Source organism: Xiphophorus couchianus, chromosome 9, assembly GCF_001444195.1.
Source record: "Xiphophorus couchianus chromosome 9, X_couchianus-1.0, whole genome shotgun sequence".
Classification (NCBI taxonomy): Eukaryota; Metazoa; Chordata; class Actinopteri; order Cyprinodontiformes; family Poeciliidae; genus Xiphophorus; species Xiphophorus couchianus.
The window spans coordinates 3,400,442-3,461,389 of record NC_040236.1 but is presented as its reverse complement, the minus strand read 5'-3'; the positions used below and the strand labels follow the sequence as shown (position 1 = coordinate 3,461,389).

At 40.7% G+C, this 60,948-nt stretch overlaps 1 protein-coding gene across 1 annotated transcript; it reads left to right on the top strand.

The window, feature by feature from the left end:
• The first annotated feature begins 215 nt into the window (after positions 1-215).
• Positions 216-10,796, top strand: kat7b (K(lysine) acetyltransferase 7b). Its single transcript, XM_028028443.1, has 14 exons — positions 216-411; positions 1,955-2,105; positions 2,192-2,440; positions 3,205-3,287; positions 3,406-3,489; positions 3,585-3,683; positions 3,785-3,895; positions 4,633-4,824; positions 4,979-5,068; positions 7,422-7,562; positions 7,665-7,758; positions 7,902-8,048; positions 9,605-9,711; positions 9,825-10,796. Exons 1-14 carry the CDS (start codon positions 394-396, stop codon positions 9,924-9,926), a joined length of 1,668 nt encoding a protein of 555 aa, XP_027884244.1. The 5' UTR covers positions 216-393; the 3' UTR covers positions 9,927-10,796.
• The last annotated feature ends 50,152 nt before the right edge of the window (positions 10,797-60,948 follow it).

Genomic DNA, 60,948 nt, shown 5'->3' with positions numbered 1-60,948 from the left:
AGCATGTGAACACTCTGTTGTTTTTTTGTACAAGTGTGGAGATGATAAAACTATATGTGTGACTTTTTGTATGTCTCATAACCATAAACAAAACATATCTATGGTCATAACTATGTGCAGTTTGTGTATTCCATAAGAAAAATGTATATTATGAGAGAGCAACTTGACAGACCCTGGCTGCTGGTGTGGAGGCCTGTTGCTGTCGTCACCGGAAATGTAATTCCCTGCTCAGTCTGGGTAGGGATGTGGCGTCAGACTGCCCGGGCGAACACAAACAAATTCATGACAATAATCATTAAATAGCGTCTCTCGTCCTTTGTTTTATCGTGAATCAATAGGGAATTTCTGTTTGTTGCTCCAATCTGAGTTGAAAAAGCGTCAATCAAAGGAGACATGCCGCGCACACGACAGGTAAGAAAACAGATACAGCGGGTTGCTAAACACGGTTAGCATTAGCAGAGTTAGCATCAGAGTGCTCCATTCTCCAAGCGGAGAGCTAGAAGGTTCCACGGTGTTTCGTGTAGTAAGTCGGTAATTTGCCAGCCTGAAACAAACTTTAGCTACTCATTCAACCAGACAACGTCAAAACAACAATTTTATTCGCTTTCACGTAGTTATGTTTAGCTTTTGTCAACGTTTTCAACCAATAGTGCTATGGTGTAGCCTCTGTGGGCGGTATAAACAGAAAAGCCATATGTAACATTTGGGGTTTGGTACTACCAAAATATAGACAAGCATCTAGATTAGATTAATGCCGATTTTATCTTTGGACTACATACGAAGTGAACTTGTACAGTCCTACTAACTGTAAGGCGTTAATATTGTGTTTTTGAAGAGTAAAACTTAAAATACAGTATTAGTGAGAGCAGTCCGTCACAGTAGGGCTAACTGCTAACTACCATAATAATGGGGACCCGCTGGGTCTGGTAAATCACTGAGACGCATTTCAGGGAAATTTGAATTAATGAAACAACTGTTTAGTTTTATGGAAATCGCCAATTAGCTGCAGCTTGAATCCCTAAACAAACAAACAAGCAGCTGATGGTTCCTGATCAGCTCCATGGCAACACAATGCGTGACAAATATCAAGTTTGTATGAGTGTGATGAAAGGATCTCAGCAGTTGGCTAACCAAATGAGAACATAAAGGTTTTCTATGTTGGTGTCATAAACCAAGCTCTTTAAATGCTTATTCTGATCGGTCTGAACTGTATTGTAGGTATGGGTTGTATTTCTTCAGTCCTGTCCCATCTGACATTGTTTAGATTAGAATACTACATGATAAACTATAATGCGGAAACAGTTATGATGTCATTGTGGTCACTTTTTTCCTTCCTCCCTCATGTGGACTTAATAATTTCCCTCTTTCTTTCTGTCCTACCTACATGTGTCCTACCTCCCTAGTGTACTTCCTTTTTTTGTTTTTGTGTCCTTTCTCCCTTCTGCCCTTCATCCCTTTCTTGTGTTTTTCTCTCCTCCATCCTTCCTGTTTTTGCAGCCTCTCTATCGTTGTAATGTCTGTCCTTATTTCTTTGTGAATTTGTTGTGTCTTTTAAAATGCATGTAAAGAATGGCCAGTCTGGAAAGTTTGGAACCCTGGCTTTCAAATGAATGAGGAGCTCCGTCATCAAACGGGAAAACGTTCATATTGATGACTCCTGCTGTTCAGATCATACAATATTTCATTCACAGTGTGGGTTTTTATGCTGTTAAGCTTAAGGCACTTCATTCTATAATCTGTCGTATCCCTCATATGTAGGTAAACCAAGCCAGTAGCATAAACACCAATCAAGCATTCAGAGCACAAATAGCAGTAGCATTAACAAATGTAGGAATAGAGCAGGAAATAAAGTACGCAACAGGGTTTCTTTGGAGGTTAATTTTCTCTATAATTGATATAAAAATAGTTTGCGTCATCTCGTTTTAGCCTCATTTGAGCTGCTTTCTCTTGGCAGAGGCCGTTGACTGGGAGTGTGTCTGATGGAACGGAAGACTCCGACTCCTCTGCTGAACGGGAGCAGACCAACAGCTCAGAGAGTGATGGAAACATGCCCAAGAGACAGCGCCTCACCAGAGCTTCTACCCGCCTCAGCCAGAGCTCTCAGGGTGGGCTATTATCTCTAGAAGACAGAAGTCTTAAACTGGACCATTATAACTGATGCTTGACTTAGTTTCCATCCCTCTCTCATCAGACACTCCGGATCTGAAGCGTGCTGCAGACCATGATGAATCGCCACCGCTCACACCCACAGGAAATGCCCCGTCCTCTGAGTCCGAGCTGGACATTTCCAGCCCCAACGCGTCTCATGACGAGAGCCAGTCCAAAGATCAGGCCAACAGGGACTCGGATAAGGACCTGTCCCATCGACCCAAGCGCCGGCGCTGCCATGAGACATACAACTTCAACATGAAGTGTCCGACGCCCGGCTGTAATTCCCTTGGTATGAGTTCAGCCTTGATGCACATTTTTCTACTTAGGGATCTTTTACAGCGCTCTGCTGTAAGGCAAAACCTTAAAATAACTAAATCTTTTCTAGCGGTTGCATAATCTCAGACTGGAATAAAGCCTTTTAATATTTGTGGCCAAAAAAAACAAAACAATTTCTATGCACAAACCTATTTTGCTTATAGGACAACACAGAGTTTTCTCTTACATTTTACCAGTTTGGAGCATTCAGAGACAGATCCATGACCGGTCTGGTTTGGATCATTTCCAGACCAGGAAGAATCCTGGACCCTCTGCTGTGCTGTTTTATTTTTAGCTACAACTAAAGAGAAGTGAACAAATAGTGTAATAATTGCAGTAGTTACAGTTACATCCATCACTAAAACTATTTATAGAAATTAAATAAAACAACAAAATCAACCTGGCAGAATCCATGTCATCTTAGGTTAAACACATAATTAACTATAGTGTAATATATTCCGTTCACATCCAGGAACTTACATTGCTTGCAGTTCACAAATACAGGTTTAATCTGTCCTTTAAAATTTAACAAATGCATTAAATTTTTCTTCTGTTTCTCAACATGTTATTATTCTCTTAAGATTCTGATGATCGACTTATTTCTCATATTAGACAGAAACCGTAGAACCGTTTGGTGTGTGTACTCTGCTGCTGATTCAGATGTTTTGTGTTCCGTTCGTTTCTGTACCATCACATCCTGGTGTGATTCTAATCATCGGCCTCTGTTTCTTTGAATAGGCCACCTCACCGGGAAACACGAGCGCCATTTTGCAATATCAGGGTGTCCTCTCTACCACAACCTCTCTGCTGACGAGTGCAAGGTGAGGTTAATGACCAACACGGTGTCTTGCGTGCAGCTTGATTAGAATTGATAGTTTAAATGAGTAAAGCAGCACATGGGATCCCAGTGAGCTTTAAATCTTCATCTTCTCTTGCCAGGTGAAAGCCGTCAGCCGTGAAAAACAGGAAGAGGAGATGAAGACGCAGGACGAAGGCAATTCACGGCACGCAACTCGCCACCAGGTAGTCTGGATTATTCAGCATCGCTTAGTGTTTGTCACAAGGCGGTTGCCATGCATGCAGAAAAAGGGATGTTTGTATTTGTTTCTGGTTTCTAGACGCCAACGCCCAAACAGAGCAGATACAAGGAGCAGGTCGCTGAGATGAGGAAGGGTAGAAACTCTGGGCTGCAGAAGGAACAGAAGGAGAAACACATGGTATGTTGGTCCGACCTCCTGTGTGTCTAAAGCTGGGATCACTGCTTTGTTATAAAGCGTTGTTGTGGAACCGCCGCCTCACTTTCCTGTTCCGTCGTCAGGAACATCGGCAGACGTACGGCAACACCAGAGAACCTCTGCTGGAGAACATCACCAGCGACTACGACCTGGAGCTGTTCAGGAAAGCTCAGGCCCGCGCATCTGAAGACCTGGTAATGCTGTCTGCTTAAAGGGCCGGTATCATGTCAAATCCACATTTTTCAGCTTTATATCATTTATAATGTTATTCCTTTATAAAAACATACCTGGAGTGTTGCTTTGATGCTTTCATGCATGTTTGAGAAAACCTTTAATCTTCCATGGCAACCATTCAGCTGTGTAAAACCCAGGCGTTTTATTTAGCCCCGCATTAACTCTGCCTTCCAGACGCAGCTCCTCCTCAGAGCTGCAGTTTCCAAGCTTCTGAGCTTTCGCTTCACAGATCAGCCCTTCCCCACTCAGTTCCTTCAGACTAACCAGCAGCAATTAGCAAACATCTGGTATAACTGTTTGTTTGCTGAGCTCTTTATAAGAGCTACTTCTCAGAGCAACGCTGCTAAAAACATTGTTAAAGGTTCAATAGAGGAGCCATGTTGTGATGACGTCCTGAAGGTGGTGTTTTTAGAACGAGCACAAACTTCTTAAAGAGACAGAGGTTCAATTTTAAGTCGTTAAATTATGAAGTCAAATTTGTCTTAAGTCATATTTGATATATTCAGCATTTTTATAATAAAGGTAACATAGTTAAAAGATTGTGGTATAAAATAATACTATGTGGTGAAAAATACACCACATACTTTAACTCACCACTACATTCAACCCCCAGCATTCACAGTACAGCCCCAGATTATCTAACACACACACACGGCCTTTAACAGATGTGTTTGTTCTGTTGTTTTTCATTCTGCAGGAGAAGCTGCGTATCCAGGGTCAGATCACCGAGGGCAGCAACATGATCAAAACCATCGTGTTTGGCCGCTACGAGTTAGACACCTGGTACCACTCGCCCTACCCTGAGGAGTACGCGCGCCTGGGCCGCCTCTACGTCTGCGAGTTCTGCCTGAAGTACATGAAGAGCCAGACCATTCTCAGGCGACACATGGTGAGATTTCCACCAACACAGAACAGAGCGTTTCTCACACAGGACGCCATAATATTCTTGAGTTTGCCTCTAAAGCTTAGCTGAATATGCTGAAGACTTTCTGTAGAGCTTTTTGTAATAATGCTCTGACTTCCTCTATCTTCTGTGTTATCAGGCCAAATGTGTGTGGAAGCATCCTCCAGGAGACGAGGTCTACAGAAAGGGCTCTATATCTGTGTTTGAAGTGGATGGCAAAAAAAACAAGGTGAATAACGTCAAATTTTAATTTAACATCTTTCTGTCTATCCTGCTGTCATCCATCCATTTGTCTGTCTATTTATTCATTCACTATAGCGTGTTTTTATAGAGACAGAGGTCCAATTTCAAAGTGTTAAATTACAAAGCCAAATTTATTTTACGTTATGTTATATATGCCTTTGAAAAGATGCTGAATAAGGTAATTCTAGTCAGGTCTGACTGAGAGGAGAGCCTCCCTGCTCTCACCGTTCTACACATGGCTGTTGTTTACATAGTGAGGAAACTTAGAGTGACTAAACCTTAAATAAACACTGCCATTGTTGTTATTTTAAAGTACAAAGACTAAGATGCTAAAGTATCAGCTTAGAGGAAGCAGGTTTTCCTCTAATCCTCTTCCGTCCTGCAACACACTAACAGCAGATTTGAAAAGTGTCTGTGGCGTCCATCATGTCTGCTGTGACAGCTGACCGAACACACAGCCTGTTAATGAAGCTCTGTTAGTTTGCTAGACTCCTGGTGTTCTCTATGAACGTCAGACTGGAAAAACAAGAGCTAATAATCTCCATAGAAAACAGGCTTACTTACAAAGTTTCACTAAAATCAGCTGGTGTTTGTTCTGTATATTGCTTTAGTCTTCCATCACTGCTCACAACTGTAAAAAGAATAAAATGAAAACATTCATCTGCCCCTGTCTTCCTGCCTCCCACCATTCCATTCTGGTAAAATTCAGCGTATGACATGAGGACTGTACAGTCATGGCCAAAAGTATTGAGAATGACACAAATATTATATTTTCACATGATCTGCTGCCCTCTGGTTTTTATGTGTGTATGTCAGATGTTGTCATCACATACAGAAATACAATTGCAATCATATTATGAGTAACAAAAGCTTTTAATGACAGTTAGAATGAGTTAATGCAGCAAGTCAATATTTGCAGTGTTGACCCCTCTTCTTCAGGACCTCTGCAATTCTCCCAGGCATGCTCTCAATCAATTTCTGGACCAAATCCTGACTGATAGCAGTCCATTCTTGCACAATCAATGCTTACATTTTGTCAGAATTCCTAGGTTTGTCCACCCGTCTCTTGATGATTGACCACAAGTTTTCAATGGGATTAAGATCAGGGGAGTTTCCAGGCCATGGACCCAAAATCTCTATGTTTTGTTCCCTGAGCCAGTTAGATATCACCTTTGCTTTGTGGCAAGGTGCTCCATCATGCTGGAAAAGCCATTGTTCATCACCAAACTGCTCTTGGACGGTTGGGAGAAGTTGCTCTCGGAGGACATTCTGGTACCATTCTTTATTCATGGCTGTGTTTTTAGGTAAGACTGTGAGAGAGCCGACTCCCTTGGCTGAGAAGCAACCCCACACATGAATGGTTTCAGGATGCTTTACAGTTGGCATGAGACAAGACTGGTGGTAGCGCTCACCTCGTCTTCTCCGAACAAGCTGTTTTCCAGATGTCCCAAACAATCGGAAAGGGGATTCATCAGAGAAAATGACTTTACCCCAGTCCTCAGCAGTCCACTCCCTGTACCTTTTGCAGAATATCAGTCTGTCCCTGATGTTTTTCCTGGAGAGAAGTGGCTTCTTTGCTGCCCTCCTTGAGACCAGGCCTTGCTCCAAGAGTCTCCGCCTCACAGTGTGTGCAGATGCACTCACACCTGCCTGCTGCCATTCCTGAGCAAGCTCTGCACTGCTGGTAGCCCGATCCCACAGCTGAAACACTTTTAAGAGACGGTCCTGGCGCTTGCTGGTCTTTCTTGGGCGCCCTGGAGCCTTTTTGGCAACAATGGAACCTCTCTCCTTGAAGTTCTTGATGATGCGATAGATTGTTGACTGAGGTGCAATCTTTCTAGCTGTGATTCTCTTTCCTGTTAGGCCATTTTTGTGCAGTGCAATGATGACTGCACGTGTTTCTTTCGAGGTAACCATGGTTCACAGAAGAGAAACAATGATGCCAAGCACCAGCCTCTTTTTAAAGTGTCCAGTGGTGTCATTCTTACTTAATCATGACAGATTGATCTCCAGCCCTGTCCTCATCACCACCCACACCTGTGTTAATGGAGCAATCACTGAAACGATGTTAGCTGGTCCTTTTAAGGCAGGGCTGCAATGAAGTTGAAATGTGTTTTGGGGGATAAAGTTCATTTTCTAGGCAAATATTGACTTTGCAATTAATTGCTGTTACGCTGATCACTCTTTATAACATTCTGGAGTATATGCAAATTGCTGTTATAAAAACTGAAGCCGTAGACTTTGTAAATATTAACATTTGAATCATTCTCAAAACATTTGGCCATGACTGTATAGGAACCCTGAGGGAATTAACAGTCAGTTGGTTCTGTTTTGCCCAGATTTACTGCCAGAACCTGTGTTTACTGGCCAAGCTCTTCTTGGACCACAAAACTCTTTACTACGACGTGGAACCTTTCCTCTTCTACGTGATGACAGAGGCCGACAACACGGGCTGCCACCTCGTGGGCTACTTCTCTAAGGTAAAACAAAACCACTTCCTGTAGTATTCTTTAAATATAAGATGTATGGTCACATAAACTGAATGCTGGGCTGTGGCTTTGATGACTTTTTTTAATTCCCAGGAGAAGAATTCCTTCCTGAACTACAACGTTTCCTGTATCCTCACCATGCCGCAGTACATGAGGCAGGGATTTGGCAAGATGCTCATCGATTTCAGTACGTAGACGCACCTGAGCTTTTCTTTTAGGTCTTTATTATTCATGAACCAATTGCTCCAATAGGAGACAGTCGGAATAACCTGTGAAGCGGTTTTGTTTTGCTTGTTGCTGTGTCGCTGACTGGTCCTCTGTGGTGTCCAGGTTACCTGCTGTCCAAAGTGGAGGAGAAGGTGGGCTCACCGGAGAGGCCTCTGTCCGACCTGGGCCTCATCAGCTACCGTAGCTACTGGAAGGAAGTGCTACTCAGATACATGCACAACTTTCAGGGCAAGGAGATCTCCATCAAAGGTGACGTGTTGGGCAGTTTTGGATTCTTTCTCCATAAAGTCCTAACAGTTTATACAGGCACATCTGAATGAATTAGAATAGCATTAAAAACTGAGTTCATTCCAGTCATTCAGGTCCAGACATGAAATGCAGATTGATTCCACACAGAGATCTTATACCAAAAAACGATTCTTAACTCAGAACTGTTACAGCATGCTGAGACGTATATGACGTAATGTATTCTAATTTGCAACTATTAATGCAAATTCTCTCATTGTTCACACGTTGTGCGTAGACTTTCAGTTTTCAGCAGTAATTACTGGGATAAACGATAATATTGTTGCTTTGAGACCATTTTCAACTAATATGGTGATAATAATGCAAGTTCGCTCTCTCAAAGATCAATGATCTTTCATTTCTAACAAACATTTAACAGTGGAACTGGAAGACATTTTAAATAACCAAAATATGACCCAACAACCAAAAAGGATAAATAAAGCTGAGATGAATGCCACACACAACTGAAACCATAAATAAAATAGATGATGTAAACAAAATTGCCCTTGTGTTATTAATATTAATCATCAGAATGGGAAATTATTGAGCTCATTTTTCTTTGTCCTGTGATGAATCCATTTATTTATTATTATGACAGGATTTCACAAATCTGCCCAATCACCTTAGCGGTTTCTATATTTCCTTTTTTCCCTGGTTGAATTTTAACCAATCCTCTTAGCCCCCCTTCTAATTTAACTTCCTGTTTCACAGTGTCATTTTAACAACATCATTTTGGGCCTCTGAGCAGGTAAAACACTCTGAGGTTCTGCCATCTTTGGGTCAGGAGTGTGTGAAGTGAAGGAAGTATAGTTTATCACAATAATGTCTGGGATCATTTATTGTAAATAAATTTAACATGACAGGCCTGACCAAGCGAAACTAATTCTTAAGTGCAAAATGTTTCCAGTTTTTGGTCTACTTACTGTTCTGAGTTTGTTGTTCTTTCAGCAGCATTATTTTAAGTCTGTGTACTCCAGTTGGTGATCAATTAATAAATTAGTTGGCAATTATTTAATTAGTATATTATTTTTATCCGATTAATTGGTTCAGCCCTAATCTAATCTTTTTTTTTTTTTCGTAAACAGCTGAGCTTTGGGGGGTTTTTCAGCTGCAAGCCATAATCATCATGATATAGAAATAGAAATAAAAGCTTAAAATGGTATTTGTGTATGAATGGAGGTACAAGGTTTCCCCCAGAAAAGTTGCTAAGCCGGATGGGTGGGGCGCTAGAGCAGACTTTCATCCAGCCCGTCTGGTTTTTGAGTTAGAACATGTTTTAATGTTGAAATTTGAAAATATCACTTGATAATTGTGTTATTAAATGCCTGAACATCAAGTATAAAGTCATAAAAAATCCAAACATTTTAAAAAGACCTAAATAAATAAGCACTGCTTAGCCTGGTGGGGCACAAGTAAAGTCTGGTGGCCCGCCAGGCTTATAATACACTGAGGGAAACCCTGGATGTATACAAGAAGTCTCTAAATTAAATCATTGATGTAAGCTTGTATTGTGTGTTCAGAGATCAGTCAGGAAACGGCAGTGAATCCGGTGGATATTGTGAGCACCCTGCAGTCCCTCCAGATGCTCAAGTATTGGAAGGGGAAGCACTTAGTACTGAAACGACAGGTGAGATCAACTCGTTTCCACCGAGTGACACCAATCTCCCTTTCAGTTACGATCAGATTCTGTTTCATAAATGTGATTCCACCTGTTTGAGCGCCTCCTCCGTTTCCTCCCAGGACCTGATCGACGAGTGGAAAGCGAAGGAGATCAAACGAGGTAACAGCAACAAAACCATCGACCCGAGCTCGCTAAAATGGACGCCTCCCAAAGGGACATAAAGCACAACACCCTCAGGCTACTGAACCTTCACTACCAGCCTCCAAAACCACAAGTAGCCTAAGACCTTTGACTCGTCGGTGAAGATCAGTGTTACTTTTCTTTTACTCGTGTATCCAGATCATTTCTCTGCATCTTTTTATGTCCGTTTCTAGTCACAGAATCATGAGCTGAAGCATTTACAGCTAGAGGAAGACTTTTTGTGTTTTTAAAGGGCCTTCGTCTCACTTTGTTGTGAATGTTAGATGAGTTGACCTGGCCTGGTGGAGAGACATGAATGTTCCACTCTGCTCACAGATGAATTGAATACATAAAGACATTCGGCAGCATTTCCAGATTTTTTTTTTTTTATTATTATTACTATTTCTTTCAAATAATGTGCATCATGAAGATGATAGTTATTCCTGTTTGGCATGATTGGAGAAGCAAAAAAAAAAGCAGGGTGAAATTTTTTTACTAAAAAATATTTTTTATAGTCTTTGGTTGGTGTAAACGTTGTATAGATGTTTTTCTTTTTCCCCCATGCGTCTGATTAGTACAAGAAGTGTATCCATTCCTTTAGGGAACCTGCAAAATAAATGGGGGAAAAAAAAAATCAGATTTTTAATTTGCTTAGAGAGGAAAAAAAAAAGATATTGAAAGTAAGCCAAGCTCAGGTTTTTTGTACTACTCCTGTCATACCCTGCTGGGACGGTTCTTCTGGATGCTGGATCTCTCTGGTTGCTGCAGAAGGACTCACTCCGCTCACAGACTCTGAAACAAACAGAACACAACTGAACGGGACCACATGCGCTTGGTGAGCCGCATCGCTTCTACGTGTTCGTCCGCTTTTTAAAACCGTCTCCACCAATAAAGCTGCCTTGATATTTTCACCTTTCGCTTCACTTGTGTTTTTAACAGTTGCTCACCTTCACTGGAAACACTTCGCCCCATCAGATCCACGAATGCAACCCTCTTGTTTGCTACAAATAGAAAAAGAAAACTATTTTTTTTAAACTATTTTTTTTAAAGAAGTCATTTAAAAATTATTTTGAAAATAATAGTCACTTAACATTACACAACCCCCCCCCAATTTTTTTTTAATTTAAATTGAGGGGAAAAGATCATAAAAAAAAGTCATATAAAAAAGGAGAGCTCAAATTACTCACGCCTCTTCACTTGAAACGGTTTCTTTGTCACTGTGAAGAAATCAAACCAGATCATCTGAATGATGCTGCAGGATGTGATTTGTTGAAGTGTTCAGATGCTACCTGCTCTTTTCCCCATCAGGCCGTAGAAGCGAAGGGCTTTGGATCTTTTCATCAGGCTGTCTACAGGGCTGCTCTCCACAGGCTCATACTGCCAGGAAAATCAGGCATTGGCTTAAACTTAATGACGCAAGAATCTTAAATATAACTGAAATAAACCTGTTGTCCTGACCTGCCAATGTCTGGACAGCCTTCTCTCGTCTTCGGCGCCACTTGTCGATCCTTTGGAAGTTTGCACCAGCACGCAAAAAGTCACGACGACAAGCTGGATCTTCCAGCTCTCCATGTTTTGGTCGGGGAGGAAATGATTCTGCTCAGGTTCTCAGTGATGTTTTAAATAAAACGCAGCGATGTCTGATGAACCAGTCTTCTGCTCCAGGCTGTATTTATGTCCTTAAACGCCCCTCGCTCTGCAACCCCTCCCCTTTAATCATAATTATCCACGCATCACGTTTTAGACGGGTAACGTTTCATAAATGTCACATTGATTCAGTTGTATAAGGTCTGGATTTTCTTCATTCAGTCCTTACAGTTAGTAAAGGTGAAAAACTTTAACATGTTATATTATAGGTTATTTTATTCTGCTTTAGACATTGTCATTTAAAGCTTTATAAACAGCAGGAAAAAAATAATCTCCAAACTCAAATATTTGCGTTTAAAGCTCATTTCCAGTTTTATTAGACATCTGGAACTGCCTGACTTTAAATATCCAGTGGTTCCTTGTGTTCATTGTTCCTTTAATCTCATGGAGACAGGCAGACGCCCGGCTTTGCTGTTTATACAATTTATCTTTACAGATTTTATTGTTCTATCGACTGACATGGTCAACTGATGTCATCTGATCTGAAGTGTTTTTCTGCTGTCGTGATCGAACACAAGTCAGTTTATTTGAATGGCACATTTCAGCAACGAGGCAGCTCAAAGTTTTTTATTACACCATGTGATTTAAATTTTTTTTATCTGACTTTGTTTTACCAGGATCAAAACCCATTAAGGTTAAAGCTTACTTTTTCAAGGTAGTCCTGGTCAAGAGGCAACAACAAATCCAACATAAAAAACATGACAATTAAAGCTGCAGTGTGTAACTTTTAATGAAGAAAATTTCTTGAGACGGATGATCTGAAAAAAAAAATCAAGCTGAAGAAATTTCTGAAGAAATGCACCTCTCCAACAAAAAACAACCAATCAGAGCCAGGGGCAAGGTTTTAGCGCTGTCAATCAACCTTATGCAGACACTGTTAAATGTGCTAATGGTAGAGAAACAACTTATCTTTACAGGAAAACTGTTTATCTGCTGTCATCGGTGGCCATGCTAACTAGCATGGCCTGTTGTGAATTAACATTCACAACAGGCTCTGCTGACAGGGAGAAGCTGTAGCATAACAGAGAGCTAGGGGGTGAGTGAACAGCATGCACACTGGCATGATTGACAGCCCTCTGCAACTTCCCAACTCCCCCAAACTAGCCACTAGAAATTAGCAAACACCTGGTTTAACTGAGCATCAGCCGAGCTCATTATAAGAGCTGCTTCTCAGAGCAACGCTGGTAAAAATGTTGTTAAATGGTTAATAGAGGAACCATGTAGTGATAAACTTCTGAAGGTGGAGTGTCAGAAAGAGCAGGAGTTTTTAAAGTGACGGAGGCCCAATTTCAAGGTGTTGAATTACCAAGTCAAATTCCTTTTAAGTCATATTTGGTATATATAAAATTTTTATAACAACTGAAGGTAACATAGTAACTTGATTATGCTGTAAAATGGCACTATGTGCCTAGAAGATACATAATACTGTTGCTTTAAGGAAGTCTTCTTCTATTACTGCAGCCACAGAAATTTCTAGAGAGGTAATTACGTGACGATGTGTGTGCTGTGAGGACACCCACTTGAAACAAAGCTGACAACAAACATCAAATGCTTTGATCCCCACACAGGTGCTTCCACATACAAGAAAAGCCTGCAGCAATTACGCCTGAAAGGCAATTACACCCGAACAGCCCTTGTGTGTGTGTGTGTGTTGCGTGCATGTGTGTGGTCTTGATGTGGAGAGGTGAATCAATAGAAATCCCATCCGCAGGATCTGCATATGAAATGGCTGAGTCACAAAAGAGGCCCTATAATGGCAGGACGCCGCAATTCAATGTGACGCAGTGAGATGGGGTAGCGGGGGGCCATGTCCCCCGATTCTGATTCTCCTCAGAGAGCTGAGGCTCAAGGTTTCATATCCTTCCAGATCAATTCATGGAGGCAAAGGAAGTAAAGGGAATAGATGTCTGTCCTTCATGTTGGACATTCCTGACAGGCTGAGATTCAGTTTAAACCTGGTTTTTCTATCCTCATGGGGATCTGTCTACATTGTGGAGTTGTGGGGACCACTGCTTTTTGAGGGGACATTTCTTGATCCCCATGAGGGGAACCGCTGTTTAAGGGTTAGGGGTTAGGTATGTGATGGTTAGGGTTAGGTTGTCGAAAATGAATGTAAGTCATGTTCATATCCTTAATGAATTTACGTCAGTCTCTACCGTGACTGCTTGTCCTTTTTGAAATAAATCCCTGTTGATTTAATGGTTAGCTTTGAACCCTGCAGTCATCTGTTTCTCCTTTCAATTACAGAAGAAATGCCGTTCCACTTCTATATATCTCTTCTCTCCTTTTCCTCTGACATGCAGACAGTGAGTCAGCTCTGTAGGCTTTTCTCATATTGCAGCTACAACACAGCCCATAGTCTACTGTGTTTTGCTGATCATCACTAGTAAAGGAAATTGTACATGACAGATGAAAATATGAAACATCTGTGCATGGTTTTTCTCAGGCTGGAACTAATAGGAACCAGTGTCTTTTCTGTCGTTTACAGCTTTACATCAGCGAGTTCGTGTGACATCAAAAGGCCACCAGGTTCTCTGCTTACCAGGGCTTCTCTGAAACCGACCGGCCCGGTTCTCAGACAGTGAAGTTGGACAAAGCCAATGTTGGAGCTAATGCGATATATTCACCTGTTTTGATAAAGTTCAGTCTTCCTGAGTGGCTATAATCTCTGGACAGTTCGGATCCATTTCATTGTTTGAAATCCTTGTGGTTCTAGCCACTCTTCAGTGTCTCTGACTGGATGTTTCTAAACTTGCCCAGATCAATTATATGAATCACATTACAAAAAAATATTCTGTTGGAAGTGTAGTTCCAGCAGAACTACAATTCAGGTGAATTCAAATCAATTTTACTCGGTTCAGTTTATCCCAAAGGAAAATTAAATGTTGTAACTCCTATCATCCAGGAATCTTTAAAGACTAGTAGTAGAAGGTGATGCTGTGGGCAGGAAGAATCTCCAATAGCAGTCAGTCTTGTAACAAATCAGAAAACCCTCTGACTGAAGACTGTTTCTGTATGATAGTCTCATGACTGTGAGGACATCCTAAAAGCTCAAGTGGCAGCAGACACGAGATTCCATAGCAGCCTGTCTTGGATGACACCACCAGCTGTTAGCAAGCTCTGCTAATCTGCCTCATTTGCTTTTTTGCTTCTCTTCTTTAATCCTCTGTCTGGCCATATGGTTAAAAAGCCGAGAATACATTGGAGTTTGGAGCCTCCTTCACTCTCTGCTCTTTGGTTCCTGCTCTGCATCCATGAAGCCTCCTTTTAAATCTCTCTGGGACTTGAGATTGTTGTTCAGGTATAATTTGAGCTTTTCAGATGCTAATCAACTGCTCCCAGTTGTATAAACAATAGCCTGTTGCCATGGTCGGGGCACCATTTAAAGGGGAAAAATTAGGACAATTCCAAGGGCCCCTGACCAACAAGGGGCCCTCCACAATTTTTTTTCATAGAAATTAAATAAAATGGGTCCCTGTCAATAACAAAATTATTCATATTGTGTGTGTGTGTGTGTGTGTGTGTGTGTGTATATATATATATATATATATATATATATATATATATATATATATATATATATATATATATATATATAGGGGCTGCACAGTGGCGCGATGCGTGGGTTCTCTCCGGGTTCTCCGGCTTCCTCCCACAGTCCAAAAACATGACTGTTAGGTTAATTGGTCTATCTAAATTCTCCCTAGGGGTGTATGTGTGTGTGCATGGTTGTTTGTCCTGTATGTCTTTGTGTTGCCCTGCGACAGACTGGCGACCTGTCCAGGGTGTACCCTGCCTCCCGCCCGGAACGTAACTAGAGATAGGCACCAGCAACCCTCCCGACCCCTTTGGGGACAAGGGTGAACAGAAAATGGATGGATGGAGATATATATATATATATATATATATATATATATATATATGTATATACATATATAGATCTATATAGACATACTGTATATGTATACTTATAGAGATATCTGCATCTATCTATCTATCTATTTATCTATCTATGAGATAGATTTCTATAGATAGATATCTATGACATATCTACATCTATATATCAATATCTCTCTTTATATATATACTGCATATATAGATAGATATCGAAATGTAGATATACATATATATATATGAGATTGATAGATATCTGTGTACATGTCTACATCTATATATCAGTATCTCTCTTTATACTGTATATATAGATAGATTGATATCGATATGGAGATATATATGGATATCTATATATAGATTTATATAGATAAATAGATAGATAGATAGATAGATATACATATATACATATATAGATCTATATAGACATATATGTATACTTATAGAGATATCTGCATTTCTATATCTATATATGAGATGGATTTCTATAGATAGATATCTATGACATGTATACATCTATATATCAATATCTCTCTTTTTATATATATATAGATAGATAGATATCGGTATGTAGATATATATAGATATGTATATATAGATTTATATATATATATATATTGATATATTGATATGTAGATATACTGTATATATAGAGATATCTATATGTAGATTTGTGCATATATATAGATATATATACATATCTATATATAGAGATATATATAGATATATTGATATATTGATTTTGATATGTATATATATCTATATATAGATATCTATATATAGATTAGTGTATATATATATATAGATAGATATATATCACAGATATATATATATATAAATATATACAGTATATCTATATATAGATATATATCTATGTATATATCTATATATATATCTATAGATAGATAGATAGATAGATAGATAGATAGATAGATCTAAATGTATCTATCTATCTAGATTCTAGATAGATAGATACATTTAGATATAGATATATCTTTCCCAGAAAGATAAATAGTTTTCTAAATTTTCCCCAATTTGTATAGGTTTAAACTTCTAAAAGTCTCTTTTTGTTCCATGTTGTTTACATTTTCTTTTTCTAAATCTCCCTTTAATTAATAAATGTGGTTGTCTTATTTTCTGTTTACAATTCGAAATAAAAATCTTACAATGGATGAACATGAGTACTGATGTCTTTGCTTTTTAATATTATCTAAAATGTCCAATTAACAACATCAGAAGCTCTTTTTAAATTCCCACCAATCACTCAACCCACACGTGGCCCCACCCCGTTGACTTCCTGTTTTGTCTTTGCTCTGAGAATACTTTCTTCAACAGATCGTTCTGGTATTTGAGTTTAGCACTTAGTTTACGATTTATGTCGAACATCTCATCAAGTTGTCTCATTAAGTATTTCTGTAGTTCGATATTTCCCAATTCAGGTTCCTTCGATTTGGCCTGACACAAACACTTTGCTTGACTTGTTGTGGAAATCACAGTGTCCTTGGAATAACACTGATTTTCCAAGGAAGCTACCTGTTCACCGTGTTTTGCCGGAACTGAAACATCTTGCCCTTTGATATGTTCAGCAAAGAAATTTAGGTCAATGCGAGGTTCTGATTCAGGGAACACTTTCCAAAATGTTTTCTTTCCTCTGCTGGGCAAAGCTGACTGATAACTTGGTTTTTCTGGTAGAGGACCGTTATTGACGTCACTACTTTGTGTCATAAACGTTAGATCTACACAAGCGTCTGACTCGGGGAAAGATTTCCATAATAGTGGCGTCTTCTTGATGCGCTTTGTCTTTGATGTCTGTTTCTCCCCTTTTTGATCCACTTTCATCTGTGATTTCAGGATGGATTTCTTTTTGTTGACCAGCTGTGTTGTAAAAATCACAGGTTCTTCTGTACAAATCTCCTTTTTCAAGGAATCTTCCTGATCACTTTCCTCTTCAGTCAGAGAAGTGTCTTGCTTATTAACATTTTCAGCACAAGACTTAAAGGACTCTTCCTTCTCTGCTACATTGATTGTCTCCTGCAGTACGGAGATCGATGCTTTTTCAGTAACTGGTGAAACATCTTCTGTTCCAGTACTTTCAGATGTAATCCTTAGATCAGTGGGGGCATGTTTCTCCAGCCAGATTTGAAACGGTATCTTTTTCTTTTTGTTGCGCCTGGTGGTTGGTGGCTGTTCCTCCTCTTGCTGATCCAGTGTCTCCTGTGTTTTGGAGATGAAATCTTGTTCAGTGACCAGTGGTGTTTCCTTGGCGCAAATCTCCTTTTTTAAGGAAACAGCCTGATCACTTTCCTCTTCAGTCAGAGAAGTGTCTTGCTTATCAACATTTTCTGGGCAAGACTTAAAGGACTCTTCCTTCTCTGCTACATCGATTGTCTCCTGCAGTACGGAGATCGATGCTTTTTCGGTAACTGGTGAAACGTCTTCCGCTGCAGTACCTTCAGATGAAATCCTTAGATCAGTGGGGGCATGTTTCTCCAGCCAGATATGAAACGGTATCTTTTTCTTCTTGTGGCGCCTGGTGGTTGGTGGCTGTTCCTCCTCTTGCTGATCCAGTGTCTCCTGTGTTTTGGAGATGAAATCTTGTTCAGTGACCAGTGGCGTTTCCTCGGCGCAAATCATTTTTAAGGAAACAGCCTGATCACTTTCCTCTTCAGTCAGAGAAGTGTCTTGCTTATTAACATTTTCTGGGCAAGACTTAAAGGACTCTTCCTTCTCTGCTACATTGATTGTCTCCTGCAGTACGGAGATCGATGTTTTTTCAGTATCTGGTGAAACATCTTCTGTTCCAGCACTTTCAGATGAAATCCTTAGATCAGCAGGGGCATGTTTCTCCAGCCAGATATGAAATGGTATCTTTTTCTTCTTGTGGCGCCTGGTGGTTGGTGGCTGTTCCTCAGACTTAGAGGGCTGTTCCTTCTCTACTACATTGATTGTCTCCTGCACTCTAGTGATGGACTCTTCTTCACTGAACAGTGAATCGTTCTGCTTTTCAATATTTCCTGCAGAAATCTCTTGGTCAATGGGGACATGTTCCTCCGACCAGGTTTTAAATGGTACCTGGTTCTTCTCATTGGTCTCACTCTCAGGTGTCGGTCTGTCCCCTTTGTGATCCACTGTCTCCTTTGCTTTGGCAATCGATCCTTTTTCAACCACCAGTGAAGGGTCCTGCTGTTGGATATTTTCAGCAGAAATCTTTAGCTCCTCAGGTGCGTGCAGCTCCCACCAGACTGCAAATGACACCTTCTTCTTCTTGTGCTTGGGTGGCTTGGGTGGCTGTAATTCGCTTTCGACAATGTTGTCGAATTCAACCTCTTCAACTCTAGGCTGGTTGGACTGCATTGTAACCTTTGCTTGTTTCAGGTTCTAAGATAAATCACTTCTTTAAAAACTCAGTAAAGATTTCAAGTTAAGTTTGATGTCGATCTCCAAAAGAAATGTTCACCAAACAAAGTTGAAGATCTTACTGTGAACTGCTCAATAAACTCTCAAGAGGAACGTATCAACAACGGCTGCTAAAAGGTTGTGATGAAAGTAGATAGATGTGAGGAACTTATATAATCACTGGTGATGTCAGAATTCTGCTTTTGGAGTTTTATTGTCATGTCACATTGTGATGTCACAGTTTCATTTCATATTCAGAGCGGGCTTGTCTGATGGATTTTTTACTATCACAGTGGATACTCACGCAACCTGACTGCAGTAAGGCAAGTGGGCTTTGAAACTGTCACTGGTTGCCATAGTTACCCACCATTAACTTGTTGGTTTGACGTTGGTTTGGGTGATAAAATAATTTATGCTACGTTACCCATCAAAGCAATTGTCCCTAAGTAAAAATAAAAGTAAGAGCAAAAACATTTCTCCAGTTGCTCAGCTTCCAAACCAGAGCCAATAACTGTTCTAACTTGCAACGCCTCCACCAGAAGAGTTATGAACAAAAAGAACAAATCAGAGCTAATGTTGTGTAGCTACTCCAACATGCTGCCACCATGAGAGAGAATGCATTTTAAAGAGCTTTTATGTGATTGAGTAAAAAGGCTAAGTAGCTAATAGTGAAGTGGAAAGAAAAAATCAAGCATTTTCAAATTTGATCACAAAGACAAATCTTTTGGTATCTTTTGCTAGCAACTTTGCACATCAACAGACTGAAATTGTGTTCTGAGATGTTCGATTTCAGAATCATTTGCCACTTTGTATTGGCCCACCTTCTGAAATAACCATGACGTATACTGCAATTTGTGCTTGTAATGTGTCAAGTAGGAGACTTTAAGGGTTAATCATTATTGTATGAAAAAATAAAAACTTAATAAAAGAACGTTTCACAAAAACAGCAACCATGATGTCTAGAGATTGTATTTCAGCAAAGCAAAACAAAAATGTGGATTTATCAGAAATACTTAGAATTACATATGGATGTCAGTGAATAACTGTTATTGAATAATAATACAGTAGATGATGAAATCTTGTATAACTCACTTTATTTTGAGACTATCCCAACAAAACCTGAAAATCCCAAAAACCAGGTCTTCTTTTGACTTTATGTAGTTCCGTATTCTCCACTGCTATTGCTTGTCTCAGTGTGTCCCAGTGTAAAGAGTCTTTCTGAGGCGTTGTGAAAGTATTTTTCCTGAATGAATGAATGAATGAATGAATGAATGAATGAACGAATGAATGAATGAATGAATGAATGAATTAGGCATTGTACGTCACATTTATAAGTTTTAAATGTTTCCCCTTCTGTCCATTTTGAACTGTTTCAGGCTAACATTGTAAGTAATAAATTATTGGGGTTTTTTTGTGAAATAAAAGTTGAACTAAGTAACTAATTTGTTGAATGTTTGTTTAACATTAGAGATGCCGTGTCGACCTAGATGTTCCTGATTGCAGTTAGTATTTGTTTTCAGCAGGTGGCAGTGTTGCCCAACACATATTCAACATCTTCCGTGTTTCTGGTCACACAGCTGAAATCCTGCCACCACCTTACTAGGCTCTATAAGTTTGAAAACTGTTTTGTTTTGTTTTGTTTTGTCTCCATGACTGACATGCAGGAAAATGAAAGAATATGCCTGTTTTGTTTTGATCGATGTCACACATGTTGCAAATTGTGGTTAATCTTTGTGGTCTGCTTTTGTTCATTTTTCTCTCTCTCTCTTTGTGCCAACATGCAATATTTTGCCACCTCAAACAAATGTGTTTATATGTTGTTTGAGTGGCATTAAATAACCCTTATTAAAAGCTGAAAACATGATTGTGGCGAAATGTGAAATTAGCTAAAACCACATGACAGATAAATTCTGAACACATTTTTAGCTCTTTTGGTAATAGTTTAAAATATACGCTGCAGGATTTTCGCTGTTTATTATTTGTCCTTGTTTATAGTTGTAAAAGATGAAACCTTTTATTTTCTAAACAAGATTTGTTCTCTTTTAAGTCAGTTAAGATGACCACAATCATCAGTTTCTGTTAAATGGTAGAAAAAGGAGGCATAACTTTTTAGTGGTTGTTTTTATATACTTGGGAAAAGAAACATAGATTTCTCCCAGTTTGGTAGAGTCGCCTTTAAACTGTTTGACTTGGGTCAAACATTTTGGGTTTCTTTCCACCAGTTTATAGTTTCCTGGAATTTCGACCCATTCCTCCTTAAAGTCCTGCGGTAACTCTGTCAGGTTTGTACGCTGTCTTGCTCTTTAACCTGTTTTTGTTTTAACCACAAAAAACAAAAAAAGGCATAAGGCTTTAAAATGACCAATCTAAAATATTGACTTTGTTGTCCCTAAGCCACTTTTAACCAACTCAGTGGTACGCTGAGGGTCATTGCCCATCTAGAACCATTTGGTCCCAAGCTTTAACTTCCTGGCTGATGCCCTGAGATGCTGCTTTAACATAATGTTCATTTCTCTTGATATCATCTATTTTGTGAAGTGCACCAATCCTTCCAGCAGCAATACAATGTGACAGAATAATGTACTCTGGTTTGCATGTTCTGCCTTTTCTTTTCAGATGTTGGAGTTGTCATTATGGCCAAGCCAAACACAGGATACAGCTCCAGAAGCTAATATCTGTGCTTCTCATTGCATTTGCAAACTGTGTTTTGAATTTGTGCTGTGTTTGTAGTAAAGGCTTCTTCCTTGGTCTTCTTCAGGTCTTTTGCTTTTGTTCTGGGGTTGGTTAACACTTTTTCACAGAGGAAAGGAGCAGTATCTTCATTAGGCTTAATGATCAGACTGAATCATTTAAACTGAATTATTTTGATTTTCCTGCGATGTCACAGAAGAAAACGATGTGTTGGAGGTGTTGTCCTACAATACATTTAACTCAGATGTTGTGAATCGGAAGCGTACAAATCTGTGTTGTGCTTTAAGCTGTACAAGTCTTAGTGTGTGCAAACTTCTGAATTTAAAGAAAGTAATAAATAATCTGGCATTTAGCAATGATACATCATTTTGATAAATGCTACTGACCAAAGACAGTGACGATGTTTAAATGATTCCTGTCTAGGTTCCCTAATATTAATGATCTTAGCATTTACCATGTTTGCAGTTTGAAGACTAACAGACTTCTGCTGCAGGCTGATGTGCTGAAGGACTTCCCAACAGAACAAAGAATGACTTCTTCGTCTTTACAGCTGTGAAAGTCAACCTTGTTTTTTTTTTTGTTTTTTTTTTAAAGCGACCATAAATCAAGTCTGGCATTTTCAGTTTTTCACTTCTTCTGAAATTCTCCTCGCCAGCTCGCTCCTCAAGTTGTTTTTCCCATTTGCTGCCCTGTGGCACTTTAGTGTGGTTTCTGCACAGAGAGGCATAAATTCGGCTCCCCAAGGCTCTCCGAGGATGAAATACCACTGTCTGCTCTTGCATGCTCAGACTGGGGGCTTCGGGCTGGTACTGTGGCCCGCTCTGTCTCCACGGATCCATGAGACTGGCTGGTGTCATGGGATCAGCTAAGCCACAAGGAGCATGGGATGTTTCTCGTTTTGCCAACAAGCGCCGGAGTTCCTCCGTGGAAAGGCTCTCTAGAGGAAACTGCTGCTTCTTAAATATGACAGCTGAATGGTGAGGGGAGATCTGAGAGTCGTTTCACCTCCTCCACACACTTGTTGTCTTTCTTTAAAGAAGTTTGAGATAAAGCTTTATCAAATAGCTACATATACTGTCCTTTTTTTATTCTTGCTAAGTTTATTCTTCCAAAATTAGTTCTGTCACTAAGTTACACCATTGGTTGTCTCAGTTGCAGTTTTCTCGTTTACATCCGCTAATGGGATTTTTCACTGGTAAACTGATTTCCAACAGTGGCATGCTGCCCTTTATACATGTAGAGCATTCATTGAAATAGGGTGACACTTCTTTGAAAACGTTTCCTGTAAAGAAGTAGTTGGTACAATTTCCCTGAACAACATGAACCGAGTAGCTGTCTAGGTTTATGTTGTGCTGTACAGTGGATTATTTAAAAACATGTATGCAACATTAAGAGCACACCATGGATACAGAGGCATTCTTCACTCAGCGGCCACTTCATGGAGAAAGTTGTGGCGAGGTTTAAAGTAGGGTTCAAAGGTTATATCCAAAAACTTTGAACTAATCAATTCAGGTGGGAGAGTATTCACAAAACTGGTCATTAAAGGTGCAACGTAATATGTTATCCAGGCACATAGAGCCATTTTATAGTACAATCAACTATGTTAACTTTAGTTGTTATAAAACATTATGTGTATATAAAATATAACTTAAAAGAAATGTAATTTAATGCCTTGAAATTGAGCTTCTGTCTCTTTAAAAACTCCTGCTCTTTCTGAAACGCCGTCTCCAGGAAGTCATCACAACATGGCTCCTCTATTAAACTTTTAACAACGTTTTTACCAGCGCTGAATTGAGAAGTAGTTTGTATAAAGAGCTAAACAGATACCCAGTTCCACCAGGTGCTTGCTAATTGCTGCTGGCTAGTCTGAAGGAGCTGAGTGGGGGAGCTGAGGGCTGCTCCGTGAAGTGGAAACTTGGAAACCTGGAAATTGCAGCTCCAAGGAGGAGCTTTGTCCTCAAAGGTGGGGCTAGATCCACCCAGGCATTTTGCACAGCTCAATGGTTGCCATGGGAGACTCAAAGATTTCTCAAACATACATGAAATAATCAAAGCTACATTCCAGGTATGTTTTTGATGAGCGAATAAGAATATACTGTGAGATACAGGTCAAAAAAGTTGATTCTACATAATACTGCCCCTTTAAGAAAGAGTGGTAAAAAACAGTCTGAATTCCAGTTTGCCAAAAGTCACATAGAGAACACAACGACGTGTGGAAGAAGGTTCTCTGGTTAGACTAGACCAACATGAAACATTTTGTCCTAAATGCAAAACAGTGGTGTCCAACTCCAGTCCCGTAAGGACGGTGTCCTACATTTTCTAGATGTGGCCCTGGTCCAGCACACCTGTTTCAAATGACTGAATCACCTCATCAGTATGTAGATTTGTAGACAAGTTGTCTGGAATCTTGCTAGTGACCCAGTTATTTGATTCAGGCGTGCTGCATCGGCGTGAGCCGCAGAAAAAACTCTGAACACGCTGTTCCCACGGTGATTTATTATGGTGGAACAATCATGCTGTGGGAATGTGTTTTTGAATCAGCTACAAGGAAGTTACACACTACAAGTTGAACACAAATGTGTGCCGCACTTTTCAGATTTAATAGCAGCGTTGCTGAAAATCAGGCCTCCCAGTTACTGTTTGCACTACTGTGCTTTGGTCTGTCCCATGAAGTCCTAATAAAATTCATTCAAGTTTTTGGTTGGAACACAATGTGGATATTGATATTGTTGTAGGTAAATGTAGCTTTGACATGCACTGTTTACAGTCGGTGACAAGGGGAACAATCTGGACACGGTCACACTTACAGAACACTTCCACGCCTCTACGACCTGAACTCGGGCAGCAGCAGAGCAGCTTGGTCAGACCAGACCGGACAGATGACGTTTGAGTGCTGGACAGTCAGCTGCCACAAACCCGTGTGATTAAGGGATGGCTGGCTGTGTACAAATGATTACGGAGAGAGGATCTAAACAACGACATTCTGCCTGACCGCATCGTTATCCGATCTGGTTTGTGTGCTTTATCAGAAAATATGTGAGAAGATAAAGGAGAAAATCTTCTATTTACACCCTGAGTTACAATAATAAACATGTATCTATTCACGAGACCTGATGGATGGAGACAGTAGATTATGTGTTGGGTAAGAGCTGATTCCTGTTTAGTAACTAATTTCTTCTTTTGTTTAAACAAATGCATAATTTCCATTAGCAGGAAATTAGCCGCAGCTAAGTAAAAGCTAAATGCTCTCACTGATTCTCTAGTTATGCTACAGATCCGGTTCGGTGACGCCCGGAGGACTGGTTGTACCAGAGAGCTGGTTGCCATGCTCTCTGGCATGGCAACCAGAGCCACATGGTAACCTGTGTTACCATGTGTTCATGATAACCTGTTAATGCAAAGCTAACATGATGAATTTAATCAATATTGATTCGTATTATACATCTGTATTTAACTGAAAGTAAAAATCAGTTTTAATCACATAGACTAGCACTGAGTAAAGATCACACATCAAGACTTACACTATTTTTGGTATTTCGTTTTAGTCATTCTGTTGTTAGGCTAAAACTAGAATGATAGAAAGCCTCCGGGCCCTCCTCCTGGGGGTCTAACAAATAACATTACATTACATTTATTTTTTTAGCTGTTGTCTCAAATTCCAATACATTTGTTAACAGTGAGTTTACTGGTTTTATTTATTATTCCTTATTTTTTTAAAGCCACTGAATAAAACTTGAATAAAATTTGAATTTGAACCCTTCCCTAACCCATTATTTGGTGTGCAGTCATGCTTTTCTATTAATCCTAACTAACAAGTTCTGGTTTTGTCTTTTGTATGCTAACATTTATGCTAACTCTAAATTTTAGGCTAGCAATCTCACCTGCCTAAGAGTTAGCATAAAGCACCTCATTAAAATGATTACTGCCTCATGTTGAGGAAGATCTGATGTTTCTCAACTAATGAGAAAAACAATCTGGAATATTCTGACAAGCATGAAATTACAAACAACCTGGTCAATCTGGCTGTTGTTGGATAACTTTGCTGCTTTGGGCTATGAAACTTTAGGGCTACAAAACATAAACTATTTTCTATGATTGCACAGAAGGTCCATTTTAGATGGAAAAGAAGAGGAGTAAATTTCATCCAAAACATTGTGAAATTTTGAGGTATGTACTAAAGACATACTAAAAAAAGCTAGGAAATTTCTGAGTTTGAAAAATTGAACATTTGCTAAGAAAAAACTCAGAAATTTCAAGATTAATATATTTTTGAGAAAAAAATTTCAGTTTCAAAAGTCAAAGAAAATCGCAAGTGTTTTTTTTTATTATAGAAAATTTCTGAGATAAATCTCAAAATTTTTTAAATTTTTTTCTATCAAATTTTTTACTTCAAATTAAAAAATATCCTAGATTTTTTTTGGGGAGAATTTCTCAGATTTTTTGGTGGAAACGTACTCCTTTTTTTTCTCGATCTACAACGGCCCTAATAGGCCATCATACATTTTTGTAATGGTCACATTTTGTAATTTTAATCCACACAATTTGCTGGCTTGTTTTTTACTTGGTTATCAACAATTTTAAGAATTTACTGCATGTATATAACATAATGTGCATGTTCATGTTTAGCATCTGGATAAGTGCGATGTAAACCTGCTTCTAGGTCATGGCAGTAATTCCTAAAGTGTTTAAATTTGGCTCTCTTGCTGGTTCAGCTGTACCTTAGCCGCCGCTGCCTCAGTGTGATCACGCCTGGTGTTTACCAGCCTCTCTGCAGCGCTCATCTGTTTGCTGTGAGGTCATGGGGTCCCAGAGGGCCGTACTTATCCCAGTTACCAACATTCTTGTTTGCTGGGCTCTTGTGGCTTCTCCAGCACTCTCTCCTCATGGCGAGGCCTCCTTCTGGTCAGATATGCTTACTTTGTCTTGGAGCCAATCACCATTTCTTTCCCAAAGCCTCAGAGGTTCAAAAGCCAAGTGCATAATTGCTCTTTAAATCAATCTGCAAATCTCGCGGTATCCAGGCTCGCAAACAGCCTGGCCTGGAAGAGTTTACTCTCACCGTCTGTCCGCAGGCGCGCACTTAGAGGCGCAGAAAATGTGACGGCATTCTGGAGGAAATGATCTACGAATTAGGAAAGATAAATTCAATTACATGCCTGCGGTCTCCATACATTTTCTATTAGCGTTGGTTGAGATTGGGCCTTTCTGGGTATCATTGTGCTCTTGTGGCTGTGATTGTGGCGGCGGGCCACACAGTGAGGGAAACGGCTCAGTTTGTGTGAGAGAGGAGAGACAGAACAGCAGTGTCACCTTAAAAAAAGACTAAACAGACAGGACTCATCTCTGTCTCTCCACCTTAATAACAGCTTCGCTTCACACACACACACACACACACACACACACACACACACACACACACACACACACACACACACACACACACGCTGACGCCCAGGGCTTTATGAGTCTTCTGTAATACATGCTGTCCTGCTTACTACTCCAGTCTCTGTCTCTCTTCCGAGTCTTCTGTCTCCCATCTTCTTCTCCCCCTTCATGTCTTTCTCTCTCTCTTTCTCTCTCTATCTCTTCACTCCTCCCACTCCTCCTCCTCATCCTCCTCTCCCTGCTGTATTTGCAGTCAGCTTTAGTGCCAGACACCCTGAGGCAGCGGTAGCGCCAGCAAGTCTTCCCACCTCTGTTTTTGTGGTGGAAGATGACATGTCGAAGCTTTGAAGGGCTGAGGAAGGGAGGGGAAAGGGGGAGGGAACGAGGAAGGGAAGGAGGGAGGGAAGGAGGGAGGGTGCACATCACTCAGTGCGGAGGGAAAAGCGAGGGACCCGGAGAGGGAATGTCATGTGGCCTGCAGTCCGCCCAGATCCTCTCGCTCTGCCGCTCTTTTCTTTGCCTGTCTATGTGGGCAGGAATGGCGACAGGAAGCAACTCCCCTCCTCTGTCCTTCTTCCATTCATCCTCTCTTCACTCACTTGCCCCTCATGTCATACCCCCTCCTTTTTTCCTCCTCCCCATCCCATGTTCCACTCCTCTTTCTCTCTCTCTCCCCTGTCTGTTCCTAGTTTCTGTCGTGTGAATTTCCCAAACTGCGTTTTCTCTCCATCTCTCCCTCACTGCTCCTCAGTCAGTCAGTCAGTCAGTCAGTCAGTCAGTCAGTCAGTCAGTCAGTCAGTCAGTCTCGGGCGCCCACAGGCGTGCCCCTGCATCATAACTCACTCTGCGTTGAAGTGTGCTGAGGTGTGCTGTGGTGTAAACTATGACTGAGCTGCAGACAAAACATGTTTGATTTCAGATCCTCGGGCATTACTCATCCTGTTCGTGAGAGCAGAGCGCAGCAGCATTTTTTATTTTTTTTCCATAGGTAGAAGCCATATCAGGTCTCACTGGATGCAGAGTATCACTAAAACTAGTTCAGGGTGCAGCTTTCCCTGCAAGACAGCAGTGATTCATGTTCAATAACGTCCAAACAATTCATGTGACTAAAGTGGAAAAAAAAAATTCATTCATTTCACTTCACCCCCCCGGCTACACCACAGCTAACTCCCCACAGTGGAGCCTGCTGTGAATGCTAACGATAGTTAGCGTAGCCACAGATAGCGGTGGGTAAACAGTTTTCCTGTAACAGTGAGTTGCTCCTATTGGCACTTTGAGCAGCAGAGCATGATTGGCAGCACTAAGGCCCTCCTCCTGGCTCTGATTTGTTGTTTTAGTGAATTTCTGTAGATGGCAGTAGAACCACAGGAGAAAGCAGAGGAGCTTGATTTCTCACAGATTATCTGTCTCATGTTATAGTGTAAATAAATGATGAAAGTGTTAGGATATATGCTTAAAACAAACATTTAAACAAGTTATATACTGCTGTTTCCTTCCTTCCTTCCTCCCTCCCTCCCTACCTCCCTCCCTCACAGTTTTACTGTAAGTATGATTTCTTCCTGAAACACTGTGTTAGTTTTTCTTTTATGCTTTTGTCTTTTCAATCTACTAAATATTTTGTCCAAAGTCTTCAGTACCATAGGTTGTTGGTCACATGGTCTTTGTTTGGTCATGTGACAGTGTGATGCAGTGAAGGATTATGGGGGTGGTTAGCCGAAGAGGAAGTGATGTCAGTAATGGGGTCGTTTTTTTTTTCCAAACAGAGAAATATCTGACCTCCTGTAGAACATGTCCTCATACGGACATGATGAGAGCTTCAAGCCTACTTCAAGCTGTCAAACAGGTTCTGTTTAAATGATTTATTAATTCTACTAATTTTATTAATTCTATTCATTCAAGGCAGTAATCAGGTCTGAGTTTGGCTTGTGAAACTGTAAAAAAACAACAAAAAAAAAACAAACAAACAAATAAACTCATTAGAGTTAGTTTGTTAGCTAAGACATCCATGCAGCCTACTCAAACCTGTTCCTTTATGTGTTTTTATTCCCGCTGGAGGAATGCAGAGTTTGTGCTCTCTAATTGAGTATCAAAGCAGTGGGATTAGCAGCGAGGTAGACAGGATGGGGCCACACAGAAACGATCAAACATCCGGCCAGAGATGCTCTGCTGGATGAGTCTCAGGAGTCGGCCTTTCTTGGCTTTATGCCTGAAACCCAAGATACGCACTGCCACGCTAATAAAGCCATGAGAGGACAGCAGAAGCCTTCGCTGTGGTTTTGATCCACATGAATAAGAAATCTCCAGTGAATATGAAATGAGCTCCTGGTGTCACACACCCCGGTTGGTTTCGTGTCGTTATATTTTTCCTCATTCTTTTCCTCACACACTTTTCTGTTTGATGAACTTTAGATATTAGATAATATTTTGAATATTCAATTGCTCATGAATGTCTCACAATCTCTGCAGCTTGTGCAAGTACGTTTGTTTGACTTTGTTTGTTTCCAAATCTTTAGCAAAGAGTTATTAACAAGTAAAATACATTTTTATTGCATAACTTTATAGTGCTTAGTTTTTTCCTAAAGCTTTTTTTCTTTAATTAATTTTGATCAAGGATAAATAAATCTTACTATGAAAAAGAGTAAAACATCTTCGTCCTCCTATAAATGTATGATTAATGTCTCTGAGTGAATGGATTTACATTAAGATTGTTTAAAAAGCTTATTAATACTAATTGATATAATGTGTGACACTGAAATCTCAAATAAAATTAATATACATCTATGTGGCTTTCTTGTCGCATTTCCACGTGCAAAATTGGAAATTCTGTCCTTTGAGCACAAACAGAAAAACAAAAAATTAAAAATTCACAGTTCACCTGACGACACGTCTAACTTGAAGTGACAAGATAATCCCAGAAGTATTTATATCTCTGGCAAGTTTAGCTTTGAAGTTATCTTCTAATTTTGTTTTATAGTAATCCTGGAGAGAGCTGACTAGAATCTGATTGAGAATCTGTGTAAGCGGTTAAAGATTAGGGTGATGGCAATGAGGCCGAAAATGATCAAAATACCAGTGGAAACAAGCAAAGCTTGGCTCCTCTGGTAATAAGTATAAAACAGTTTAATTGAAATTAACACTTTTTCAGCTTTATTGAAGCTGTTTTTCAATAAAATATAAAAACATTTTTTCCAGAGACGATAACCCATTATTCTTTGACAGATTTCCGTCTCATTTCATAATCTCATTTCATTAACAAACTTCTTGGTTCGATTTAAAAAAAGTAATTTTAAATCTAAATCTTTCAGCTGTGTGAATCATTCTGGGCTTAACTGGAGTGTATGTACACACACTGACTGAAAATAACACGATAATACAAGTCAACAACAAAAAATTGGTCACTTGTTGACTGACGAAAGTTCCAGCTGAGCTCATCTGATGCACAATCTGTGTGTGTGTGTGTGTGTGTGTGTGTGTGTGTACCAGGTTTTCATATCTTTATGAGAACCTATTGCTGTTTACAATGTGGGGCTGTGGGGACCACTGCTCCTTGTGGGGACATTGTCTTGGTCCCCATGAGGGAAATTGTTGTTTTGGGGTTAGTGGTTAGGTCTGTGATGGTTAGGTTTAGGGTAAAGGTTAAGGTAAGGGTTAGGTATGTGATGGTTAGGGTTAGGGGTAGGATTATGGCAAGGCTGTAGAAATTAATGGAAGTCAATGTGACGTTCCCACAAGTGATGAAAACACAACGGCGCGTGCTTATGTGTGTGTGTGTGTGCGTGTGTTTCTGTCACTGGACAACACAATATTTGTCCCTGTGTGGATTGTGTCACCATTGGCCAGTTTCATATTTGAAGTCATAGCCAGCAGCGTCAGAGCGGGGAGCGATTACAGGGAGCAACAGCAGCAACACACACTATTAGCCAGACAAGGTGTCATTATGCTACTGGAGTCAGGTGAGATGTCAGAGAAACCAACCTGTCATGCTTCTAATTACTGGATCAGCAGCAACAAGTCATGAGCTCAAATACATTCACAGAGCAGAGCAGGATCAAACCTTTCTGAATGGACAGTTTGGAGGATTTCTTTGTTTATTCTTTGATATTAATTGTCATTTATTAAAAACCATTGTTAGACATCCCAATCTTTTAAAATCGCACAAGGTAACATGTATTTAAAAAAAACAATGTTTTTTACATATTTGTTAAAAATTCCCAGGAAATCAGAGCCAGGAGGACGGTCTTAGTGCTGTCAGTCAAGCTAGGGCAGGGGTCTCAAACTCCAGTCCTCAAGGGCCGCAGTCCTGCAGTTTTTAGATGTGCCACAGGTACAAAACACTGGAATGAAATGGCTTAATTACCTCCTCCTTGTGTAGATCAGTTCTCCAGAGCCTTGCTAATGACCTAATTATTCTATTCAGGTGTGGTGCAGCAGAGGCACATCTAAAAGTTGCAGGACTGCGGCCCTCGAAGACTGGAGTTTGAGACCCCTGTGCTAGGGTATGCGCTGCCCTTTGCTCTCTGCTACACTACAGATCCTTCCTCACAGCAGAGTCTGGAGTGAATGCTAAGGCTAGTTAGCATGGCGACCGATGACGGTGAATAAACAGTAAGATGACTGACATTGATTGACAGTGCTAAGACCCGACTCCTGGCTCCTGATTGGCTGTTTCTGCAGGAACACATAGATGACGCAGAGGAGTTTGGTTTTTCACAGGTTTCACAGTTTGAACAAATATTACAAATGACGTCCTGCAGCTTTAACTTCTGAATTACTCCCATAGTCACAAACTGCAATTACACTGCATTTTCTAAACTCTTTCACTTTCAGATTTGGAAACTGTCTCTGCAAGCCCCAATTTGAACAGAAAGTGTGTTAAAAGCATTAGGAAAATGCTCACCGCCACGAAACTGAATGAGCACATAAATTTTGCCTCCCTCCCCAACCGCCCCCACCCCCATCTTTCCCTTCTTTCTTGTTGTGTTTGAATTTTCCATGCCTGGCCTCCCCACTGCTGAGAGTGCTGTTCCTCGAAGCCGCAGTGTATTTTGAAGCGAGGTCGGGAGAGAGCCAGAGGCTCCAAAATCAGGCACAAGACTCCCTGTGTTCCACTGCTCTGCTTGCTCTTGGCTTCCTCTCCTGACCAGAGAGGTTGAGTTAGCCACAGCAAACGTATATGTGTGTGTGGATTTGTGTGAACATATATAACCCCTCCGGCCCCCCCCCCCCCCCCGTTCACCACCCCCAACCACCACCACCTTCCCAACTCCCCTTGCAGCTTCCAAGACTGTATAGAAACAGCTAGGGTTGACTCATTTATGGGCTCTCCCACATAGCGCTTGGGTGTGAGTAAGACAGACCTATAAGAGCAGTTTCCGTTGGCGGAATACGCTTTTTGTCACAACCCCCCTAGCCCCCAGTCTCCGTAACAGTACAGTATGTGTGCAGCTGAAGTGGAAGTTGGCCCAGATGTAGTTGGGTTTGACAAATCTGAACACACCAGTGATTCTCGGGAGCTCCTTTAAATTGGTTCCATACCTTGGCTGACAGCGGTGAGGTCATCCCTGCAGACAAAAAAAAAAAATACAAGAAAAGAAAAGATCTGATCGGGTTTCATCAGATCTCTAATGCTGCTGGTGTGGATCATCACTGGATGTGTCTGTCCTCCACACCGTGATGCTGTGAAAGTCGGGCCTACAGCGCCGAGAACGAAACGGAAGGAAGGGGGGGGCAGAAGGGTGTTGGTAAACGGAGGCGGACCACACATCAAATGCTCACACACCATTAACACATATGGATCTGACATTAATCCAGAAAGTTCCTTCAAGTGTGTCGACGGAAAGCCATCCATCTGTCTTTGTCTTCAGACAGAGTGTTCACTCAGGGTCTGGAAGTCTAGTATCCAACACGCAAAACCACAGAGAATATAAATAAATGGCTTTATTCCTCTCCCTGCTTTTGTCTGGTCAGGACGCTCTGAGCAGAGCCTGCCAAGTTGAGCATCTACATTTGGGTTTGGCTGTTCCCTTCGCCCGACAGCTTAGCCTCGGCCAAACCACAGGAAAAGGAAGCTAAAGGTTCTCTCTGAAGGGCTTATAAAATATTGTCTCGGGTAAAAACGTCGGACGTGAATGGCAACATTCATCTCCTCCACTGCAAACAAAAGGCCTTTGAAGGACAGACATGAGGTAGTCACTGATTTTTTTTTTTTTGCTGCATCGATGCCCAGGCTCTTGTCTTTTATGGTTTCTCGTAATTCATCTGTGTTTTTAGAAAAGACCTGTTTCCTGGAAGACATTCTAATCATGGAGGGTATGAAGTACCAAACCTCAAACTGTAGAGGCATTTCCACTGACACTTAGCTGTTTTTCAAAGTGAGACTTTTAAATAAGTTTAAAACACATAATAATATCAACTCTGGTTCAAACACACAATAAGTGATTTTAAAGTGAGATAAAGTTTTATTTTGATAGTCCACTTCCACTTATTTTCAAGCCAATTTGTAAACCTAAATATTTAGCAAACAAAATTTCTGGTTTAGCAAGCTAAATATTTACTTTTAGGCTAGAAAATAAATATTTACTTTAGAACAAAGTATTTAGTTGATAAACTAAATATTTAATTAGAATTTTAATATTTAGTTGTAGTATAAATATGTTTGCAAAGTCAATATTTAGTTGGGAAATAAATATTTAGTTTGAACGATGGCATATTAGAAAACAAGGAGCGTATTATAAAAATAAAAAAGAAGGTGTAGATGTCTGCCAAAAAAATGCCGAAATTTCAGATTAATCTCAAAAATGTGTAGAAAAAAAATTGGGACTTTCTGAGTTTGAAAAATTCAAAATTTTCAACTTTTGATTTTTGGTTGTAAGTTTGCAAACTAAATATTCAGTTAAATAGTTTGTAACCCTCCCACACATATCATAACCTCACAGTCACACATACATATCCCCCACCCCCACACAGCCATATTGTTCTGCACTTTGCACTGTCACATCATCTGTACTTTGCCATAATTGGACCTGCTGCTACTTTGGTGTGGTTGAGTGCCTTTAGTTAATTTTAGTTGTATATATTGTTATTATTATTATTATTGTGTGTTTGCTTATTTTATTTATTGTATATATTGACTTTTTGCATGGGAGTTGCAACAGAAATTTCGTTGAATCCTGTTCAATGACAATAAATGCTATCTAATCTAATCTAATCTAATCTAATCTAAACTAAATATTTTGTTTGCGAATTAAATGTTCAGTTTGAAACTGAAACATTTAGAAATGTATGAACACTATGATGAAAATATGATTTTGAAAAACGAACACTTAAATAAAATTGTGTAAAGACCATATCCATTATTGAAGTTATTGGCTTTTTGTGTAGAACTTTGCTGATTTGAGGTCGTTAACATGTTTATGTTAGTCACGTGATGTGGGCGGGGCTAAGAGGAAAGAACGTTCCAGACAGACAAGATGAGGACTGAAGCCCAACAGTCTTTTGACTATTCTCTCTCTTTTTACTCTCTCTCTTACTGTCTCGATCTTTTTTTGTTAATTACCAACTTGTGGCTAAGTTGTTTTTCTTCCATTTTATTGCTGTACATGTTTTATGCATACATTTAAATGCAAGCCATCTCTGAGAATAATTTTTCGTGGATAAGAATTATGTTGCAGATAAAGGGAGCATCTGTGTAACATTACAGATGACACCCCATAGACATAGTTTATCATGTAGCATTAAATATGTTCAGTTTTTTTGTTTATTTGATCATCATGTGGTTCTGCTGGTCTGCCATGTTACAAACAGGGCTTTTCTTTCCTCTTGCCAAGATACTCTGAAGGCCGACTGTGAATCACCTTGGTAACAGATTATCTGATGTCTGTGGTAACTCTGCAGCTCCTCCAGTGTTCACAGTAATTTGATACTAAATTATCTGCATGTGCTGGAGAACCTGTTTCTGCTTAAATAACTTCTTACTGCTTTTGTGCTTCTCATCTCAGTAATATTTAAAGTAGCTAACTGCGACGCTACTTCAGTAGAAGAGTGTGTTCACTAACACACCGTACATCTGAGTTTTCCGTTTCCAGCAGGTCCAAAGAAACTCCAATTGACAATCACCCGATTCTGATCACAAGGAAAATTATAGATGCATTTCTATATTTGGCATATCTTTGTAAACACTAAATAGTTTTTTTATTTAAAAAAAAAATTTCATTCATATAATTCCTTCCAACTTATTGTCTTTTCAGCATAAATTAAACATTGTTTCCACAAGCTCTACTATTTTTCTCTAAGGATTAGCAACACATAAACCTCTTCTCCAAAACCGAAAAATTTTATTTTGGGATTAGAGAAAAGAACAGACTAGTCATGACAGGTTTACAGCCTCAGTGCATGCTGTTCAGCAGAGTTATTGGGAAACGCAGCTTTTACTGAAACTGCTCACTAAGTTTGGAGTTTGAGCTTCTTTTGGGGTCATGTTTTTCTGAATGTGTCCAACTCTTATAGCTCTTAGCTTCACTCCCTGATTTTTAACTGTCTTCTCTTGAAGGATACAGAAAACTGAACTTATAAAAAAAACAACTCATTTTAAATTCAGTCACTAAACTGAACTAAGCAATTTAACAAACCAGTGCTAACCGGTGAGAGGCAGAGATCAGCCGGTCGGGTTGTTTATAAGTAATACTACGGATGGTATCCAATTTTTCAGGATTATATCGTTATTAGTGTTCAACATGGAAGATAGAACAATAGGAGGAATTAAGTTTTTTTTGCTTCGTATCATGTTATAATGTTATTCCATCATCAAAAACATACCTGGAGTGTTGCCTTGATTATTTTATATTTTAAAAATCCTTGAATCTCCCGCAGCAACCTTTTGGGGGTGCCTAACGCTTGCTCTCACAAAGCTCCGCCCATTTCCCCAAAACTCCTCCTCTGAGCTGCAGTCTCCAGCCACGTTTCCAACTCCTCCAGAGTACCGGCCTAAAAACACACATGGTGCTGCCATTCTCTGTCAGGATGGCCTATTCTCTACGTGTGGGGGTGTGTTGGTGGGCGGGTGTGTGTGTGTGTGTGTGTGTGTTGATGGACTGGTGATTTGGCAAGGATGTATCCCGCTTCTCACCCAATAACTGCTGGAGGTTGTCACTGCTCCCCCGATGGATGGATGGATGGATGGATGGATGGATGGATGGATGGATGGATGGACGGACGGATGGATGGACGGACAGATGGTTGTTTCTTTGTTCATTTCTACTCTGTAAAGTTTTCTCCTACATGTTCCTGGTTTTGTAAGTGCTGAAAGGATTTTCCTCATTCACAGTCAGATGCAAACAAAACAAACACGCACCACTTCCTCCCATCTTCCCACTCGCTGTCTGTGTTCCTGACATGTCTGAGGCAGAACGTGGCCGCACGCCTTTTGTATTCATGGCTCGCGGGTTTTGTGAGTACACACATGTGAGGAGAGTGCAGCAATGCATGGCTGGGCGCAGCAGAGCATGCAGAGGATTCACGCATGGAGTATGTGTACGCGGCGGCCGAGTCGGCTCATGCTGTTGGATGTGTGTGGAGGGCCATCTGGTCACCCTGCCATGCCTTGGTCCCTGTGAAGTGCTGTCAGCGTGGCCGCTGTGGTCTGCCGTGGCGACTGGATGCTTGCTGCACAGCACTTCCAACCCAGGCAGCCGACCTCAGAAAAGGAAATTTGGGTCGCTGAAATGGAGGGGTTGCTCCCTAGCTATTTACAGAGCCCTCTACCAGTCCAGCACCACCCACGATATTCCATATGAGAACCAGTGTGCGTGTGGTGCCTGCGGTGTGTGTGAGTATTGGGGGTTGCAGGGAGGGTGGAACGGGGAGGGAGTGAGGTAAGTCAGTGTGTATGAGAATGAGAAATTACTTTATGAGGGATTTCTGGTATAAAATGTGAGTCTACTGGCAGTTGTTGTATATTCTGGCATACAAATGCGTGAACATTTAAAGGCTTATTGATAATATTAACAGGAACTATAGTATTTCTAAAGGGCAATGTTATGTAAAATCAACATTTTTGAGTTTTACATTGTATTCTAATGTCATCAAAAACATACATGGAGTGTTGCTTTGATTCTTTCATGAATGTTTGAGAAATCCTTGACTCTCCATGGCAACCATTCAGCTGTGCAAAACACCTGAGTGGACGTAGCACGACCCTCAACATGCAGGTCCTCCTCAAAGCTGCAGTTTAAAGCTTTTGGGGTTAAGTGCCTTGCCCAGGGGTACATCGACATGTGGCAGGAGGAAACTGGAATTAAACCTACAACCTTCCAATCACTAGACAGCTACAAAGCCTCAATTGCCCCACATGACTTCCTGAAGTGATGACTTCCCAAAGGCGGAGTTTCGTAAACAGTGGGAATTTTTTTTTTTTTTTACCCTCCAGGGGGTCTTTTTGTGGGCTCTAGTGTCCCTTATATGATGGTAGGCTGACAGGAAATGGGGAAGGAGAGGGGGGAAGACATGCGGCAAATATCGTCGGGTCCGGGAGTCGAACCCGCGACGGCCGCGTCGAGGACTCAAGGCCTCCAAATATGGGTCGCGCTAACTGCTACGCCACCACGGCATGCCCCAACAGTAGGAATTTTTAAAGAGACAGAGGCCCAATTTCAAGGCGTTTAAGTGCAATTTCTTTTATGGCATATTTGACATATGCAACATTGTTATAACCACTCAAGGTAACATAGTTACTTCATTGTGCTTTAAAATCCACTCTGGCTGGAAAACACATAACACTGCCCTTTTACAGTTTGTAATCCCCTGAACCAATGAACAACAAATTCTTCAATCCAGCCCAATGATTCACTTGTCAAAAACCACAATACCACAACTAACATGCAGGTTAGGAACAACAAACACATGCGTCATATGTCGCATTTCAATGTTAGTTGTTTTTTTTGATGTTTTACCTGACTGGGGTTATTTAAGGAGGGGAGCAGAAATCCAGCATGTCATGTGTTAATCCAACCCTAGAGAAATGTTCTGATCCAGACAAATTTCTGGTCACTGCTGATGGTGGAAATCCAGTGAGGATCTGTAGAGGACAGATGAGAAACCTTCCTGTTGGAAACTTTGGTTCCAGTGAGATCATGGGCACTCTGCTCTGATGCCCATCACTCAGATTAAAGTGGTTTTCTTGTTCCGACTTGAAAAATATCCCAGAATGGGTCTGCGGATTCATTCACAGTCAATCATGCTTTTTCAGCGACTTTCATCACCCTTAATGTACGCAGTCATGACCAAAAGGTTTTTAGACTTTGCAAAATCTTGTTTTTGCTTTTTTTCGCAAATTGATCTGCTTTGATGTGTTTGTGTGACAGTTTGCATTAAGTCTGGGTTTCTGTAGAGATCACATTGCAAAGTAAAGTTAATGAAAATGAACTGTTTCATGTTATACAGTGCAGCTGATATACTCTGTCTTAGTGATTGAAATAAAAGCAGTGGTGTGCAGATGAATTTTCATAAAAAATATTTGTGTACATATGGTGTTGATATGTTTAATTGTCTTACTGTCAGGACGCTGTTGTGAAAGAGATCTTTGATTTGATGGAGTTTTATCCTGGTTTTATGAAGGTTGAACCTCAAACACCTCCACACTCAGCCAACTGCGAGTGGCTAAGGGAAATATGCCAACCCTATTACAGGAAATCAAACCAAAACATTCAAAATTTTCCATGGCTCTGACATCTCACATGCCCCTGAAGGCAACATGCGTAAACTTTCCAGAACTTTCCCTGGCACCCCAATATTTAACACCCTGCTTTTTCTGTGGCAAAGCAAACTCTGAACTCTATTGTTTGGTTGATCACTAGTAAAAGAATCAGAGTGATTCCTATTTTCATTTGAAGGAAGTGGTGCTAGAAATCCTTTAGTTTTGTCCTGAGGGTCATTGCTCTTCTGAGCACTCAGCCATCACTGACCTGGGGTCAGCTGGCCCTGCCAACACAACCATGAGCTCTTGCTACACAGTCACAAATCAGACTGCACCGTTTACTAGCTACATATTTATATATTTATTAGTATGTGTGAATTTTATGAATTCTATTGTTTGAGCTATCACTCGTGTCTATTTGTACTCATGCCTTGAAATTTTCCCTCGGTGACAAATAAAGCAGAGGTGGGACCAAGTCAGTGTTTTGCAAGTCTCAAGTCTTTATCCTCAAGTCCCGAGTCAAGTCTTAAGTCAAGACAGGCAACAGTCGAGTCAAGTCCCAAATCTGAAACGTGGAATTTTAAGTCCTTTATATGTTAAATGTAAATAATAGACCATGTGTTCTTTTTTAAATCTGTATTTATCTCAAATCTGGATAAAACATGGCTGTCAAGAGTGGGGACAGAGACAGCTACAAGAATCCAAAATACAGTTTTAACACAGAGTTGATGAAACTCCTGTATTCTGAGAGACTCCAACAAGACGAAGTCAGCTACCTCACAGACAAAGAAAAGTACCGCCTACCATTCTTTATTACTTCAAATGTCGAACAAAGTTGGAAGTTGTTCCATCTCCACCTGAGATCCTCTTCTTGCAGGTTTTGCATGTTACACTCCGTTTTGTGTTGGATACTTCATAATTGATGTACCCAAAAGAAATCACTACTTGGAGCATATCTGCTTTGAGTGTTTTTTTCATCTCTTGTTTTTACCCCAGTTTTTTAAATTATTTTTTAAAAATCTTGTTAATTTAACTGGTTGTGCTGCAGTTTATGCACACATGCAGAGAATGGAAAAACAGACAGACGATCTGAGTCTGTTAATACGGAACGAGTGGAATTAAGTAATGGGGCCCACTTTATAACTCATAACTTTGGGTAAAATATCAAGTCTTTTCAAGTAAAGAGGGTCAAGTCCAATTAAAGTCCCAAGTTACTGGTGTAAAGGTCAAAGTCAAGTCCAAGACATTTTTTCAAGTCAAGTCTGAAGCATAATATTAATGAGTCAAGTCTGACTCGAGTCCAAGTCATGTAACTTGAGTGCCCACCTCTGGAATAAAGTTATTCGAATAGAATTTTTCAACAGTCATCATCATTTTGCAAGCCAAGAGCTTCCTGAGGAACGGCACCAGGCAGGTGTGAGTGTGTCTGTGTGCACAGTGAGGCAGGGGATTGTGGACTGTTTTCTGGTGTGAAGCAGCTCAGAAACAAAACCATTTCAACGCAAGAAAAAACATTCAGCTGCTTTCTCCAGCGGGGCATCCTTCAGATTATTTAGGCCTTCTGCAAAAAAAGTCTTGAAAGAAGAAGCTTCACTACCATGAGTCATGTCTCATGCTCACAGCTTGTCCTGAGAACATTCACGTGTGGAGTTTCCTCCAGTCCAGAGGAGTGGGCTCACCAGGCCAACAATCTATCAAAACTTGACGTTTCTCTCAATAAAAGCCTTTGAAACGTACAGATTTAAAAATGTTGGACTTAATTATGCAGTCCCATTAAAAATGTCTTACAGAAATATTAGCTAAACTAAACCTTTTGACTGGGAAAACACGAAATCTTACAAAGTAATTTTGGTCTGGTTTCTACAGCAGATATCTTTACTACACCTGAAATGAGTCCAAACTAACTTGCTAGTAACTTTTCAGAACAGGAGCTTATTTCAAGTCAATAAGATTGATGAAAAAGTGCCAGTTGCTTTGGCAGATCAAACTGCCAAAGTTAAATGACTTGCAAGAAGTCATTTATCCCATGTCATAAGTGAAATGATATACCAATGGAACTATAGCATTTTTTCATGAATATTAAGAGATGATTAAAACAAACTGAAAGGTAATCTGTAAGTTAGTTTTGTTTTATTTCAAGTGTATTAAGATATTTGCAGCAGAAACTGGACAAAATATAGTTGGTGAGACTTTGTGTTTTTGCAGTGTGGGCCATGGCTGCACTAACATGAGGCGAATGCTTCATGGACAGGAGATCAAACAATTAGCTCTGCTGCTTGCTTCTTGATGCGCCTTAAGAGAGGTAAGCAAGTGAAGAATCTCTTAATGCCCACAGGATGAGGAGAGTCCACCGCCACCCAAGGGGAGACCTCCAGCGTCACTCAAAGTAGTCTTTTGTTGTGAATATTGGGTTAAGGTTATTTTAGGCCGACCTGCTGCAGCAGCAAATTACAGTGCAAGAGAGGGGGCGAAAAACCGAGTGGGCTGTCTACCATGCAATTTTCCTGTTTCTCTTTCAAAGCATGAGGTATTCCTCAAGGAAGCCCTGTTAAATTTACAAGCCATGACCCCACCTCAGCGGGACGGATGCTCTTCTGACAGGAGAGAGGATGCTTGGGTTGAAGTTTTTCCCTTGGAGTCCGGTGGCTGGTAGAGTCAGCGAGACGTTTCTGTGACTCTGACTGACTGCGTGCGACTAAAACGCTGCATTTTGGTTTGGCATTTCTGCCATGCTTTGATGTTAATCCTCGTGCATACCAGACCTTGTTGGCATAAGATTCCCCTAGACTGAGCTGAGGAAGGCTCACCTTGAACGAAGGTCCTTCCTGCCTGAACAGGAGAGAGGAGCCATCAGAAGAATGAAGATGATCACCGCCTGCCCTCAGTGTCTCGGCTGTAATTATGCCAGTCTGGGAGAATTACAGGTACCCAGGCATTACTTTCAGAACACAGTGAGACTCAAACACAATTACTTCAAAAAACAACCGTACTCCTGTGATCTCAAGGTCTGCAAAAAGAAAACAAAAAAAAAACCTTTCAACTCTGTCACTTTGATCGAGATCATCAGCTGTAATTAAATGGCAACCAAGGAATTTGCAACACTGGATAGCAAAAGTTTTGACATGTGAAGCTGTTCATAGTGCAAGGCCATGCAGTCTTCCTATGAATTTCTGAGGGGCCCCTGCTGTACTAGCATGGGGAGGGGGGAGGGATGTGCTCTACAGTGCGGCTTGCTGGTTAATTATGGGTCGCGAGCTGCTGCTCGGCTGGCCTGGGCGGGTGTTGGAGCCAGTGGGTCTGGCACAGGGAGGTCTGGCCACAGACCCCGGCGGTGACGGCATGAAGTCTGGGACGAGTCAGAACACCAGCCCGGGGTTTGGAGCATTCCTCGCATTCCCTCCTCCCATGGCTCCCCTGCCTGTATGTGTATGAGGAAGCAGAGTAAGGAAAGGAGATGTGTGAAAGATGCGATGTGCATTCGTGGGCTTTAAAGGGACGCAGGCAGAATGTGCTCATGTTGTGGATGCTGGCCTGATGGATCGAACATCTGGAGCCCCTAGAAATGGAGCAGAGACTGTAATGAAACGGCTTCTCTTTACATGCAGAGTTATGTTATATTTATAAAACTCAGTGTAAAAATATGAATTCAATTATTTTCTAATAACTTGCAACTGATTCATGCACAGGGCCATCCCAGCCTTGAATGAGTCCTTAAAGGGCCAGTATTATGTTTTCCAGGCACATAGCACCATTTTATAGCACAATCAAGTAACTATGTTACCTTCAGATGTCATAGGAATGCTTTAAATGTAAAATATGACTCACAAAATATTTGAATTTGTAAATTAACAACTTGAAATTGGACCTCTGACTCCTCAAAAGCTCCTGCTCTGCCTGAAGCTCCGCCCTCAGGAAGTCATCACAGCATGGCTGCTCTATGTACCCTTTAACAATGTTTTAACCAGTGTTACACTAAGTAGTAGATCTTATAATGAGCCCAGCTAATTGCTAATTGCTGCTGGCTAGTCTGGAGGAGCGGAGTGGGGGCGTGGCAGAGGAGGGCTGCTCTGCTCAGAAGCTTGGAAACTGCAGCTCCTAGGAGTATCTGCGTCCTGAAGGCACAACGAGGCGGAAACTTTTTTAAGTGATTGTGCCTTTAACTAGTGAGGCAACAGCAGTTTACCTAAAGTCACTGATAGACAACCAAACACTGGTGCCTCACTTCTGTCTGTGTTTCCTTCCTTTCTCCCTTTTCGGGGGCCCAAAGCAGCAGCCTAGTTTGCTGGTGGCTTGGCCTGACTGTGTTCATTTTCAGCTCTTTACAGCTGCATAATGTAACTTTAGCAAAAATATTTTCATATATATTTGATAAAAATCTCACCATGTTGTGACAGCATGAGAATCTGAGAAAAGTTGGAGCTCTTCCTTCTCCTCCTCCTAGTGCTCCTGCTGCCATCTGCAGAAACAACCAATCACAGCTAGGAGGAAGGTCTTAGTGCCGACAATCATCCTCATGTATGCACTGCTCAATGTGTTAATGGTGGAAAAGCAACTTACCATTCCAGGAAAACTGTTTATCTGCCGTCATTGTTGGCCATGCTAACTAGCCTTAGTATTTGTGGTAGGCTATGTTGTGGGGAACTATGGCTGTAGCATAGCATAGAACTAGAACGATGCATGATTAACAACACAAAGACCCGCCTTCTGACTCTGATTGGTTGTTTCTAGCCAAGTAGGAGGAGGAAGAGGAGGAGCTAAAAAAATTTCACAGATTTTCTGTCTCATAGTACATTCTCGGGACATAGAGACAGTTTTAACAAATATGCAGAAACAATGATAAAAAATTAGAGGCAATTACAAATCTGTAGTTTCCTTTTGACAATTTTCCATCTATTTTATTTATATGTTTTAATACAGAAATAAAGCAAATTCAAAGCAGGTTACCAAGTTTCTGCATTAGTCATTCAGTAGTTATGGCTCCTGATGAAAAAGGAACAGATGAAGCTGTTGGAATGATAGAGAAGTTTGATTTTCAGGGACCTAATGAAAGTCGAAGGTAGCGCTCTGTTTAGAAGATACGAAATAGAAAAGTACTGAATAGGTACTAGTTGTCACCTTGGCCATATAACATACATATTATAGACAGCATGATTTATAGTAATAATAATAATCATCATCATAATAATAATAATAATAAACTAAATTCAGTTTTTGATTTTCTTTTTGTCTTCTAAAACGTCTGATAATATTGAAGTGCTTGTAGAATGCAGAACTCCCTCATTGTGTTGGACCTCAGAAGAGACTCTGTGTTTTCTTGTTGTTGTTTTGGTTATGAAATCTGATCACTCTTCAGTTCATAACCTCACCCAGCAGCTTCATAACACCGCGCCTTTGGGATTCCTCCGAACTAACATTATCTTACCTTTACAGTCGGATGGATTATTTTTTTTTATGAACCACATCAGTAGCTTTTGATGACTCAGCTGTTTTGATGTGTCACAGCGACAGGCAAAGATCACCAACATCACAGCTTCTTTGTTTTTCTGGAGTCTTTGTAAATTCGCTGAGGTTTCGTCCTTTAGGTACTTTGCTGTGAAGAAGTTTATCACAGAACAGTTAACATCTAAAAGGAGCGCCTGGTTTCACATCGTCACAGAGAACGTAGGAGGTTTTTGGACAGTGTGAAATGTTTCTTTGTGTTTTTCTGGACAGCAGGGGTTTGATCCTCAGATTATGTCCTGTGCCCGGTCTCTTTCTTATTGTTGAGTAATGAACACTGATCTAACCCGAGCCTCTAGTGCTCCACATGTTGTATAAGTTCATTTGTGACATACTGAATGACTTGTTGGTGTGTTCTGGGAAGGCTCAGGCCTGTTCGGTGTTTTCAATGTGACTTCTAGAAGCTGAGAATATCACATCTGAATTCATAGGGACATTAAAAACTAACTATATGCCATCTAGTAGCCTAGAAAATCAGCACACAACATCCAGATGTTAATTATGATGATGATGAGTATTCTAGAAGGTAGATGTATAACATCCAGATACTGAGTAATTAGAAACTTGTCCAAAGTATAATGTAGCTCCATACTGGTGATTAAACTACATGGTTCAGGGAAAGAAGCTGATCTCTTCAAATCCAGAACAGCTGCTCTCTTCATTGAGCCACTATCTGTGTTTTCATTACAAACCAGCGCAAATCTTTGTCTATATTCTGCTAAAGTCGAAAGAACACAGTTCCGCAATTGAGGCATTTCCATTAAAAAAGAAATGAAATTGAAATCACACGTGAATAAGCTTGTAAGTCACTAAAAAATTACGATGTCAGCGACAAGCCCCGCCTACTTGGGAGTGGCTGTGCTTTGGGGAAACTGTACTCTGTGATTTTACAGAACGGTTATTGATTCAACACGTTGGAATGACTCACAACTTTTTATGAACTGTGTGATGCTGTCAGAGCTCTGGTGGAGCCAGCTGGACAAAAAAAACCATTATCCTTGTGCTACTTCCTGTTGTCTTTTTCTTCATTTTCACCAGTAGTAACAAACTGCTATTGATCACATGACTTGTGCCACCTCACCCTAGAGCAACAACATTTAATGGAGTTTTTTCCCGAAATTGCCACGAAGCAGATTTATTTTTGTAATTTCAATTCAAACAAAGCTGCTGTCGCCCTGGTCAGATAACACTGATGGTGTTTGTATTTACGAATCAACAAAAAATCATCACTGCAGCTTTTTGTCAGTAGCTTACAAGAAACGCGTCCTGCTGTGGGCAGACAGGTGAGTGGGATGTAAAGTGGACGAGGAAGTCTCCTCTCCCTGGAAGTGCAGATCAAAGCTGCCGGCTCGTAGAGCGGCTTGTCCTGTGTACACAAATCTGGCTCTCTGTGTCTGTCTTTGCCTTCATGCCTTTCTGACTTCGTCACGTCAGTGTGTTGCAACAAAGGCGCCAAGTCGGTAGTGCTACAATACATGTCAACATATGTGCTTGTAGTAAGTCGCCTTTAGTCACTCGGTTTAGGAAATTTCACAACTCTAAGAGAAGGTGGCGGCCTTATTTTTAGACGCTGCGCTCCAACAAACTCAGTCAAGAGCAGGAACCTCCTTCAGCACGTCTGTTCCGTTGGAGTCGCCCTAGTCCTTCTGACCGAGGAAGAGTCGATTGATGAGAGATCTGGATTTAGCGCCTGTTTAGACGCACACAGTCTTCTACAACGTCTCTGTGTGTCACACTTGTTCTGTGGCGCTTCGCCCATATAGGTGCAGAGTTACTTGGCTCCAAAATAGCTCCAAAGTAGGGGTGAGGGCCACCTAAAAGGTCCTTTTTCTTTCTTCCCCCCCTCCACACAACTTTTATTTTGACAAGGCTAGGAGAATAGAGTATTTATATATGGGGCTGTGTGCTGTGGTTTCCCCACAATTACAGAGTGGCAGTGCTTAGACTGGGAGGCGTGCTGGAGGTTTATGGAGGGGGACATGAAGGGACCAGCCTTCCAGAGCCTCATCCAACCTCATCCAACCTGATCTATATAGACTCAAATATAGACTCAAACTTTATGCTGAAAGGTGACTCACACCTAGATCATAGCGCAGCGTAAGACTCTGGTTTGAAAGAGGAAAGTACACAGGTTGACACGCTCACGTTGCCAACAGGCCTTCTCGTCGCAGCGAGACTCAATTTCAGTGTTTAGAAGTTGGTCAGTAATGTTTTGAGTGGTTCTAGCGTGGGCTCCAGCTTCTCTTTGTAGCTCTGCTGTATTATGGTTGCGACATAAACAAGGATTTTCTACCAAAACGTCTTGCACAACCGCAGCGAGCCACGTAGAGGAGAGCAGTGGGAGTTTGTGTTTGTTTCATGGATGCTGTGTTGAATCTGGCGTTGGCCCCTGCAGGAGTGAACCGAGGGGCAGAGGGGAGGTGGGGTAGAGCGGAGGGTTTGTGGTTCTGCCGGGAGGAGAAAACGGGGTGGGGGGTGGGGGGGTTGGAAGTCAGTCAGGGTGGAGGCTGAACCACCTTCCCTCCACAGTTCCTCCGACCCGAACTCCCCAAACTCACGTCCAGCTGAGTGGAGGAGTTTCACCCAGAGGCTTAAACTACATCATCTCCTCATCTTTTTCCCTTTGGCTCTCAGGACCAAATAGATGGCATGCCAGGCCAGCAGCAAAAGAAAATATACTTCTGGCTGCTTTACGAGGACTCTGTGTAAATCAGGGACTGCACAGGCCAGAAAAAAACAAAAAACAAAAACAAAAAAAAAACTGGTGCCACAAGAGAGTAAATTTAATTAAACACATCTTTCCCAGTCTGCAGCAAACACAATAGGTAGCTCTTTTGATGAGGATGTAAGACTTTTATTGGCTTTTTTTTTCTCTCTCTCACCACTGAACTTTATATTGCTTCAGACTTGCTCTTGCCTGTCTATATGTCATGCCTGGCTTTGAAATGTAATACATCTGCAGGGCTGTGAGCCCGTTGTGTCTCTGAGAATGGGGAATGACGGATACCTGCGAGGGGGGAAAACAAACAGCTCCGGAGCCGCCGCTGACGGATTCGCATACAGTCTGTGCCACGTTCTGACATTTATTCCCCAGTGCTCCTAATTCCAAACTGATCACCTGAATCTCTTCGTTCCTGTTTCCCCTGCTTGGTCTTGTTCCCACCTACGCCTGGGTTTTAGTCACTATGGCGGCAAAACAAACACGCGCATTAGCAGCAGCGCTTCAGTCCCAAAAAAGCCGCGTTCTCTGCAGACATGAAGGGACACCACGGTGGCCGAGCGGAGACAAAGGCGCATTAAGATACACAGAGGCTCCGCTGCGTTTGCTCGTGTTTGTGGTCGGAGGACCTTGGGAGCGTTTTTCATGTACACACTGCGGTTTCAAGCATAACTGGGAATAAATGGTAGAATTCTGTGATCTCACATGTGAACTGTTAGGATGCTGCCAGTTTGACCAGTAGAAGGTTTTCTGTAAAACGAGCTGACTGTAAATCATAACCACGGGCTGTGATATGCTTTGACAGAGCCCCGAGTGTTCCACATGGCTGTGCATTGTCTCCCTTCATAAGTTCAACATGTTCAGTTATGGGGTTTTTTTATGTGTAAATGACATTATCTATGAATTAAAATATTAACGACATAATCACATTACTTTTAGTCTGAGCTCAATCAATATTTATCTACATCCTGTTGCTTCTTTCTTATTTCCTATCCATGCATTTCCACTGATCAGGCATAACATTATGACCGGCGAAGTTAACAACACTACAAGGCAGTACTGTAATGGCACATCTGTTCACAGTCTTATTTAGGCTGATATATATTTCATTCAGTCTAAAACTGTTCTAAGTTTAGACAAAAAAAACCTAAATCATAATGTTCACAAAAATATCTGTAAACCATGCAAAATTGGCTCCGCATGGCATTATAAACTAGTGATGTTTTGGTAATATCAATATGCTGAAATTTTAAATGTATTCATTTATTTGGTAGGGATAATGTACAGTCATTAACATTTCTGTAAATGTCCCAGAATTATCCGTATGAATATGTTTTCATCTTCAGTCCTGCGGCAATGAGAAGTTTGTTTTGCTAAAAACAAACAGAGGTTACACGAAACAAGGCTAAGATGACTTAACTATACAAGTTTTGTCAATAAATACGATCAACACAGAACTGTAAAACAAAGGAAAATAAAATATAATAATTATAATAAGTAAGAAGTCATCAAACTATTTTAATCCTTCATCAAGAGGGCATCTATGATGGAGCATTGGGGCCTTGCTAAGAAATAAATATGAGAATAAAGTCGTACCAGAATAAAGTCTAAATAATACAACAATGTAGCTGTAGTTATACAAGAATAAAGTTGTAATATTACAACCTTATGATGATTTTATTCTTGTATTATTTTGACATTATTCTTGTAATATTACAATTTTGTTCTATTATTTTGACTTCATTCCCGTACATCTATTCTCAAAATATTGACTTTATTTTAACACTATTCTGACTTTATTCTCATATTATTTAGATTTCGTTTTCGTAATATCATGACTTTATTCTTATAATTTTAGGACATTTTACGTCCGTTTGTGTAAAGACTGTACATACTGCACTTTTTATATTTGTGAAAATAATGGTTGACATAACAAGCTATTGACACATTTTCCCAGATGGAAAGAAAAGGATCCTATTTTATTGTTTAATAATTGAGATGTAAAACAGAAAAATCTGAAATGGCAGCAAGACACCTTCTAGATATCATCAGAGATGAAGCTCATTTTGCTGAGATTAGAAAAATGTTAGTTGTGCAACAAGAATCCAAATTTCCAAGCAAGAGAGCTGTTGTTAATAACTCAACGTCTGAGGAGCTTTACTTCCTGAAACATAATAATATTCAGATCTTCACAACATGAAGAACAAACCTCTATAGTCCTGATTTGTGTAATATTTGAGTAAAGGTGGCCTGATGGCTGCACATCAGCTAAACTGTTCCAGCTCAGTCAGGTCTAGGTCTGGGCTTTGACTGGACCACTCCAGAACCTCCACCTTGTTATCACCGTTTCATAAGACAGCCCCATCCCCACATGTTGCTGAGTACTATCAACCAACAGAGTAAAAAAAAAAAAGCATGTTTGATTCTTCTTTGCCTAAATGAAAGACAAATGTGTTTGTTTAAAATGCAGACAGATGTGGAAACTAAAGGAGAATGAAATAAGAATGATACATTCACCAGGTATTTATTTTATGCTTCTGCTTAAACATGCATTATGTAACTTTTATAGAAAAAATATGTTAACATATTTGTTAAAATTGTCATCATGGGATGACAGTTTCCACGCTGTCATCTGCAGGAATGAGACAGATAATCTGTGAAAAGATCGATCTCCTCCGCTTCTTCTCTGAGCTGCTGCTACCGTCTGAACAAGTGCTGCACCACCTCCGACCAAAAACAACCAATCAGAGCCAGGAGGCGGGTCTTAGCGCTGTCAGTCGACTCATGTGCTAAATGTGCTAATGGCAGACAAACAACTTCCCGAAACAGGAAACCCGGTTAATCTGCCATCATTGGTGGCTATGCTAACTAGCCTTAGCATTCACAACATTCGCTGCGATCAGGAATAAGCTGCAGTAAGGAGGGAAGAGAGAGGAGGGATGAGCAGCATCACATAACGTTGTGATTGAGAGCATTAAGACCCTCCTCCTGGCTCTGACTGGATTCACAAGTGTGAAAAAACATTTTTGATAGAAGTAACAGATTCAACTAATAACCAACATGTTTGGCTCATTTCAGCAGCTTTATGAATAATTCTATTTAAAATTAAAAAAAACAATTAGAACATCTTGCAACTCTTTACTGATTTTATGAAACCACTTCTTTTTACTCGCATTTTTTATCACTGACCCAACAATGGAAGGATCAAATGCTTCTTTTTTTAAAAATTTGTACTTATTTTATTTTTATGTTTCTTTATACTAAACTACATATTTCCTCTGTTTCTTTGAATTGTAAAAGAACGACACGATTTTTAGGTTTTAGAATTTCATTCTATGTTTTTCCTTTTAAAAAATCTATTTATACCGCAACTCGCATTATGCTGCTAACTAAATGTTCTAATAAATAAATATGCTTTAATGCGCTGCGTCTCCTATTTCATTTTCAAACTCACACCATCGCTGCTTTTTTTTTTTTTTTTTCAGCACAAACATATTTAGGGTAGTGTTATTTTTTTATTTTTTCTGTGGTTCTTCCTCTTCTCTCTGCACTTTGAGGCAGATCAAATAGGCGCTGCTCCCATCACCTGTCAGAGGAATGTGCCAGCACTCCCATCCATCAGCAGCTCGACTTGATCAGGCCTATAGCCGAAGCTCACTGCGGGGCGCGGAGAGCCCCTGAGGGGGAGCACCGCCCTCACTACCTGGCTGATGCACCAGAATGTTTGTGGGGGTTTTTTCTTCTTCTTCTTCTTCCTCTGCAGTGCAGGTAGAGGCCGACTCATTGGGCTTGCGGTCGCGCGTGTTTACGAGGCATCGACGCAGGCAGCGGTTTCGTCACGTGACCCAACATGTCCTGCCCTGCCTCGCATCCTATGTGATGTCTGCGGTTTAGACAGGGCGTTCTAGCGCGCTCACCGCCGCGCGGGGAGAAACAGGGGATTTGGCGTGTGTCAACAGGCATACCTGTAACCTGGGAGATGCGCCCTGCAGGCACCTAGTGATTTTCTCATGACTGTGACGGCCAGACGCAGACGACAAGGCTTGCAAAAGTAGACTCCTCAGCGGGACTGAGGTGGCTTAGCGTGGCGTCAGACGCACACACACCGCTGCATTCCACCGGGATGCTCCCCATGCAAAAGGGAGGGGCGTCGCGCGCGCACACACCCACCGACACACACACACACACACACACACACACACACACACACACACACACACCGCTTTGCGTGCGTGCGCGTGTGTTTGTTGGCCTGTTTGTGCGAGCGCAATCCCAATTACTGTTTGTGTCTGTGGCCGTTCAGGGTCAATGTCATGACGGCGTTAAGGGAACGGAGCGTCTGTCCAAGCCTGAGAACCCGAGGAACCTGAGTAGACGTCAGGGGACTAACAGAGAGTCAGAGGGGCTTAGCCTGGCCCGACACAAACACTTACCCACTGCGTCTGCTGTCTCCATCACTGTGTACTGGAAAACAAAAGCTTTGCTTGAGACACTGGATCTGAGGAGTCCCTCTGATTCGGCTGCCAGGCCCTGAGCTTTCTGCTCCATATCTCCTGTTTGTTTTGGGTTCTGCTCACAATATTCCTCTTGTATTTTTTTTGCTCTCCCTCTAACTCCCATGCCAATTTGTCTGAAGTCATTCCCCAGCCCAAGCAGCAATAGGAGGTAGGGGTGTGTGTGTGTGTGTGAGGCGTGTGTTGTGTCAGTCTGGAGACAAAAGAAAAGCCTTACGTGTGAGAATCTGTGGGGTCTTCGACTGACATTGCAGCACATGTCAGACAAAAGCGAGTGATTGCAGTCATCTGTCAGGAGATGAAGCGCTTCTCACAGCGCCGCACCTACAGAGCGCTGGCTGACTGAAGGCACAGAGCCTGTGAGCTGCTGTGGCTGCACTGCATTCTTTGTCAATCAGACATTGTTGTTTTAGCTTCTTTTTGTCTTTGTCACACTCAAATGTTTCAGACAGTCACAGAACTATTTAAATAAAGGACCTGAGTAAATACAAAATAATGATTTCCTTCAATGAGGGAAAACAGCTATCCAAATGAACTCGCCCCTAATTGGCCGATTAACCACACTGTTTGCCAGACCTGCACTACAAAAACACAAAGTTAAGGAAAACTAGCCTACAAGCAGCTTTTCAGCAAGATGTAGGAGTTGGTTTTAAGCCAATCATTTACGAAATTATTTCACTTAAATCCAGACTCTTTTCCCATCTTAAAAGTGAAATAATCTCCCAGTGGAACTAAAACTTTTTCATCAATATTTAAGGAATTACTAACTTAAAACAAGCTCCTGTAACTTTATGAAAAGTTACTTGTAAGTTAGTTTGATCTTATTTAAAGTGTACTAATACATTTGAAGTAGAAACTAGGTAAAGAAATCGTTGTTGTTTTTGCAGTGCAGCTGAACCCAGACATGATTACTGCTTTGACCTGCAGAATTAGAACCTGTATGACAGAATGAACTGCCTCAACTACCAACACACTGTCCCCTGTCCCAAAGAATAACCTTCAACAAATGAGTCATTGACATGTCTAAAGTTTTTTTATATATACAAACCACAGCGGGAGTTATTATCTACATCAGATTTATCAATGTGATTGCAAAAGAACTGAGAACCACAGCTAAAGCTCTGCAGATGTCACTTTTCATTTTTCTCAGCTTATGTCAGTGTCCTTGGCTCAATCATATCAACTTATGGGAAATGTGCTTCTGGTGATAGCCAGTGTAAAATGCACACAGTATTTCAGAATGATAACATGATGCGTCCATAGTTTTTTGGGCAGGATCTGCAGTGCTGCATCAGGGTCAGAGTTCAGACCCTGAAAGCATCATCACTTTGCTATGATGGATGTAAGCATGAATTCTGCTCTAGTAGAAGATCTTGAAGGAGGATGTACGGCCATCGGTTTCTGACCTTACGCTCAAGCACTTTTAGGTTATGCAGCAGGGTAACAGTCCAATTTTTTTTTTAAATTGTTCTACAATGGCCTAGTCAATGTCTGGTCTTAAATCTGATTGAGATTCTGGTGCATGACCTTAAAACGACCTTTCATGCTCAAAAATCCTGTTTATAGTTTTACTGTTGCACGGGATGCAGATATTGGTTGAAATTGTTGGGCATAAATTATTACTTGTCTAATATTGAAATTGGAAAACGTGGGAAGGTGTTTTTATTTGGGATGTAAATAATGTAGGAAGTCAATATGATATGATATCATCTGTTTAGCTCCTTTACTAGCGGTCTGTACGTCTCATAAGTTCTGTTCTTTATTTCTCTTTTAACTTATGTTTGAAACAAATGAATAAACAAAAGTAAGGTAGAAAATGTGCCTTTGGAGAGGACGCTCCACGTCGTTTCAAAATGGTGAAGCTCTTTGCAGGTTTTCATGATTGAAACACATCTTTGTTTTCTGGTAAAACTTTAATTGTTGGAATGAACATTTTTCTGTCGGTGACTATGGAGATATAGTGTCTATAAATGTATCCGTCTACTGTCTTTGCATGCTGTATATCCTGGGACTCTGACATTTATTTACTTTATTGTTTCATTCATTCATTTTGGTGTCTTCAGTATTTATGTCGCGTTGATCCCGTGTGGTGTTTTAATGTGTATAAAAACAAAGCTGGATTAGATTTGTTATCTTTTTTCCTCCTCATAACTGTTTGCTTCACACTATCGTAAACAGGTTGTCCTACATGCTTGTTGCCTCCGTTACGGTATGTGGTCACGGACAGAACCACGCGCAAAATTCCTTCTCACCTGTCGTCACCAAACAACGAAATCAAAACCTGCGTTCACCGCTTCAGTCTTGGCGGAGTCTCCCTCCTGAAACAGATCCGACTCCTCAGCTGAAGAGCCTGGGCTAATAAAGGCGAGGCAGGAAAACTGATTAGTGTCGAGGATTTACATTAGTGCTGCTTTGTTGTGTATTGGCTCGGTGGAGAGCCAAACGAAGACATCCTGGTATGGTAATTACGGAAAGCTGGTAGTCTACTCACTGAAGTTGTGTAATAACAATAGCAGGGTACTTCCATTACTAGAGATAGTGCAGCAAGGGAATCTCTAATTGCCCTAATTATCAAGGGAAACCTGTATTCTCGTGGGAGGGCAGAGCCAGCAGGGCCCTGATTGATGTTATGTCATTACATGGTCCATTAGCTGCTGAAAAAAATACTATTAGTAGCTGCAGTTCACATGTTTTCAGGAACAGAATATTGTTTAACTCAGGTTTTGAACAAATTTTGCACAAACATCACTGGAAAAAAATGCAAGAATATATACTTGACCAGTATATGTATGTAAGTACTGACGAGAAACGTGAACATTTTGGTTTATTTAGCTGCAGGACAGAGTTCTGGTGAAATAGAGGATTTTCCATGGCTGTGACAGCAATGTTGTTTTAACAGTTTTTATCTTCACTAAATATTTATGCAGACAAAACAGACCCACAGCTCTCCCTTCAATTAGCAACAGGGCAAAGTTGATTGCGCTTTAGCTTAGAGGATTAGAAAATAAAAATTGATTTGCTAATTGTTGAGACCTCGACATCGTATCAATGTGTTTTTCTCTGTTTTATGTGTTCAGTCTGTTAAAGTTGCAGTGTCTTTAATGAAGAATATGTTTTATATATTTGTTAAAACTCTCACCATGTTGTGACAGTTTGTTATGAGATAGATCATCTGTGAAAACGTCAATCTGCTCCACCTCCTCCATGAGCCTGAAGAAAGGTTCCGCTACTGAAGAGAAACAGCCAATCAGAGCCAGGAGGAGGGGCTTAACGCTGTCAGTCACTCTCATGTACCTGCTGCTCTCTGCGCTAATGGCAGAAAACAACTCATTTTCTGTAACTGAGTTTATCCACCGTCATCAGTGGCTATGCTAACTAGCCTCAGCATTCACACTAGCAGAGAGTAAGGAGGGAGGCTGAGACAAGATGAGAAACGCCACACAATATTGTGATTGACAGCGCTAAGACCCACCTCCTGGCTAACTGGTCATCCCAAAATATCCTTAGATCTGAATGTGTCTTGTTTTAGACTCACATTTTGATGCAAAACAGGCACTAATTCTCGAGTTGCTCTGTTGTGCTTTGTTGCCAAAGCATCACAGACGAAGCATTCACTGCTTCGTCATCGTCTTAGTTTCAGAATGCTGCACAGGATGGTTTCTGGACACATGCTGATCCCTTTGGTACCTACATGTTGATCCCTTTGGTACCTACTGAGCATTTTTAATCACAAGACCCACTTGACTGTTGTTCCATTCTCACATCACTGCCCTGACCTCCACAGTCACCACATCCACTAAAGCAACTTTGGGATGCTTGCAGGAAATTGATGGATTAAAAAAAATGATGTCATCACAAAGAAAATTGCTAGTCTGCAGTAATAAAAATGTACCTTTTGAAATGTTCTTTCTCATCCCTTGGATTCACCTAATTCTTTTTCCTTTTAAGGAATTAATGGAGAGTCACTCTACCAACCTGTCCTGTATTGTAGTAGCACGGTCTCTGTAAGTTCACCATCACTGGACAATTTCTCTCCCTGATTTTCCTTCACATCCTCAATAATCTCATTTTCTTCTGGCAGTTTTTTCTGGCCTCTCATCTCCAACATTGCTAATTCTAGAAGTGAAATTTTTACCCTCTTCCTTCTTAGAGGACTACAGAATGATGCTGAATTCATTTCTTAGACGGTCGTCAATATGTGGACATTATAAGCAAACAAGTCAGACAAGGTTTACTGATGTAATAGACTACAGCCCACTAAATAGAGAAACAGCCTAAACACTAACTTATAGCAGCAAACATCGCCTTAATTTTTGGTTATATCGCAGTAAACAAACACAAATTTATGATGTAAATTAATAAACTGTCGTTGTTCATTTACAAATAATTTCTCTAAAATTAATATTAAATTATGTTTAGCTCCCCTATTAGTTTAAATAAAATGTTTTTTCCAGAATTTGTATTTTTGGAACAAAACAGGAAACTGCCATGTAACGGTTGACCATCGTTTCCTGAAGGTCAAGTGACAAATCAAAGCTCTGGTGTTGGTTTCTTACAGTCTTTGCTTTTACTTAAGGTGTTGCATCAATGGTTGCATTGTCTAGCTCTGTCAAATCCACAATGGCTTTGTTTCCAGAGGACATCTTGGAACCGTAGAGGGATAAAGTGTTTAAGAAAGTCATTGCAGATATTCCTGCCAGATAAAAGAGCCATCTTAACATTGAAGATCCAGGCGGTGAAATGAGATGATTGGTATTCTTTTTTTTTCTTTTTTTTCCTGGGGTTTGGATGATTTCGATGTTCTCCCTCCAACAAAGGAACCATCACCACTGACAGAGAACAGCGGTGGCGGCATTCTGGAGAACAACCAGCAAACAAACACAATGTCTTCACCTCAGATGAACCCTGCTCGAAGGTTCGCCTTGTGCTCAGGGCATGTTTCCAGTTAGCTCTTCCTTTGTTGTGCTGCCAGCTTGTTACTCTAGATGGGTTCCCTGTAAGAGAATATTCCTTTTTTTTTTTTTTTGCTTCTATTATGGCATGCGTCCCCGTTTTCATGCACTTGCACTGGAGTACACGTACACACGGACAGAAAATCCAAGTACTTCAAGGTCTCAAAGCCGCCGGAGCGGTGGAGGTGTCTGGGGTGATGTCGGCGCTAAGCCTGGGCCATCTCATGTCAATAGGTTTGGATTAGTCACACTCTGAGGTGTGCCATGTGCATTATTTATCACCAGGCTCGCTTGTCGCTCCTCACCACCCCAATGTTGCATTCACTGTCATCTCTATACAGGATTTATGCCCCCAGTGTGAAACAGCAGGACAGAGAAGATCCAATGAATTAAGGAAATGGACATAAAATGTCCTCAGACCACACTGACACTTTAATGGCCTCTTTTACCAACGAGTTAGAATGCGTGAAGGTGGAGCTGATTAGCGGTCAGTCACACTAAGAGCCGGAGTGCTTGTATATTAACAAGAGAGAGCAGCCCTGGTAGTCGACACGCTCTCTTGTTTTCAAGAACTTACAAAGCAGCGTCGTGCCAGAGGTCTAAAGAGGGACCGATAGATGGAGTTGGAGGGATTTCACAGTCGCTGTGAATTATTAAATATGATCAGGTTTCGGCTGTTGTTGTGTATATACAAATCCCCTGGCACAGGGTGGAAAGGCCGTGGTTTTTCTTTCACAGTGGAAAGAAAACCAACACCAGTAATCTCTACAAGGTGTAGGGCAGCATGGGATCAGGGTGAGTGGTTTGTTTGTTAAACGGCTTCCAACGCACGCAAAGATATGTGTGTTTTCCAGTGGAGCAGTTTTTAACACGTAAAAATAACCAGCTAAGATGAACTAACCCACTGTAAAATTATTATATACTTCATAATCATTGCTTGCAGTGTATTTAACCTAAGCGGGCATTTTTATGCGTTTTCCAGGTACATGGTGCCGATAATAGCACAATCAAGTAACTATGTTAACTGAAGTTAACATAGTTACGTTAACATAACTATGTTAAATCACTTTTTGCCAAAAGTGATTTAGGCGAAGAAGAAAAAAAATCGCTTTTATCAAGAAATGACTTAGGTCATCATTTTAGAAAGGTGGCAAAATGTTGTATATATATCAAATACGACTTAATAGTAATCTTACTTCATAATTTAAGCCTTGAAATTGGGCTTCTGTCTCTTTAAAAATTCTGTCTCTAAAAATTCCTGCTCTTGGTGAAACTCAGGAAGTCATCAAAACATGGCTCCTCTGTTAACCCTTCAACTACGTTTTACCAGAGTTGCTCTGAGAAGCAGCTCCTATAATGAGCTCAGTAGATGTGCAGATCCACCAGGTGTTTGCTAACTGCTGCTGGCTAGTCTGAAGGAGCTGAGGGGAGGAGGGCTGCTCGAAGCTTAGAAACTCCAGCTCTGAGGAGGAACTGTGTCTTGAAGGCGGTGCTAGGTCCAACCAGGCATTTTGAACAGCTCAATGGTTGCCACGGAGATGAAAGGATTTCTCAAATATGCACGAATCAAGGCAACACTCTAGGTATGTTTATGATGAACATTCTAACATGCTAGAATGTTAGAAAGTCCAAAAAAGTTGATTTTACACAATACTGTCCCTTTAAGAGTTTAGATTTGCAGACAGAGTGAGCTCCCCTTTGAGTTATTCTCTAATAATCTCTCCCAGAAGGAGTCAGTGAGGAGGAAACTGACAGGTCGGTCATGACAGGTAGTGTTATGCAGGAGTTTGCTTAAGACACCTTAATGCTGCAGGCTAAAACAACAACATGAGAGCAGTGAGAACAGTTCCAAACAGGAAAGCGTCAATACAGGGTGCCAAAACAAATTCTTCAATTCTTCAGACTCCGCCAAGCTTTGCTGCACTGTATTTATGACTGATGTTGTAATTTGATCTACTGTAAATACAAAACTGTTAGTTAACAGACAGGAAAGTTAGCAAGGATGGGTTGCGTTAGTAGTTTTGGGAATGTCCAATCCAATGTTGTGATTGTGTCAATATGAAGCAAACTGCTCTGTGGCTCAGTGTATACCTGCTGTCATCAGATGGGGAATCAAATGTGACTGGAGACCAAATCAGAGAAGAAGCTTTAGCATCTTAGAAGGATTAACATCACTGCTAAGAGATTAGGTGAAGATTTTTGGTTAAAGAAATAATTATTCTCAAACTACAACGGAAAACGTCCCTTCAAAAAGTCAATAAAAAATTTAATGCACTATCAGCAAATCTTAAAGCATCTAAAATGACAAGATTGATGTATCATTAAAGTGTTGGAACCTTCCGTCATGTTGCCACTGATCCCCCGACCCTGAAACAGAAGCAATCCACCAGAACCCAAACCTGACCATGTGTGGCTTTAACAACAAGGTGTTATATATAATGTTACATTTCATTTATCTGCTTCATGTGTACAAAGGAATGCTCATGGTTTTATCTGCATTTGATGAGCAAGAGACGGGTCGCTTACATGTAAGAACAATGAATTCCCATCAAGCGTCATTGATTATAGGGAAAAGTTGGTTTGAAAACCACTAAAATGTTCCGTCAGACCATTTGCACGACTTAACTGCTTTTTAACAAGATGCAGAGAAAGTGCTAAAATAATTCTACATATTTCTCTTAAACTTTGTGGATCATAGAGCAACATGTTGCCCCCTCACCCCGCTCCCACACACACACACTCACACCATGTTGGGAAATGTTTCTGGTCAAGATGGAAGCATCAGGCTGCAGGCTGGGTACCAGAGCAGATAGCCTGACTAACTAACCAGCTTATATCAGCTTGTTAGTGTTGTGTCATTCCATGAAGAGCAAAAACGTATGACCTATTATATTATATGAACTTGAAAAGTGTGACTTCAATATTCCTGTTGTTTAAAACCACCTCTCTTCTTAGCCGTATTGCCTGTGGACTGTTTCAGTCGACTACTGATGATCAGCCAAATCAATCCTTCCACCAGATAAAGGAAGAAAGAGACTCAGCCTTTGTCAACAATTCATTAAAACTATGGGACTATTTTTTTTTACCTTTTATTAATAGAGAAACCATCTCACTAAATTACTTAGAAAAAAACTTCAGATGATTTAAAGAATATATTTATTCTTTAAATCCAATGCGTATCTTTTATTTTCTTGTAGCTGCTACGTTTTAGATCTTATCTTACAGTTGTCATTTCATCTTCGGCCTATCTTCTTAAGGATTACACCCCAACTATTAGTCAGCATTTTATTGTTCTTTTGTACATAATGTGACCACAGCAGACTAATGTGGCTGTGCTGCTTGTTTTTTACTAGCTCATCATGTGAGGGTTGATTAGGGTCTGGATGTTCTTCCTCTGGGGTGCAATGGAAAATCCCAGACTGTCCTATGTATCACCATGTCAATGTAAGGCCTTGTGATGGGGGAACAGTTAGTACTGAGCACAGAATGGGATTTTACCTGCCAAGATCACTGGGTGGCAGTGTTGAGCCAAACTGGGTTGAAAGCTGAAGGTGAGCGGAGCAGAGAGAAGGACTGAGCTGTGGCTCTGTCCTGGTTGTACAGTGTGTCCTCCACAAGCTTGATGGAAATGTTACAGATAAGCATCGCGGCGCCAGATCCATGGAGGAAAACTGCTGAGGAAATTCTGATTCCATGTTTTTCTTAACAATAGCTCACCTGTCACTTCCAGGTGTTGAGGCAGTCAGAGTGCAGTCCAGTCCTAACGCATAAACCCTTTTTTCCGACTGGATGACCCTATTGTTCCCCTGATAGTGACTGAGAGCATTGTGTGTAGCTCTTGATTCTGAAGGACTTACATTTCAGCACCTACGGCCCAGAGAAGAAAGCCCCTGTCTCTGCTTTCCTATAAGAGTGATAAGAGGACAAGAGGAGACTTCCAAAGGAACCTTGTTTTAGTGATCAGATGATGATGAAAAGGCCTGCTGTGGATTCACAAGTGTTGATGGCAGCTGTTTGCACTCATTTGATGGATGGCTGCCACACAAAAAACATTTACAAATGTGTGTCTGTTTATTCAGATCCCTTTTTTTTATTATTATTGTTTTGTTTTCTAGCTATTTATCTGAATCAAACAGTCTCTCTCAATCATGTGTACAGAATATTGTTTTTGTTTTTTTTTTAAATCCCTGATATCCTGACCTAAGTAGACCTCTCTGTCTCAGTCTTAATGGTCCTTTGTTCAACCTGCAGTCCCACAGGTCAGGGGTCAACTGCACCTGAGGGTGATTCCCGCGAACAAAAGTTCTGTTTACTGGCACCAAGTGACCGCTTCCCTGTCTGCTGCAGTTGGAACACACGCAGCCCAGATGAGGCTGCTATTGGCAACATCACACGTGTGTGCATTCAAGTGTTAACATGCAGCCATTGTTTAGAGCTATTCTAGTTTCTCAACACACTTTGATGCTGACAGTTCGTTTTCTTATAAATACACAACATGCTAAAAAGAATTAAAAAGCAAGACGAGACACGTTCTGAGGAAAGTAGCAGATGTGAACTGCAGCGGCAAAATTCTAGTTTTTTTTGGTTATTTTTGTTACATTAAAAAAAATCCATTCCTCAAGATAGATGTAAAAAAAAAAATGTAAAAAACGGTTTTAAAAAATCTGAATAAACACAGTG

What these genes read in the sequence shown, in the direction of transcription:
- kat7b (XM_028028443.1), top strand. An exon ending in CCTCAGCCAGAGCTCTCAGG is followed by an intron (nt 2,106 to 2,191) that starts GTGGGCTATTAT and finishes CTCTCTCATCAG; the next exon opens with ACACTCCGGATCTGAAGCGT. An exon ending in TGGATGGCAAAAAAAACAAG is followed by an intron (nt 5,069 to 7,421) that starts GTGAATAACGTC and finishes TGTTTTGCCCAG; the next exon opens with ATTTACTGCCAGAACCTGTG.